This window comes from Zalophus californianus, chromosome 9 (assembly GCF_009762305.2).
Source record: "Zalophus californianus isolate mZalCal1 chromosome 9, mZalCal1.pri.v2, whole genome shotgun sequence".
NCBI classification, from domain to species: domain Eukaryota; kingdom Metazoa; phylum Chordata; class Mammalia; order Carnivora; family Otariidae; genus Zalophus; species Zalophus californianus.
This window is the reverse complement of record NC_045603.1, coordinates 12360354-12421301: the sequence shown is the minus strand read 5'-3', so window position 1 is coordinate 12421301 and position 60948 is coordinate 12360354. Positions and strand designations below refer to the sequence as shown.

At 57.1% G+C, this 60948-nt stretch overlaps 1 protein-coding gene across 2 annotated transcripts; it reads left to right on the top strand.

Annotated features, from left to right (window-relative positions):
• Positions 1-709: 709 nt before the first annotated feature.
• Positions 710-29649, top strand: MCM5 (minichromosome maintenance complex component 5). 2 transcript variants are annotated; one of them, XM_027595436.2, is made up of 17 exons: positions 710-816; positions 984-1158; positions 2793-2919; positions 3002-3130; positions 6110-6282; positions 8176-8331; positions 10341-10507; positions 10846-11017; positions 12006-12117; positions 13427-13570; positions 13934-13999; positions 14193-14369; positions 15003-15115; positions 16316-16444; positions 17437-17579; positions 19445-19572; positions 29582-29649. In XM_027595436.2, exons 2-17 carry the CDS (start codon positions 992-994, stop codon positions 29621-29623), a joined length of 2145 nt encoding a protein of 714 aa, XP_027451237.1. In that variant the 5' UTR covers positions 710-816; positions 984-991; the 3' UTR covers positions 29624-29649. The 2 variants fall into 2 exon arrangements, with proteins under 2 accessions (XP_027451237.1, XP_027451236.1); XM_027595435.2 differs by lacking the exon at positions 29582-29649 and adding an exon at positions 20532-20918.
• The last annotated feature ends 31299 nt before the right edge of the window (positions 29650-60948 follow it).

The window sequence follows — 60948 nt, the reverse complement described above, 5'->3', positions numbered from 1 at the left end:
CTGTGGCAAAGGGGATAAAAAATTTCCAGTTGTTCCTCCTCGACAGTGGGAATGGAAAAGAAGGGAAGAGAGATTATGCTGCTGGAGAACGCCGAGTTTTGCCAAATCTGTTTTTCAAGCTAGGCTGGGTATCTGGTCGTGAATTTTCGCAAATTTTAAGCATTGCCAAGGGATGAGAAATCTACAACGAAAAAAGGTATCACCCTTTGGGTCTAAGAAAACATCCTTGAGTCGCAAGGATGGGACGATTTCGGGCCCAGCGTTGACTTATTTCTGACATCTCCAACGTCAGGAGGGTGTGTGACAGGGAGGGCTGGGCGCAGAGGGCAGCGGGCTCCCGCCGGGTGCGACGACGGCTTTTGGAACCCCCAGATCTTCCTGGCCCTGGCTCTGCAGGCGGTCATTTTCCCAGAAGACTTGTAAAAAGGCTCGAGGGGTGTACACGGGAAGCCCTCGCACGCACTCGCCGCCCGGGCCGGAAGGCTTCCCCGCCGCCATCTTTGCGCCCGCCGCGCCGCCGCTTCCTCCCGGGGCAGAAGTTTCGCGCCAAATTGTCCGGCCTGCAAAATGGAGCCCGGAAGGAGGCCAGGGGCATGACGTCATGCGCCCCGCAGCCAATCCGCTCCGGTGGCCTGCCCGGGAGGCGGTGCTCGCGGGCGCAGAGCGGTCCAATCGCTGGCTGCGGGACCCCGGCGAGCCAATCGGGGCGCAGCGGCTGCGGCGTCCGAACGCGGCGTCTCGTTTTTCCCGCGAAACTCGGCGGCAGGGTGTGGACGTTCTTGTGTGTCTGGGTCCCGGGAGTGCGGGAACGGGGAGGTGAGACCGGCGGGCCTGGGGGTGGGTGGGGGTCGGGGAGTGTGCAGGCGTTCGCCCTTGAGGGCGCAGCCGGTGGGCAGGGTCTCTCCTCTGGGAGGGCCGGGGTCCCCCCGCCCCGCGTTGGGAGCGAGCCCCCGGCCTGCTCCAGCTGCTTGTCCCCGCGCCAGGCGCAGTCATGTCGGGCTTCGACGACCTCGGCATCTTCTACAGCGACAGCTTCGGGGGGGACACCGCGGCCGACGAGGGGCAGGCCCGCAAATCGCAGCTGCAGAGGCGCTTCAAGGAGTTCCTGCGCCAGTACCGAGTGGGCACCGACCGCACCGGCTTCACCTTCAAATACAGGTGCGGGCTGGGGCGGGCCCGGAGGGAAGGTGGGCATGCACACTCCCGGGTGAGGAGCAAACACACCCAGTGCGAACACGCCTCTGCACTCAGAGCCTTTTAGTGTCCTCGAGCTGGGATGGGGACGCGGGCCCAGAGAGGTGAAGGAGGCTGTCCTAGGTCTGAGGATTTGGGTCCCAGCCGAAGCGTCATCCCGGCCGCACCGGTGTGACATTTGGTTTTGTACATTTTATACCTGAAGTTAACTTTCGAGTGGCCACCTGTTGAGTGGGCCCCTAACAACCATCTAGAAGTTCTTGGGCCCTTTGGTTCTTTATCCAGGACTCGCTCTTCACGCCCTTCTTGTTTTCCTGTGTCCTGTCTCTATGATGTCTCCTAAACTCTCTGCGTGTGCCAAAAGTGAAGATGGTGGTCAGGGTTTACTTCTATTTCACTTACGCATTCATTCCAGTCTTGCAACTTCTGTTGATCAGCACCTGCCGTGTGCCAGGCACTGTTCAGGTGCTGGGCTAACCACCGAACCTGCTCTTAGTCATGGTCTAACCTGTGGCATCATGCCGAATACTCATAGGCCCAGCCTCTATCTCTAGCACCTTAAAATGCAGAGAAAGGTGAATTTGTGGGTCCAGGCTTGGGCGTGGCCAATTACTAGCTGAGTGACTTCAAGTAACGGACTCTCTGTGTCATCAGTAAATGGGAGCAGTTCTGCCTCCCATTTGTTCATGTACCAGCTGACATCGACCATGTGTGTGCCAGGCATTGTGTCTAGGCACTGAAGATACGGAGGTGAAGAGACTCCGTACTGCTCGCTCTTTAGAAGCTCATAGGTCAGTGAAGCTCCTAAGTCAGTGGGGGCAAGGCATAGAGGTGAAGAGATAAGTTACAAGGTGACAGTTGCCTCAAAGGAGGAACATAAAAGGGGAGTGAAGGAGGGCTTTCAGAGGAGCCCAGGTTGACCCTCGGCTGAGAGAAGAGTTTCAGGCGTGGAGGGCATTTCTGGTAGGAGCAGTTGCATGTCTGGGTGGAGAGTATGGCTGGCCTGTTAATAGCAAGGTGCTTTCTGGGCCAGGATGGCCGTTCCGTGTGGTCCTGGGACATAAGGTCGGAGGGGATGAGGTCTGAGATGAGTCTGAGGAGAGGGCTCTGCGTAGCATAGGTCAGTGGTCCCTAAGTGTGTTTTGGGACAATAGTCCCATGGGATGCTCTGTAAAAAGTCCATCTGGTGGTTGATAAGACAGACACGCTGTTATGTGTGGTCTCCAAGTTTGAGGTTTGTGCTTTGTTGGTCTCTGAGAGAAACTAAAAGGCTCCAGGAGTCCTGCAGGGAAAGAACGGAGTCTCCCAAACTGACCTGTGCACACAGCCCTCTCTTTTAAGTGTTGAAATCTCCTTCAACCATCTTGTGGACTGTTTCCACAGAGCTGTTTTTGGAGGATGCCTCTATGGGCAGCAGGGAGCCTCCGTAGGGTTATGTCACAGAGCCATCTGGACCTCGATGTGTGTTTGGGAAGAGGAGTGGGGGTAGTGGTGGTGATGGTGCGGGCAAATATGGGGTGTAGGTGCACCTCAGCCAGTGTTGATTTCCTCTTCTTTGCACCCTGCCCTGCCCCCACCCTGCTACCTTCCCACACCAGGGATGAGCTCAAGCGCCATTACAATCTGGGGGAGTACTGGGTCGAAGTGGAGATGGAAGACCTGGCCAGCTTCGACGAGGACCTGGCTGACTACTTGTACAAGCAGCCGGCCGAGCACTTGCAGCTGGTGAGTGGGACCCCATCCCTGAATCCCCCAGGGCTGGGCACCTGTTCTGGTCACCAACAGTTGTCGCCTTCCTCTTCTCCAGCTAGAGGAAGCTGCCAAGGAGGTGGCTGATGAGGTGACCCGGCCCCGGCCCACGGGCGAGGAGGTGCTCCAGGACATTCAGGTCATGCTCAAGTCGGATGCCAGCCCATCCAGCATTCGTAGTCTCAAGGTGGGTCCACTTAGAGGCTGGTCGGAGGGTGACAGTGGCTGCTGCATGGTGTGTAGGAGCTTCAGACACGGGCAGACCTGAGTGCCAGCTGTGTGACCCTGAGCAGCTCACTCAGCCTCTCTGAGCCCGTTTCTTCCCTGGTAAAATTAACTCACTGGACAAGTGAGCTCCTCCTGTGGACAAGGCGTCGAGTCGGGTCACGGAGAAACAATGTTGAACTAAACAAGTTCCTGTTGGGGGACACCTGAGTAAACCAGCGAATGTCACCCGTGATGGTTGTAGACGATCGTAAGTGCAGTGTAGGAAATTGGGGTGAGGGGGTCGTCCTCTGCCTCTGGGAAAGACAGAGAAGGCTTCCTTGGTGGAGAACCACCTGAGCGGGCAGACAGCTGGGAGATCACGCTAGGGAGGGGGAGGATAGCTCTTGCAAAGCCTGAGGGGCGAGGAGGGCTTGGTATGTTCAAGGCCGTGTTGAAGGACAGCCAGCGTGGCTAAAGAGTGATCGGGAAGCAGGAGGGGTCGACAGAGCCAGCTGTCATCCAGGTGTGTGTTTGTTTATTTATTTATTTATTTATTTATTTATTTTGAAGATCTTATTTATTTGACAGAGACAGAGAGAGAGGGAACACAGGCGGGGAGAGGGAGAAGCAGGCTTCCCACCGAGCAGGGAGCCCGATGCAGGACTTGATCCCAGGACGCTGGGATCATGACCTGAGCCGAAGGCAGACGCTTAACGACTGAGCCACCCAGGCGTCCCCAGGTGTATGTTTTCTTAAAGGTTTTATTTATTTGAGAGCCAGTGCAAGTGAGCCGATGCGTGGGGGGAGGAGCAAGGGGGAGAGACAAGCACACTAGATTCCCCACTCATCACAGAGCTCAGAGTGGGGACCGATCATGACCTGATCCTGAGCTGAAAGCAAGAGTCAGTCGTCCAGTTGACTGAGCCATCCAGGGGTGCCCCTGGTGTTGATTTGTTTTAATCGACAAATACTAAAGACTGCTACGCCCCAGGTGCTGGACTAGACCCTGACTGTAAACGGATGGGACTTGCTTCTCACAGAGCTTTTGAGGGGAGAGCCAGGTAAGGGACATCGTGATGGCTTCAGGAGCCATGTATAGTTATGAAGAAAAGCGGAACGAGCTAAACATGACAATGGCCAAGGGAGGTAGATGGTGGTCAGAAGAGGCCTCCGATGAAGTGATGTTGGAGTGAGTCTGAGTGATGCGTCGTCAGCTGCATGACAGCCCAAGGGAAGAGCATTCCAGGCTCAGGGAGAAGCAGGTGCAAAGGCAATGAGGTAGGGACAGTGGCATGCTTCATGGAATAAGAAGAAGCCAGTGTGACCGGACCCCAGTGAGCGTGAGGGTTGGGGGAAGGGGGAAGAGGCTTGAGGGCCAGGGCCTCTCCAGCCATGGGAAGGAGCTTGGATTCTGTAGGAAGCACAGTAGGAAAGCAGCAGATGTTTAAGTAGAATGGGCCGATTCCATTTGCAAACAGTCCTTCTGGCTGCCACGTGGAGAATTGATAAAGTAGCAGGAGAGCAGTGAGCGGGAAGTGATGCTGGTCAGGACGTTAGTGGTTGTCATGGGGCTCTTGTTAGAATCTAGGGAAGTGATGCACATGCCTTTGCTCGGCGCGCTCCACAATGGGGCCCTCGTGTCACCCATTTAGCTAATGGCACCTCCTCGTCATGTGTTGCACGCAGAGGGCATGCTCTGGTCTTTGCTTGTGTCCCTACATCCTGCAGCTCTTTTGGGGCCCCTGTCAGGCCGCCTTTGTTTCACACAATGGCAGGTGGTTCCAGAAGCAGGGTGGTGGGCTCTGGAGCTTGTGAGTTTTATCTGTCTTTTTCCAGCACCAGGGAGGGGCTCCGTGACGATGTTTGGAATCGAGTTCAGTGTCACGCATTTGCCTCTTTGTGGAAGTGGCATTGGACCTGCTTTGGGGGGCCAGCTGTTTGGTCAGGGAGTCAAGCCTCAGCTCCCCCCAGGGACACGCTTCCTACTCTCAGACTTGTTGGAGGACGCAGTGAACGGCCTGTTTCAGCTGATGGGTTTCCTGTGATCTGGGAGGATCCCCCTCTAGAAGGGTCACTTGGGATGGCTTGGAGGGGCTGAGGCAACCCCTGTCCTTTCCAGCTCGGGATTCTGGAGCGCCAGGATACCTGCAGCTTTGTAGCTTGTGTTCTAAAAAACCATGCTCTGCGGCGGCTCCAACAGTTCTGTGTCCCTGGGTCATGGCAGTCCCCATCTGCCCTTACGTGTCGCAGAGGGGCCAGCCTCCTTCCTTCTCCGCCTGCCATGTCCCAGGCTGCATGAACCCGTAGGCTGCCCGTCCCAGAGAAGCCACTGGGAACGGGAAGAAAGTGATGAAAGGAACTTTTCTTGTTTTTTGTCTTAATGGAAAATTACACACGGAAATAGAATAGTGGAACGAATCTCACATACCTTCACCTGGGTTTAATGGTTAACATTTTGCTTTATTTGCTATTTTTTTTTTTTTTCGGTAAAGTACTGTTTTTCAATTTTTTAAGAGAGCGAGTATGCACACCCACGAACGAGGGAAGGGGCGGAGGGAGAGGGAGAAAGCAGACTCTCCCCGTTGAGTGCAGAGCCTGGTGTGGGGCTCGATCCCAGGACTCCGAGATCATGACCAGAGCCAAAGTCAGACACTTAACCGACTGAGCCTCCCAGGCGAACTTGTTAAATTTTAGGTAAATTACAGAAGTGCCACTGTGTCCCTAAATACTTCAGCATGCACTAGAAAAAGATTTTCTAGAAGTGTGAGGGTTTTTTTTTTTTTTTAAATTAAGTAGGTTCCACGCACACTGTGGAGCTTGAACTCAAGACCCTGAGATCAAGAGTCACATGCTCTTCCGACTGAGCCAGCCAGGCACCCCAGAAAAAGAGTTTTTTATCGTAATCTCCATTGTCCCTGTCTCCCTTTAACCAACCGTGCTCTTGATGGCTCTTTTGCAGTCGGACATGATGTCGCACCTGGTGAAGATCCCTGGCATCATCATCTCGGCGTCCGGGGTCCGCGCCAAGGCCACCCGCATCTCCATCCAGTGCCGGAGCTGCCGCAACACGCTCAGCAACATCGCCATGCGCCCGGGCCTGGAGGGCTACGCCCTGCCTAGGAAGTGCAACACGTGAGTGGGCCTTGCGGGGCCCAGCGGCTAGGGTGGGGGGTGACATCTGGGGGGAGATGGGGGAAGGGGGAGGACCGGCCTGCAGCAGGGCACGTGTCCTGTGGGAGTGGCACAGGCCGGTGCGCTGGGGCTCAGGGCTGGTATCCTCCATTGGCGAGTTCTGTCCCCACCAGGACGCCCAGACAGTCTTTGTGGGGAACCCAGGGTTGGGAGGGAAAAGCAGTCCAGTGGAATGAGTCTGTCTGGAGGCTTGCTGGGGCGGCTGGCCCAGGAACATGGCACGCTTGCACATTTACACATTGCTGTGGACCACGTTTGCTCTGCAGAGGCGGAGAGTATGTGGCCTCTTGGCCCCTAAGACCAAAGGTTTGCTCTCTGGCCCCTTACAGGAAATGATCTCCACCCTTGATCGGAAGGGCCTGCCCCCTCTCTCACATTGCTCCTTGGCCTCTGCTGGTCCCCCTCAGCTTCCTGACCTAAATGTTGCAGTGCTCTGGGGCTTAGCTACGCTGCTTTCTTTCTGCACTCGCTCCCTGGGTGATCTCGGGCTTTAAAGATGGTCCACGTGCAGAGGACACTCACACATGTGTCTCCCCTGAACTCCAGGGTTGGATCCAGCTGCCGGCCGGCAGCCGGATGTCCCCATGTAGGTGTCCAGTGGACGTTGCAGATTTGAACCCACCCCACACAGACCTGACCTCCATCCCACCCCCAGATCTCCCCTTCCACAGAACCTCCCCTGCACCCCAGTTGGAGGCACCATCTTTTCAGGTGCTCAGGCCCAAATCCTCGGTCTCAGAGTGTTTCTTCCTACTTGGATCCAGACAACTGAGAAGTCCTTTGGCTCTGCTCCTAAGATCGCACGTAGAGAATCAGGCTCTTTCTCACCACCTGGGCACGTCTGCCTTGCTCCATGCTGCTGTGCTCCCTCGCTTGGAGTGGTCGTCCTCAGTCTCGTCTCCACCCCGCAGCTGGTGGAGAGGACTCTTTGTCCTGCAGGTGACCCAGTCGTTTCCATGTTATCCAAAGCCAGGCGCTGTCCTGGCAGGCACGGCCCTCCGTGGTCCTCCTCGCGCTCTCTGGGCCCAGCCTCGCTGCCTCGCTCCTGTTCCTGGGATCACTGAGCACACTTCTGGCACAGGGCCTTTGAACGTGCTATTTCCTCTGCCCTCTGCCCTCCGCAGTCCTTGGTCTCCCTTCAGTCAGCTTTCTCTAACGTCATCTCCCAGAGGTTCCTCCATCTTAGACTCGGTGCACGCATACCCGGTCACTCTTCCCCACCCACCCGACAGCATGGGGCACTGCTGTCGTTCTGTCACTCGGCCATTTGTCGGCTGGCTTTTTTCAGTCTCCCCGGCCCCTGACGAGAACGTGGGCCCCGTAAGAGCAGGGACTTCTGTTCCTGCTGGGTCCCTGGCCTGTAGAACAAGGTCTGGCACGGACTGAGTGCTTTGCAATAACACCGTTACGGTAGTTGAACCGTGACTCCATTGCTTGGAGGTAAAGAGAGGCCTAGACCCTGAGAATGGTCTGTAGGTGCCCAGACCCTCACCACGAGACCCTGGGATTTGAGTGGGGGTTTCGTGAGGTCATTGGTGAGTTGGCCCCTCTCCCTGTGGGGCTACTGAGACCCTCATGGGGTTTGAGAGCGTGACTTGTCTGTGTCCCATAAATTAATGGAGGAGCCAGGCCTGCAGCAGACCTTCGCACTCCTGGTCTGGTTCGTGGTCCCCCGCAGAGCTGCCCTCTTCTTAAGGGTCTTGTCAGGCTTATCCCAGAGACCCTCGACTTGCTGCTGGCCGGGTCTTGGTGCCGACTCCTCGGATGGGCTCCCTGGGCTTCGGGTTCTCAGGGGAGCTCTGGTGACCCTTCCTCCTCCCCACCCCCGTACAGGGACCAAGCCGGGCGCCCCAAGTGCCCACTGGACCCATATTTTATCATGCCTGACAAGTGCAAGTGTGTGGACTTCCAGACCCTCAAGCTTCAGGAGCTGCCTGACGCAGTGCCTCATGGCGAGATGCCCAGACACATGCAGCTCTATTGTGACAGGTGAAGCGGGCAAGGGCTGGGGCTGGGGGTGGGCGTCCGCGGGGGCGGGTGGCGCTGGCCGAGGCCCGGTGAGCACGGTGGGAGCAGAGGATGGCTCGGTCGGGAGCACTTGTTCACTGGAACGCCGGTGCTTCCCATACGTTTCCGCTCGCTCTTCTTCCCGAAATTGGCAAGGCACTTAGCCCCCGCTCGGCAGTTCCAGAGCCCCCCGGAACTCTGAGAGGCTGATGGCTTCGTGAGCTTGGAGCCCGGGCCCTGTCGTGAGAGTTCCTGCAGCTGCAGCTTGGAGAGCTTCTGCTTGCCTGATGCCCTGCCCTGCCCATGCGCGGGGCTTTCTGATAACGTCGTTCCTTGGATTTTGCTGAACGGTTGGGAAGGAGGAGAGGTGCTCGGCTGGGGTCTGGTCCTCCCGTGGCCACCTGGGAGGAAGGCTTGGAGATGTGACCGGGGTGCCGCAGCTGGATGTGCTTGCAGGTGTTCCGTGCTGCGTGTTTTCCTGAGGAGTGGGTCCAGAGCTCTTGTTAGCTTTGTCAGTAACGGTGGAAGTGTGGAGGAGCCCGACGGTAGCGAGTTAAGTGAGCTGGCGAAGGCTCAAGTTTCCTCAGCAGTAAAACGGACGTGATGACTGTCCTTAATCTCTAGTTAGGCTGCCGGGAGATGTTAATTGGAAAATGCACCTGTCTCGTACCGGTCCTTAATACAAATTAAGTACTTGGTGTTTGTTAGGTTGTTCTCTATGCAGTCTAATCCAGACGTAAGAGGTGGTGTATGGGAAGGGGCTCCTGGGAGGAGGCTCAGTCATTTAACTGCCTGACTCCTGATTTCGGCTCAGGTCATGATCTCAGGGTCGTGAGATCGAGCCCTGTGTCGGGCTCCGCACCAGGCATGGAGCCTGCTGAAGATACTCTCTTCCCGTCTCCAAAATAAAGAAGAAAAACAAAGTGGTGCATGGGAAGGGGCGCCCTAGGATCCTCTCAGGGCTGAAACCGTGACAGTGACGCTCTTTTGTGGGATGTGACTCTGGCATGTAAAGCACGTTTGGGTCTGTTTCCTTACTTGATCCCACAGTATGAGCAGGTCCGGTCACACTATCGCTGCCCCCCTCCCCTTCCCTCAAGCTCAGAGAGGTGCGGTGACGACTTTTTTTTTTTTTAAACATGGTTTGCATCTTTTTTATTTTTTTTATTTTTTAAAGATTTTATTTATTTGACAGAGAGAGACACAGTGAGAGAGGGAACACAAGCAGGGGGAGTGGGAGAGGGAGAAGCAGGCTCTCCCGCGGAGCAGGGAGCCCCCAAGGCGGGGCTCGATCCCAGGACCCTGGGACCACGACCCGAGCTGAAGGCAGACGCTTAACGACTGAGCCACCCAGGTGCCCCGGTGCGGTGACTTCTTTGAGGTCACGCAGCTTCTAAATGGCAGAGTGCAGATGCGTGCCCCAGTGTGCCCTCCGCGCCACTCTGGTTCTCACTGGAGCGACTTGGAGACTCCTTGTTGCAGTGTCTTAGTTTTGAAAAGAGGACATGGACGTCCAGAGGCAGGATGTACCTGAGCTCGTGGAGCCCCGAAGAGGCAGAAGTGGTGGTGGTGGTGGGGGGGGGGGGGCCCTTGCAGAGAGGCCAGGGGGCCTGAGGAGGAAGGCTTCCCCCGAGTTGGCCAAGGGGAGCCCCGTGGCGAGTCTGGCAGCAGATACGATGGGGATGGGGCTTCTGAAGGCTGGGGTGGGCTAGCACCAAGCCGAGAGGGGGGCCTGGGGCCCCAACCGGCAAAACAAAAGAGCTCTTGAGGGCAGGGAACGGTCAGGCCACCACCATGAGCAAGGGTGCTGAGCACCATCCCGTAGGCAGCTGAGCCACGCATGCTGGGAGGGGGGCCCTGAGGGATGGAGAGATCTGGAGTACCAAATGCTAAGGTGGACTGTGAGTGTGACAGCGTGGGTGAGAGGGTCAGGGATTCGCTGTCCCCCCCCAGGCTCTCACGTTGTTTCTCCCTCCTCCCTGTCTCCTCAGGTATCTGTGTGACAGGGTTGTCCCTGGGAACAGGGTCACCGTCATGGGCATCTACTCCATCAAGAAGTTTGGCCTGACTTCCAGCAGGGGCCGTGATAGGGTGGGTGTGGGCATCCGGAGCTCCTACATCCGTGTCCTGGGCATCCAGGTGGACACAGATGGCTCTGGTGAGTTGGCTTTGGGGTCCAGCTGTGCTATACCCTGGGCCGAGCCCTTGCTGTCTCTCTCCGGGATTATGGTCAGGCCCCCTGGCCTCCCTGTCCCCACCCTTCCCGGTGGTTCCCAAGGGCCTCGACGATCTGGCCCTCCAGCTCCTCCCACCCCCTTTCCCCTCACGCCCTGGATGGCAAGCACAGGCCCACTCCTGCCGGGGAGGGCTGGGCTCTGTCTCCCCAGGCTTGTGCCGGCTGGGCTCTGAGGCCCCGCCTTGCAGGGAGCCCTGACCCGGCTGGCCAGGGTCTGCCTCACACAGCACTCACGCGCCCTCCCTCCCTGGCCCGCCCAGGCCGCAGCTTTGCCGGGGCCGTGACCCCTCAGGAAGAGGAGGAGTTCCGGCGCCTGGCCGCCCTCCCCAATGTCTACGAGGTCATCTCCAAAAGCATCGCTCCATCCATCTTCGGGGGCACAGACATGAAGAAGGCCATCGCCTGCCTGCTGTTTGGGGGTTCCCGAAAGAGGTGGGGGTCCAGTCCCACCGGATCTGGGGATCTGGGGGTGGGGGGGGGTGACTTGGCCCATAGGAGGATGGCTGCCAGTGGTCAGGACTTGAATGTTCTTCTCATTTTCCCGGGACCCTCAGCCTTGCCTGCTCCTTCCAGGCCCTTTCCCCTACTCCGAGGCTTGCTGTCAGCCGGCTGGTGGCTAATCCATGCTCTCCTACCCGGAGGGATCCCCTCACCTGAACTAGGGGTGGACTGGAGGAGGGGGGCCAGCAGCTGCAGTGGGCAGAGCTCTGGGCTTGGAGACTGGAGACCAAAGATGAAATCTCTGCCGCTTTTTCCTGTGTGACCTTGGGCAAGAGACACCACTTCTCTGGACCCAGGTTTCCATGGGAACAGGGCAGGTGAGAACCTAGCTCTCGCAGGACAGCCCATGTCGTCTTGGAAACTAGAAAGTAGTAGAGCTAGGAAGATAACGTTACCAGTAGCTACCACATACTGGGCCTCACTGTGCACCCGGCCTTCTTGCAAGCGCTTTCGTGTGTCTGACACCTAGCCAGCCCTCACAGTCACTGTCAGAGGAAGCTCTGACCAAGCCCACTTTGGGGGTGAGGAAGTTGGGGCATGGAGAGTGAAAGGGACTTGCTGAGAGGCACATCAGTGGGGCCAGGATCCTGTCCATCTGGTGCTGGTCACACTGTGCTGTGCACGGGCCGCTGGGGGCCCCCCTTTCCTTTTCAGCCACTAGGGCTATCTGATCAGACCTTTAACGTGTGTGACCTGGCCCTGAGCGCCATGTCCTTGGCCGTCCCTGACCTGGAGGCAAGTTCTCTCCTCCATCGTTACCATGGGTGCGGCTCCGGGCACAGCTGTGAACGAGGGTCCCAAGCCCGGAGCCCTCGCCTGCCTGCTGCACCGAGGCTCGTGGTGCGGGTTGTGGGGCCCATTGCCAGCCCTCCCCGTGACCAGCCCGAGTCCCAGCCTGGCCCACTTGCCTGTCCTCCAGGCTCCCCGACGGACTCACCCGCCGAGGAGACATCAACCTGCTGATGCTGGGGGACCCAGGCACGGCCAAGTCCCAGCTGCTGAAGTTTGTGGAGAAGTGCTCTCCCATAGGGGTGAGTGCCTGGGACATGCCACTCCGCTCAGCTGCCCCCTCAGGAGGGCAGGCTGCAGCCCAGGCCACCTGGTCCCTGGGCTTTCCGTGGTGGGCCGGCTCACCAGAGTCTCTCCCTCGTTCCTCTTGGCTGCGGGTCAGGATGGCACAGAGAGGAGGAAGGGGACCAGCAGGTGTGGGGTGGTTTGGGGCGGTGCGTGGCCTGAGAGGCAGCATGGGCTTTGGGTCTCTGCCTGGCCAGTAGCTAGCTGGCTGCCGGCCTTGAGCAGGTTGCCTTATCTCTCTGAGACTTCCGTTTATCCACCTGCTAAATCATGACGTTGGTCAGCACCCGAAGATCAAGGGCCAGGCACTGCCTGCAGCGCATTGCGTAGATTTGCTGGCCTAACGTTCCACTCACTGTGCGGTGGGTGCTGTGATCCCTTTAAATAAAGGAGGAAACTGGGGTACAGAATAGCTCACTCTTGCCCAAGGTCCCATAGCGAGTAAGTGCAAGCACAGGGATTTGACCCCGAGTGTGTGGTAGGTAGGGTTCTCTGTGCAGTGATCAGTGGGCCTGGGGGCTCAGAGTGGGGCGAAGATGACCCAGCAGGACAGGGCTGTGTGGGGGGAGGTGTGGTCTGGGCGATCAGAAGTGCCAGGCGTTCATGCCATAGCCGCGTGATAGAGACCCGCAGGTGCTACTGTATGGGCCATGGGGGTGGTGTCCAGTTTTCTGGCAGCCCTGGTTAAAAAAACTAAAAGCAGATGAAACTAATTTTAATATTTTATCTAGAGTGTACTGTTTTAGCCTCTAGGTTGATATAAACACCACGGCACGCTTTACATTCTCTTTCTTTAAGCACTGTTGAAAGCGTGTGTATTTTACACTCTAAGCCCACCTCACACTGGACTTGCCAGGGTGCCAGCTTGTGGCACGCGCGTCTGTACAGAGACGACAAGGGGCTGGGGAGGGGGACGCTTCTTAGGAGTCAGGAGTCCCCATCCCGGCCCTCAGGCCTCCTGGAAGTGTGGCATTCCTCTTCTCTGGGCCGCAGTTTGCTCATCTGAGAGTGGGCCCCTGAGCGCTGCTTCATAGGGCTGTGGTGGGGCTCCGCTGACCGTGCACGTGGACGCCCCCCTGGGGCAGAACCAGGCCAGACTGGTGCCTAGGGAGGCCTTCCCACCCGCAGGGAGGAGCACAGGTTCTATTCTGGGCTCGGCAGCCAGCTTTGATGCGTGACCTTGGGCAAGCCACATCAGTCTGGGCCCTTGACTCACTGGAGCTGGATGATGTCCTGATGCCCTCTCCCCCCCGCCCCGTCCCCCAGGTGTACACCTCTGGGAAAGGCAGCAGTGCGGCCGGCCTGACAGCCTCAGTGATGAGGGACCCTTCGTCCCGGAACTTCATCATGGAAGGCGGAGCCATGGTCCTGGCCGATGGGGGGGTCGTCTGTATTGACGAGTTTGACAAGGTGGGTGTGACGGTGAGGTGGTGGCCGAAAGGTGGGTGGCACCTTGTCATGGGGCCGGAGGTGTAGCCTCCTGGGCTGGGACAGCAGAAACTGCCTCTGACTTGGAGACTGGTGTTTGGTCCTGGGCCTGTCATTAGACTGAAGTAGTTGAACCTCTCTGAGCCTCAGTTTCCCTATCTGGAGAGAGGGGAGAGGAGAGCCAAGCCCACCTGGCTCGTTATCACCAGGGCAAGAGGCCACCTGATTCCTGCCGTGGGCCAGGCATAGAGTTGGGACTTGGGACTGGTCGCTGCTGTAGTTCTTTGGCTGCCCCGCTCTCCCACCCCCTCGCCCGGGCCTCACAGATGTTTCTGCCCCACACAGATGCGGGAAGACGACCGAGTGGCGATCCATGAGGCCATGGAGCAGCAGACCATCTCTATAGCCAAGGTGCGCGGCTGCCGTCTGGCCTGGCCCGGCCACGTGGAGGGTGCTGGCCCGGGGCCGCGATCGGGCCCGGTCTCTGCTGGCTGCAGCAGCCGGCCCGTGCGAGTGTATGCATGGGAGGGACTCGTGTATGCACGGGAGACACGCATGCCTGGGTTCTCATCTCTCTTGTTTGCTCCGCTCTCTCTCCTCTCAGGCTGGGATCACCACCACTCTCAACTCCCGCTGCTCCGTCCTGGCTGCCGCCAACTCGGTGTTCGGTCGCTGGGATGAGACGAAGGGGGAGGACAACATCGACTTTATGCCCACCATCTTGTCCCGCTTTGACATGATCTTCATCGTCAAGGACGAGCACAATGAGGAGAGGGATGTGGTGCGTCTGGCGCTGGCTGGGGCCGCGGGAGCCAGGCCCACAGTTCTGGGGGAGGGTAAACAAGGGGCTTGGCGCAAAGTCCTGCCCATCAGACTTGCCTGTAAGCAGGCAGCCCGGGGCGGGGCAGGGCTGCGGCCTGCAGGGAACGCTGGACTAGGGGTCCAGAGTCCTGCCTCCTGCCGGGGCTGTGCTGCGCCGTTGGGTAAATCATTCTCTCCCTGGGGCTCAGCGCCTTGTATACGAAACAAGGGAGTTGACCTTTGCAAGTGATAGAACCCCAGCTCCGGTCAGAACGTCCCTGAAGGAACAGAATGGCTTATGTGATGGGCAAGCCTAGAGGTGTGAGGCCCACCTGGATCCAGGGCTCGATGTGCCCAGAGCTCTCTGTTTCTGCCCCTCTGCTCTGCCTCCCTTGCTGGAGACCTGTTCGCAGGCAGCTGCTCTCCTTAGGGCGGCAGATAAGGCCCTGGCAGCGGTGGGATTTTGTCTAATCAGCTCAGAGCTCACAAGGAAAGAGGGGCGTCCTCCTTTCCATGAGTTCTCAGCTTCCCTCCCTGTCTGCACAACTTCTGCGTTGGGACCTATGCTCAGGAGGGCCTGCGGGCTGACCCAGTGTCTCCTCTGCCCCCCCAGATGCTGGCCAAACACGTCATCACTCTGCACGTGAGTGCACTGACCCAGACCCAGGCCGTGGAGGGTGAGGTTGACCTGGCCAAGCTGAAGAAGTTCATTGCCTACTGCCGTGCGTGAGTCCTGGACACGGGCCCTGCGGGAGTGGGGTGGCCCAGCTCTCCTGGGGGAGAGAACCCTGAAGCCTGGGCCTGCCTCTCACACAGGGTGCTTGAGATGGGGCCCTTCTTACGGTTTTGGCTCTGCTCCTTTCTGACCTCGCATAGGTTGCTCTGTGGCTCTTGGACTGTTTCCCCATTGCTAAAACAAGGGTGTTGGCAATAGACGGTCTTACGGACCCCCGGGACTCTCCCGTGCAGGGAGGCACTGCAGTGTGGACAGTGTGACTGTGGGCTCTGGGTAACGTCCGCCCCCACCGTGTGACCTGGGGCAAGTTGGGTGACCTCTGAGCCTCTGGTGTGGCCTGGGGTCTTCCCGAGTACTGCACAGATGATTGAGAGCTTGGCAGAGCCCTGCACCGAGGAAACATTCAGGAAATGACAGCTGCGACTTCTAGTCTGTGTGTGTGTGTGTGTGTGTGTGTGTGTGTGTGTGTATGACTTCTAGTCTTATTTCGCTCGCAGATTGCCAGTAACGGTAACCATGCGTATAGTCACCATTCCGTGCCAGGCATTCCTCTTGAGTGTTTCACGTGTAACTGAGCTTTCGCCCTGTCCCAAAGCCTTTGAGGGTGCTGTAGTGAGCCATTCTACAGTTGGGGCTGAGGCAGAGAAGTGGAGGGAAAGAAAGGTTAAGTGACTCGTCCAAGGTCCTAAGCGGGAGGGAGCAGAGCCAGGATTTGAACCCAGGGACCCGGCCCCAGAGGCCACGCTGTTGCCCCCGCGCCGAGAGCCTGCACGCGCCCTCAGCTATCTCTTGGAGGTAGAAACTGAGGGCAGGGAATCTTTGGGGACCCCTCCAGTGGGAAGTGAGGCGCTGTATTCAGGTGGGTCCTGAACTCACTCCCTCCTCTGGGGTCCCGAGCACTGCACTGCCCAGCAGTCCTGGGTCCTTGTCCCGGTTCTGAATCCTTAGGGCCCCGTCTTCAGGGGCTTGGCCCCAGCTGTCTCGCCCCACCTTGATGCCACGTCCTGGGCGGCGTTGGGGAGTTGACTCCCTCCTTCTGGCCTCTGTCTTCTCATCCTCAGAATGAGGGTGGGATTAGGTGATCTCGGCATTCCCCTGAATGAGTGACTGTCACTTGGCTGGGGGACACGGTGGGTGCCCCCAGATTCCTTCCTGGCCTCGTATGACAGCTGCCCCCCACCGTCCTGCAGGAAGTGTGGCCCCCGGCTGTCGGCAGAGGCCGCAGAGAAACTGAAGAACCGGTATATCATCATGCGGAGCGGAGCCCGTCAGCATGAGCGGGACATCGACCGCCGGTCCAACATCCCCATCACCGTGCGGTGAGCAGGCGCGGGAGGGCCAGACCCAGGCGGGCTGGATGGGCCTCGGTTTACAAAGCAGGGTGTGCCTAGCAAGCCCTGGGCCAGGGTCCCTTGCTGACCACAGTCTAGGCCCGTAGTATGGGCTGTTGGTCAGGGCGGTTTTTGGGAGTATAGACAGTGGTCTCTCTGATTATACGTACTTTTTGGCTTGTTTTAAGGTTGAGAAAACCTGGAACCCTGTTTTGTGACTTTTGTTGTCTGGCTTCCCTCATTGCAGGGAAGCCTGAGGGTAGCTCATGGGAGTTACGAGACCTGGCTCCTAGACTCTGGCGTATTGTGTGACTGTAGGAAAGTTGCTTTCCTTCTCTGGACCTGTCTTCATAGTTCTTAATTTCTCTTCTTGTGCGTTTATACAGTAGAGTATAGTGATTAGGAGCTTGGACCTATCTGGGCTGCATCCTGCTGCCAGCACTGATGAGTTAGAAGTGAATTTGGCTGCATGTAATGGAAAACCCAAATAAAGTAGAGTAAGCAAATTGGAAGTTCATTTCTTTCTCATGTAAAAATGTTTGAGGGTGGGTGGTCCAGGACTGGTGTGATGGCTCCTCAGAGTCATTGGCAACTCGGGCTCGTCCTCATAGTCCAAGATGGCTGCTGGGACGTCAGCCTTCTCCTCTGTAGTCCAGGTGACAGGAGAGGAAGGAGAAGGAGGGCCTATCTTTTCAGGACATTTCCTGAAATCCCCACAAAACGTTTGAACTTAGAACTTCTCGGTCACACCTTAGTCACATGGACGCAGCTAGATGTAGGAGAGGCCGGGAAATGTGTTTAGCTGGGTGCCACGTGTTGGAGTCAAAATCGGTTCCATTACTGAGGAGGAAAGGGAGACGGGTCATGGGGACCGCAGGCAGTCTCCCCATGGCCTTCCTATGTTGGGCAGGCACCTCCCTGACAGTTTCGTGGGTCGGGGGCGGGGAGTGAGCTGAGGCCACCCCGTCACTCCCGTGCAGGCAGCTGGAGGCCATCGTGCGCATCGCCGAGGCCCTCAGCAAGATGAAGCTGCAGCCCTTCGCCACGGAGGCCGACGTGGAGGAGGCTCTGCGGCTCTTCCAGGTGTCTACGCTGGACGCTGCCTTGTCCGGCACTCTGTCAGGTGAGCACACGCGGGGGCAGGGGCCGAGGGTCCCGGGGGGCCGGGCGCCATCCTGGAGGCCTGGAGCGTTGGTTGATCCTGTGTGGTTGCCCACTGTCTCTGAGCTTCCTCTTGGTGGTCAGCCGCCCTTCCCCGTTCTGCCCCCAGCCATTTTCCTGCCAGATGAGAAGCAGCAGCTTCTCTTCCAGACCCTTGAACGCAACCGTCTGGACCCTGTTAATCGTTAAGGATTGTAATTTTGTCATTGTCTGAGAACGCTAGCACTCTGCTTGTGAGCTCATAACGATTTTGAGCGCTTCCAAAGCTCTTTCCCTCATTCGACTTCCAGCTGCCTTCCAGAAGCCAGCTGGACACTTAGAAATAAGACAGACACTCAGAGGCCTTCTCGTGGTGCCAGGATGGCCGTTTGCTTAGCTAGAATGCAGATCTCTCAACCCGTAGGCCGGTGTCGGTCAAACTGCTGTCAGTCCCACTGCCTGCTTCAGGCTCAGCCTTCCAACAGATTTTTCTGGAGCACTGACTGTGTGCCAGGCTCTCCTGAGATAGATCCATTCCTTCACCCAGTGGGGTGTGGTATTTGCCAGATGCCGTTCCAGGTGTTGGGGTTTAAGAGGGAATAGATCTCCAAGTCCCTGCCTTGTGGGTCTCTCATTCTAAGGTGGGGGGAGAGAGAGCAAAGGCAGATTGATCAGGTTCAGGCAGTCAAAAGTCCGGGGGGGAGGGATTCTGGTAGGCCAGGTGTGTTGGAGGAGGATTGGATGCCTCCCCATCAGGGGGTTGGTCAGGACGGCCTCACTGTGGAGGGGACATAGAGGCAGTGGTGTGAAATGAGGACGTAAGGCTCTGTGTGTGTGTGTGTTCCGGGGGGGATGTAGAGAACCCTCTAAGTAGAGGGAAGGCTCAGTGCCATGCCTCCAAGGAGGGGGCAGTCTTGGCAGGTTCAAGGGCCGGTGTGGCTGGTACCTTGGGTGGTGAGAGGGATCACTCCCACCCTCCCCTTGGCGAAGACTGTTTCTGCCCAGGAGGAGATTTCTGTCCTTTGAGACATTTGCTAACGGAGAGCTCTCTGGGATGCTGATGCATGGAGGTCAGGTGTGATTTGGGACAGTGGAATTTGAGTTGGGCCTTGTAGGCTGTGTAGGAGGTTGCCTTGCAGACCCCTTTCAACCTGGAGCCTTGAAGTCCATCCCAGTGGCTTCGCTGACTATGCCCCACGCTCTCCTTAGCTGAAACCCCAAGGCATCTGTCTGTAGGCCTTGGTCAGCAGCAGAGACTCACCCTGCATCAGTAGTTGGGAGTCAGGAGCCTCCTGCTGGCCCGGGCTCCCTGGGGTGCCTTGCCTCCCTCGTGTGTCACGGGGGGCTTCAGTTGTCTGAGATCTGTTTCTCCTGGAACTTTGTCCCTGCTGCCTGACCGGCCGGAGACCTATGTTACCAGTGTTCCCACAAGTCAGCTCCTGTCCCTCCTCAGAGCCCTCTACTGGCTGCTCCCCCAGAATCAAAGCAAAACCCGTGCCATGGCCTAGGGGTCCCCAGGACCTGACCCTTGGTCTGGCCACGTCCCCATCCCCTGGACTGGGTTTTTAACGAAGTCAGGTTTCTCCCTCCCCACACGCGCCATTCCTTCTGCCTAGAGCGTCCTTCCGCACAGGTGTGCCTCATCCCCTGGCTTCAGGGCTCTGCTGAGCCATGTGCTCAGGCCTGCGCTGTCCCCCACATGTTGTTCCCCCTTTTTTTTTTCAAGTTTTTCTTCTGAGTCCTCTTTCTTGGCTCAGGGGCCTTGTCTCTCCAGGTCTCTGCCCCACCACAGGCAGACTGAGATCCGTGGCACCCCGTTCCCACCCAGCTGTCTCTCTCTGCCCACAGGGGTGGAGGGCTTTACCAGCCAGGAGGACCAGGAGCTGCTGAGCCGCATCGAGAAGCAGCTTAAGCGCCGCTTTGCCATCGGCTCCCAGGTGTCCGAGCACAGCATCATCCAGGACTTCACCAAGCAGGTAGGCCTTCCCTGGGGCCTGGAAGCGGGGCCGGGGCAGGGGGGGGGTCTCCTGCTCACTCCCGTAGCCTGTTTCCCACCTACCCAGCAGCCGTGTCCTGTGGCTCAACAGACAAGCCTGGGATGGGGACAGGGCAGCTGTTTCTTGTTCTGGACCTGTTCCTGTCATTCATGCCCTAGGGACTGCTTCAATCTGGGGAGGGGGCAGTTATCTGTCCCATTAGGGGAGAGGACAGGGGGCTGGCGTTCTGGTAGAACCACAGACAGGCTCCCCCAGCCCTTCCCATCGATCCCTTCCCCCACTGCCTGGCTTTTATGGGGCTGGGGGCAGGGGCAGAGCCAGGAGGGTGAGCCGTCCAGCTCATGGAGGACAATGCTCTTGACCCCAGAGAGAGAGGAGTGGGGCTTTCTAGATGCTGTGGAGAACTTGTGGTCTTTAAAACCACAGGAACAGTCCACCAGTTTCTGGTTTCAGCTCTTCTTCATGTACGTCATCTTGCCTCAATCTTAAGAGCACTTTCGGGCAGTAGGTGGGACCACGCCCATTCTGTGGGCGAGCGGACTGAGGCTTAGAGAAGTTTAGGGTGTCAGCAGCTTGGGTTCTGGAGTCAGGTGGACTCCGTTGAAGTCCCAGCTCTGCCACTTAATTGCTGTGTGACTTTGAGCAAGTGACTTCGCCTCTCTGGGCCTCAGCTCCTCCCCTGTAACACCGGAGTAACCACTGGACTAGCTGCACAGGGAGGGAGTGAGTTGATGTACAGAAGAGTGCCTGGCATGTTGAAGGTGCTAAGGATGTGGGAGCTCTTAGGAGGGACGGAGACGGGTGTGAAGGCCTTTTCTAAACCAGAATAGAATGTTCTCTGGGAGCAGGGAGGATAGGAGAGCCCAGACGGTGAGCCAGCAGGGTATTCTGGGGCCCCCTCGGGAGGCACGCTCCCGCATCTGGCCTTGTGTCCGTAGAAATACCCGGAGCACGCCATCCACAAGGTCTTGCAGCTCATGCTACGACGGGGCGAGATCCAGCATCGCATGCAGCGCAAGGTCCTCTACCGCCTCAAGTGAGCCCCCGCGGCCCCATGGACTTGCCCAGGCCTCCTGCGCGTCGCCCCTCCCGTCCCCGGAGCCTCCCCCCGGCCCCGGGGACGTCGCTGTCCTCTGCCTCGCCACTGGCATCTTGAAATGCTCCCTGTGCTCCCCCCACTTCCCCCCCAGTGCCGGGGGCCCCAGCTGCCCCCAAGGAAGGAACTTTCTGCCTGCCTTGCTGCCTCTGGGCATCTGCTTATGGTGCAGGGCCAGGAGATGTGCTTTGGAAGATTGTGGAACTAATAAAGCCGTGATGTGTGTGCACGCTGTGGGCTCTGCGCTGGGGAGCCTGTGGCTGCCCCCATCTTGCCATCCCTGCAGAGCAGGTGTGGGCGAAGGACCGGCCTTGCAGCCGGCCCGAACGGGCTTTCTGACCTGCGTCTGCCACTCGGGCTCTTGGGTGAGGCCTTTACGTTCCGGGCTCCGCGTTCTTGAACTGGTCCGTGGGGCCGGTGCAGCCAGTTTCTGGCCTCTGGCAGTGGCGACATTGCCAGTGGACCCCAGCCCGTGTGCAAATGCCTCGGAGAGTGCGGAGGGTTGGCGGCCCCCCCGCTGTGCCTCAGCAGCCTTGGGGGGGGGGGGGGCGTGGGTTTGCCTCCGACTGGCTGAGTCACCAGACCTTCCTGTGCCTCAGTTTCCTGATTCGTGAAGGGATGCCACCCCTGCTTTGCAGGGTTGTGTTTAGGGTAAGTGGCAGCAAAGTGCCCAGGAAGTGACGGGGCAGTGTGGTGGCCTTTGGGATTTGGGGACATGCATTCCCCCTAGGCCTTAGAGCGAAGTCACTAAGAGTGAATGTTCTGGGATTTTGTGGACCGGTTTTCTTCCGGTTGGGCCACCCACAGCTCTGTGGCCTTGGCTCTGGCACTAGACTTCTCTGGGCCTGAGGATAATGCCTTAATTTGTTTCGCCATTTCCTTTTTTTTTTGGTCTAGTTAACATCGGTCACCACAGTTGTTTTTTTTCTCTTTTGATGGGAACTTTTAAATTTCTCTTAGCAACTTTTCAACGTTCAGTACAGTATTATGAACCAAAGTCACCATGTGGGGCATTTCATCCCCACGGCTGACGTATTTTATAGCAAGTGTGCACCTTTTGACCCCCTTCACCCATTTTGCCCACTCCCCATCCCCACCTCTGGCAACCACCCGTGTGTTGTTTGTGTCTGTTGAGGGGTTTTTCTTTCTCTTTTTTTTAAAGATTCCATATGTAAGTGAGATCATACGATATTTTTCTTTCTCTGACGTATTTCTTTTTTTTAAAGATTTTTTTATTCATTTGAGAAAATGAGCAAGAGCACAAACAGCGGGGGAAGGTCAGCAAGAGAGAGAAGCAGGCTCCCCACTGAGCAGGGAGGCTGACTTGGGACTCGATCCCAGGACCCCCAGGACCCTGGGATCACGACCTGAGCCGGAGGCCTGGCTGACCGACTGACGTCCTCTCACGCATTTCAGTTTGCAGGGTGTCCTCCACAGTTTTATCCAAGTTGTAAATGGCGGGATTTCCTTTTCTATAACTGGAGTGTGTGTGTGTGTGTGTGTGTGTGTGTGTGTGTGTGTGTGTGTGTTCCTCAGTTTCTTTATCCATTTATCAGTCAGGGATGCTTAGGTGGATTCCGTGTGTGTGTGTGTGTGTGTGTGTGGTGTGTGTGTGTGTGTGTGTGTGTGTGTGTGTGTGTGTGTGTGTGTGTGTGTTCCTCAGTTTCTTTATCCATTTATCAGTCAGGGATGCTTAGGTGGATTCCATGTCTTGGCTGTTACAAATGTTGCAGTGAATTTGTTACTGCCTTCTTTTCAAATTAGTGTTTTCATTTTCTGTGTGGAAATACCATGATACCTAGAAGTGGGGTTGCCGGATCACATGATAGTTGTATTTTTAGTTATGCGAGGCCCCTCCATTTGTTTTCCACAGCGGCTGCACCAGCTTACACTCCCACCAACACTGCATGGGGCTCCCTTTTCCCCTGTCCCCACTGACACCTGTTCTTGTCTTTTTGATACTAGGCGTTCTGATGGGTGGTAGCTCATGGTAGTTTTGATTTGCGTTTCCCTGGTGGTGAGTGGTGGTGAGCATCTTCTTATGTGTCTGTCGGCTGACTTTAGGCCTCTGGAGAAATGTCTCTTCTGATCCTCTGCTCATATTTTAATTGTATTGTTGTCTTGCGGCTCAGTTACATGAGTTCATTTATTTTGGATATTAGCCCCTTGTTAGTATGTGGTTTTGCGAATACTTTGTTCCCTTCCGTGGACTGGCTTTCATCTTGTTGATGCTTTCCTTCTCTGTGCAGAAGCTTTTTATTTTGAGGTCGTCCCTTCGCTTGTTTGTTTTCCTTTTTTGCCTTTGGTGTCAGATTGAAAAAGCCATTGCCCAGACCTATGTCAAGGAACTTTCCCTTTCCCCGTTTTATTCTAGGAGTTTTATGGTTTCAGGTCTTACGTTCATCTCTAATCCATTTTGAGTTTTTGTGTACGATGTGAGGTAGTGGTCCAGTTTCTCTTTTCTTCATGTGGCTCTCCAGCTTTTCAGCACCACTTACTGGAGAGACTGTCCTGTCTCCAGTGTATATTTTCATGTCCCAGGTTGTAAATTAATCGATTGCATGTGCATGGGTTTATTCTGGGCTCTGTCCCGTTGATCTGTGGGCTACTGAGTTTATTATCATTAGTAAGCTGGAAGTCGTGGCATTCAGCACCATAGCTCACGAGGTTCAAGTGGTAGAAAGCACTAGTAACATATTGGAGAAAATCCATAGTATTAGTTTTTTGTTATGGTTTTGCCTAATACTTTTTTTTAAGGATTTTTAATTTTTATTTATTAGAGAGCAGAGCAAGTGAGAACGAGTGGGGGGAGGGGCAAAGGGAGAGGGAGAAGCAGGCCCCTCCCTGAGCAGGGAGCCCGACAACACAGGGCTCGATCCCAGGACCCTGGGACCATGACCCAAGCCAAAGGCAGAGGCTTAACTGACTGAGCCACCCAGGTGTCCCTGTTTTGCCTAATATGATATACCAATATGAGGATAGAATTCATAAAATTAAAGGAAAGTCAGTGAAATAAAATAATCCGTATTTAAGGTGCATTTAGAAATACAGAACCTCAAACAAAACATGAGCATCCCGGCAAATGTATTAAACATTTTATTCTAATAAATTATGAGCAAAGTGTTTATAAATAACCACCATGTAAAAATGAAGCCATCTACGACCTCGGCGTGAGATTGTGTGATCTTCCTCCAAATGCAGGCAGGAAACCCGGATGCCCGAGTACGGTCACTGTTGTCACAGGAGTGTGCGTGCGTGGCCGTTTGCAGCTGCTTCAAGCTCTTTCCGACTCCCTGGTGCCAGGAAATGCAGACACGAGAGGAGCTCAGTCAGTTTTCCTCTGATGCGCTCATGCTCAAAGGCCTTTCTTCTTTGGTAATTTGGAGAACTTTCGAACAGCTCTTTGTTGCCTTGTTGGGATGCTCGTCTTCCTGAGAGCATTGTGTGTGCACCTTTTATCTTGTGCAGGTGGAGACCCTGGCTTTCCGTTCCTGTGTTTGGGGGGTGCCGGAAGGAGAGTCCACTCTACCCCCGCAGTCGGGGTGTGTGTTTCTGGGAGGTGGAGAGGCATCTTTTCTCCAGGGAGTGTGTTCACCTGGCGTCTTACCTGAGATGGTTGGTGCCCCACCTGCGGAGGCTGCAAAATGGTGGCTCTGTCAACCCACGTTTGTCAGCTGGGATGCACTTAACCCTCTAGTGGTCGTGGATGTGGGTCCTGTGGTCACCTCCATTTTACAGATGGGGATACTGAGGTTCAGGCACGTGTCACAGTGCGTGGAGGGCAGGGGCCAGGTTCAACCCCGGTTGTGCTCTGAACCCCCGTGCCACTCTGCCGCCTGCACCACGCCCTCACTGGGCAGGCACTGTGCCCGGGCTGAGCGGGGTGCTGGTGTAGACACAGGTCTGGCCTGGGAGGAGGTGCTGGTCCAGTGGGAAGACCGCCCTAGCAGAGTCCCCGTCCCCTGGGTAGCTGGCCCTGTTGGCAGGCCCTGTGTGGAGGGACCAGGGGGGGCGCTGGCTTGGCTGTGACCCAGGTGGCCACTGTGCTCAGGCGGGTGCGCACGGAGGGAGCTGCAGGGCCTGGCGCCCCGAGAACACTCAGGCCTCTGGGGAGCTCCCTGAACCTCCACAAAGACCCGAGCGAGGAGCAAGAGGGGGGCAGCCCGGCCTCTTCTGTGGCTTTTTCTGTGGCAGTGGGAGGCTGCACAGCTGCCCAGGAAGGAGCATCCAGGCTGGGAGTCAGGGCGGGCCGGGGCCGGTCTTCATGAGCTCTGAGGAGAAGGCTCCTAGGCCGGGCGGGGGTTCAGCTCCCAGCTGCTGTGGGGGTGGCCCTCCCCCCCAGCCCGCTGCACGCTGCTCTGTGGACACGGGCCTCTGTGGGGCAAGCGGCTTCGTCTCTTTGTTTGGCTTCCCTTTTCTCATCCGTGGAAAGGGGGTGCCAATAGTTCCCTCCCCTCCCCCCCCGCTGCCCCCGGGAGGTCTCAAGGGTTAGTGGAGACGGTGGATGTCGGGTCAGCCCCTTCAGCCCTGGGCACAGAGCCGAGCCGCTCCTAGGAAGGCCGAGCTTGTCTCCCCCTGCATGCTCACTGTTCACCTTTCCTGCCCAGGTGACTCCGGGCCTCTCCGGGTACCCCTGCTCCTAACCCACCCCTGGCTTCTGTGGCCCTCGTACCTCCTCTTCCCACTAAGGGGGCTACCCTGTCCCCCACCTCCGTGAGGGGAGACCAGATGAACTTGCTCCTCAGCCCTTCTGCCTGTTGGTTTGGACACTTACACACATTTTCATTGTCCTCAGGTGTGTGTGGTTGATTTTCTATCCACAGTGGGTGGGGGGCTCTGACGGGAGGCCAAGCATCCCGGCTTGGGGGACCCGAGGTAACTGAAGGCCGCCTTCACCAGGCCCGTGCCTTTGTGCCCCCAGATCAGAAGTCTCACGGAACCGATGTATTTAAAAACCCAGTATGAGGAAGTGTCGTGAGGATGATGCCAGTTTGGGTTTTTATTCATTGGAAACAAAGATGGCCCGCACTTGAAGTGGTTTATTTCAGACAAGGGCTTGTGGGGAGCAGCCCAAAGCCCGTTCTCTTGTGTGGAAGAAACAAAACCACAAAAAAACCCTGCATTTAAAAAAAATGCGCAAGACGAGCATTCCAAATATCAGCTCATGAAAGAAGCAGCTTTCATATTTTTGGGTGTTGTAACAACTATTTTTCATATATATTTGAGCACGAATATAAACGTTGTAGATTTATTTGACAACGACCGATGTAGACAGAAGCTTCAAGTCTAGATGAGCAGAGGTAGACGTTTGTTTTGCAGCAGTGTGGTGAGGCCAAAGGGTGCCTCGTGGTGATTTCGACTACAACTTTTGGCAATGTGCAGTTCAAAAATAAGCACTTCACACTTAAAATATGAGGCAGTCAAGCACAGTGGTTAAGAGCATCATCTCAGAGCCAGATGGCTCGGTTCAAACCCCAGCCGGCCACTCTCCAGCTCAGGACCCGGGGCCGCTCCCTCCACCTCTCTGTGTCTTCATCCCCTCCCCTGGAAAATGGGGATCATAGGGCCCACCTCGAGGGATGTGAGGGTGAAATGGGTTAATGTTTACAAAGCACACAGGCCTGTGCTGGGTACATAGTGTTCCAAGTGAGTGCTCATGCTGAAGTCCTAAACATCAGTGTTTCAAAGTGGGCTCAGAACTCTGGGTGCCCGTTCCTGTTGATGAATCAAAGAAGCAGGGCCAGGGGTGGGGGGAGGGATTGTGGCGGGCCCCGGGACCAGGGGATCAGCTACTCGACTGAGCATTGATAACACCCTGGCACAAAGTGTCGGTGGGTGAAGGTATTTGGAAACCGAATTCTTCGCAAGAGGCGATTTATGATTCCCGCCCCCCCCCCCCCCCCCCCCCCCCCCCCCCGTTTTTGGAGTCATTAGAGCTGTTTTAGTGGGCAGTTGGAATTGGCTGGGAGGAGTAGACTGGTAAGCTTCTACCACAATTCAGCAAAAAAGGCCAGTTTGGATGAGCCTGTAATATGCCCTTTGGATTTAGGGGGTGGGGGGGGGTCCCTTCTGCACGGGCTGCCATAACAGAGTACTTCAGACTGGGGGGCTTGAACAGCAGACCTTCATGTCCTCCCGGCTCCGGAAGCTGGAGGTCCCAGATCCGGGCGTCGACAGGGTTGGTTGCCCCTGAGGCCTCTCTCCTTGGCTTGTGTATGGCCGACCTCGCTCCGCGTCCTCATTCTTCTGTGTAAGTCCCGATTTCAAGTTCTTAAAAGGGCATCAACTATACTGGGTCAGGGTCTGTCCCAACAACTTCATTTTAACACGATCCTCTCTTAGTGACATTCTCAGGTCCTGGTGGTTAAGGCTCCAACAGGATTCTCAGGTTGGGGGGGGGCACCACTGTGCTCACCACAAAGGGGACGTGAGTTGGGGAGGAAAATGCAGTGTGTTCTCAGGGATGCCACGGTGGGACAGGGCCGGCCTGGTGCCTCCTGGCTGGTCCCCCAGCCTTCCTTCACCAGGGATAGAGGAAGAAGGGAAGGCGTTGCAGACAGGGAGCTGTGTGGCATTGTGTTCAAGGGAGAGCCAAGTCCCTGTCGCTATGACAGCACAATGACTCGGGGAGGAGGGCTTTAGAGACCAGGGTGAGGGGCTTGCTGGGAACAGATTTCATGCAGGGTGCCAGGGCCTTCTGGGGCTTTCCTTTGCCCTGGGCTGCCCCCTGGGCAGTTCTTGGGCAGGTTGAGTCGGATTCCGCAGCACAGTGCTGAATAGATGGCTGGCTGGCTGGCTGGATGGTAATGGGCCACCCTTGCTGAGCACTACTGTGTGCGAGGCACGAGTACATTTTGTGATTTCCTCCTTCCATAAGACCCTGAGTTAGGGGTTTATTACCCTCATGTCAGGGATGAGGAAACAGCACAGAGGGGTTGGGTATCATCCCAAGGTCACACCAATGAACGGTAGTGGTGGGATCAGAGGAAGGACTCTGACAAGGAACAAATGAGCAGCCTGGAAGGGGGGTGAGAGTCGGGTTTCTACCTTCCGTAATGTCTGAAGACCCCCCCACCCCCCACCCGGGATGTTTTCTGGGGTCTGTTCGCAGAAACAGGCCCCTGTGCTCTGGGGAAGACTGTCCTGGCTTTCAGCCTTGTTTGGGACATAGACAGGGTGTGAGGCCCCTGGGCCCAGGAGAACCTCAAACTGGAGGGGTCCGGAGCTGCTGCTCCCTGGAAGGCCTGAACCTCAGCTCGCTCTCAAGGAGAATGCCTCCTGCGGGAGGGGTGGGGGGGTTGGGAGTGAAGGTACCAAGGGGGAGGCTGCTTACAGCCAGGCCCCACCTCCTAGGTCAGTTGTGGGCAGGTAAAAAAAAGAACCAAGGCTCAGGACCAAGTAAGAGACCCACTGACTGCTCTGGGCCCCGGTGGGGTACAGCACCTGGTAAACGTGGGGCAGCTCTCCCCTCGCCTTAGTGACCCCGTTACTAACCACGGGCCGACCTGCCGAGCGGGCACGGTGCCCTCTGAATGACGGGCTCTACCTGCATTATTTCACCTTGCCCTCCCCACACCATGCTCGGTCTGCATGATTATTAACCCCTTTTGAAACCTGGCTAAACAGACACCCAGGGATATAAAGAAACTGATCTTGGGGCACATAGCCAGGAAGGGGGGCCTTGGGATTCAGACTCAGGCTCACTCTGTAAGGGTAACTGCACCTTCCACTTGTAGAGTGCGGGCCCTGTGGTGGGTCCCAAGCTGATGGCTTTTCATATGTGTTCTCCAACTCTGGCCACAGGTCCCCAAGATGGGTCTGTATTTCCCCTATTTTAGGGTGACCAGCTGTCCTGGTTTTCCCAGGACTCAGGGCATTCGGGGGCACAGCAATAAAAATAAAAGTGAGCCCCTGTTCTTCTGGCCACCCCACGAGGGGGCGCCAGAGCGCCAGGCACGGCAGCGGCCGACCGCTGCCTCCCTCCCTGCGGGGGCCGGCCAGGGACCAACCGCAGGCTCTGGCCGGTGGCTTCCCAGGGACCTCCCGGCCTGACCCCGGGAATCTGGAAACTCCTTGGCTCAGACTCAGCCTGGAGAACCCAGTAGGCTCTGGATATTCACCACTCGCTTGGGTTAGAGGCCTTGCGAGTACCAGACCCTGGGGGATGCCTGAAGCAGGAATCGGCTCTGACCACAGGTGGGAAACTGAGGCACTGCAGGGTTAAGTTACACAGCAATGGGGAAAGCCTGGCTCCAAACGCGGGGACATCTGACCTGCGAATCTTTGCCAACAGCCTCTGAAAATCACAGAATCTTAGAAGGATAAGTTGTGAGTAGGAATCTTGCGGGGCTGTTGCCCGATTGTTCCAACTCCTTTCGTCCTGAGCAGCAGCAGCTGGGGAAATTGCAGGCAGGTTCCTCCGTGGGGACACGGGGGAGCAGAGCCCTGCCCTCCCCCCAAATTGTTGTGTTACATGAGTGCAAAAGAAACCTTTGCTGCGCTAAGCCACTGAGAATCGGAGGTTGTCATACGGCCTCATCTTTCCTAACCTGACTGCTACAGATCAGGGAAACCGGGATGGTGGCAGAATTTTTGCTCTTTCTACTTCCCTGGGGAGGTGTGATCAAGAGACGGAGGAGCTAGGGAACCGGTTATCGCTGCCCTACACCCTCTCAGGCTTCACGCCCCATGATGTCAGCTCTCCTGGGTCAGTGCCTTCTCCCGAAAGAGTGCCATTCGCTCAGCCACCCGTGTTGGGGAGATGTTCATAGGACCTCAGTGTAGGGTTGGGATGAGGTTGGAAGGCATTAGTGTATGCAGAGTTCCTGGGCGAGTCCTTGGCACATGGTACGTGCTATGTGTTTCTATTATTATTAGTGATTTTTCTTTTAGTTCATTCAACTACATTTCCTGGGCATCCACTACGTTTCCTAGACACCAGGAATACGGAGAACAAAGCTGCTTTCTTCCTGCCTCGGAGCAGAAAGGCCCAGAGAAGAATGTCCGGGCGGCACGAAGGACCTCATGTGAGGACACTGGTGCTGTGACACCTTCCAGGAGGAGGGACTCCACGGGGCCTGGTGTGGGGGCAGCAGGTGGCCTCGTGCCTTGAGGTGGAGTTGGGGGGGAGCGGATGGGGTGGGGGTGCCAGCCATCAGTTACATAAGCCCCCAGCCTGTGAGCCAGACGCGGCTTTGACAGCCTCGTTCACAGCCCCCTACAAGGAACCTGCTCCTCCACAGCAGAGCTGGGGTGCGGGGGGGTGGGGGAACCGAGAGCAGCTGCTCCGCGTCTGGAAGCATTTTTCTTCACTTTCTTTGTGGAGGAAGACAAGAGGCCAGCTTCCAGTGCCAACACCTGGTGACAGGTGAACGGCTTGGGGCCACTGTCTAGTCCCTGGTTCTCGCCATTGGCTCAGCCTCATCCTCAAGCCCAGTCCAGCCTCCTTGGCTCTGTGTGGGGCAGGGCTGGGGGTTGGGGGCTGGCTGGGCTGCAGGAGCACAGAGATGGCAGGTCAGCAGGGAGACCCGGGATTCAGGTGTTGGGCAGGGGGAGAGAGGGGAGGGGAGGGGAGGGGGTGCTGGGGGCAGGTGCCTCAGGGGCAGGTGGTAGAGGCCCCGGCCAAGCCCTTAGGTTGCCTCCATCCAATCGAGGTCCCCTTTGCGTGGAGGAGAACTTTGACCTTCGGAGCCCAGGAGGACCTTGGCAGTGTCAGCCCATCATCCTGTGCTAACGGCTGGAGGACAGGCTCAGAGAGGCCTGTGGCTTGCTCACGGACACACAGCCAGTTGGGGCTTGCCCCGGGCCGCAACCCAGACCTCCTTGCTCTTAGTTTGGTGCTCCTGCATGACGTCATGCTGCCTTTTGGGGCTTTGGAGCCTCCTGTTTGGCTGGGGAAGTCTGACCTAAGGGGGGACCATGCCGCTGCCATTGCTGAGGTGTGGAGCCCTCCTCCATTCTCCCTCCCCTCCAGGGGGCTGGCCTCGCCAGGGAAGGGGCGGTGGCCAAGGGCGGCTTCACTGCAGGATCTCCATCTGCAGGACCCAGGGCTGGGCGCATTGGGTGCAAAGGAGCTGGGGGACAGCCACCCCTCCTGGCCCAGCCCACCCCTCTTCTCAGAGCCCTGGGGGCGGGAGCCGGCGGTGGGTGGCCACTCCGAGGGCACGATTGGCCCCACCTCCTGGGAGAGACTCTCCCCTTGAGTGCGGGCTGATCGCATGGCCTGAGCCTAGTAACTAGAATACAGCCGAAGTGATGGGATGTCCCTTCTGGGATTTGGGGGCCTGTGTCCTGTGGACTCCCTTTCTCTGCCCCCTTTTTGCTTGCTCGAAAGCCAGCTGCCGTGTTGTGGGCTGCCAGCCTCTGGCCCACAGCCAGCCAGGACCTGCAGCCAACCAGCAGTCATGACAGTGAGCTTGGGAGGGAACCCCCCCAGGTGAGCCTTCACATCAGACCACAGCCCTGGCTGAGTCCCCGCCAGCAACCTCACGACAGAGCCTGAGTCAGAGAATGCATAGAACTGAGATCATGGATGTCTGTTGTTTGAAGCCACTAAGGTTTGGGGAGATGTGCTCTCCAGCCACAGATAATACAACCCACCACCACCCCCTCCTGGGTCCACTGAGCCACCGGCCCCCCTCCCCCCCGCCCCGAGGCCCACGGAGGAAGTCCCAGGCTTACGCCCTAGTCTTCCACATTTTACTGCTTGAAGGCCTGACCTGGGGGAAGGCATTTCACCCTCTCTTGGTTCCTTTTGCACTTGGTTAAGGCCACAGGTGCGCAGGTCTTTCCTACTATTCTCTCACTTTGACCTTCATAACTGCTCAGAGAAGTATTTGGGACAGGTCTCCATGTCCCTGAATGATAGCGGAACAGATGCAGGGTGGTGTGGGACATTGTGACAGCATCGTCCGGGATGACGGTGAGGACAGTGAGGGTCCGACTGTGGCTCGGCCCTCACTGGCCCTACCCTGCACGTAGCTCGCCTCCTGTGCTGTGGAAGCCGGGGAGCCTGGCCCCTCTGTTCCCCGGACTCGCCTGCAGCTGGCCACCCGCGGGCCACATCAGTCCCCCACGAAGAGCGCTCATGCAGGTGAGAAATCGGAACTGGGGTTCATGGGGGAGAGAGACAGCACCGAGCGCCCATGTTGCCATGTGGATCGGGGCTCTGGAGCTGGCCGCTGAGCAGTGACCTCCCGATTCCCCAGCTCTCTGTTGGAGCAGGAGCTGCGGCCCCTGGGTGTCCCAGTTTGGAAGTTGCTCCTGGACGCTCCGCTGTTTAGTGTGCTTTAGAAAAAAAAAAAAAAAGATTTAGAATAGATTCTGTTGTCGGTCCCTGAAGCCTGACTGATACGCCTTCTCCAGAACATTCGGGACAAAGGGGTCCCAGGAGGTCTCCTCTCAGCATCCTCCTGGTGCCCGTACATCAGTCCCCCGGGGAGCGCTCCGATTGGCTCTGCTGGGTCAGTCCTTGTCTTGAAAGATGGGGAGTGAATGACGGGGACATTTCCTACCACGGCAGCCGGGGGATGGGGCCCATCTCTAGAAGAGGGGCTGAAAAGGCCTGGAGTGCAGAGAGTGTGAGCAACCACGTCTGTCCGACATTACCTGACACAGGGAAGCACCATTAGCAAATTCCACAAGAGACAGGGCGGTAATTAAGCCCAGAGGGCAGGAGATTGTCACAGGAGTCCCAGAGCCCTGGCTCACGGGTGATCACGCCTGTCCTCCAGCCCTCCACCACGGAGGATGCAGAACTACCCCCATCTACCCCTGACAGTGCTTTGGGTGGGGAGGAGGGACGGAGGCTCAGAAGGGATGAGGTCCCTGGCAGGCTGGGAGACGTCCCAGCAGGAGATGGGGGTTCGGATCCAGGCCTCCCGATTCCCATCCACTGTGGGACCTGGAGCCAGCAGACCGGGGTTGTGCCTCTCATCAGCAGAATGCCCATGGCAGCGGTGGGCCTCAGTGGGACGGCGTGTTGGGAAAGTGCCTACCCCTGGGCCTGGTCCCAGGAGGCACCTCCTGGTGATGGTGACAGGCTGGAGTGCTTGATTGTGCCTCCGCTGAGCAACTTTCCCGTCGCCTTGGTGACAGACGCCCGGTGACTTGGGCTTTGATTAAAACTGGGTCCACGCAGCAGCGAGCTCTATCCCTAGCCCCTCCTGTTCTGTGAGCCTGTCCCCTGGCACCAGGCCAGAAGGGGCAGGCAGAGGGAGCGGGCCTCTCCACCTCAGCCCTCCCTGCTCCCTCTGCCATCTGCCAGCCTCCCTCCCCTGGAGCCTGAGGTCTGGGTTCCATTTCTGTCTCTACTATATCCTGCAGAGTGAGGAGGGGCTTGTGTTTGGCCTCAGCTTTGCAAATTGGAAGGAGAGTAGCACCTACCTGGGCCGTGGGCCGGATGTTGACCGCGGCCCCTGCCCTTGTAAATCCTGATACCAGCGCCACCAGCCTCGGCTCCCAAAGGGCCCTGCGGTCCTCCAGCCTTGGGTTCCTGCTCCTCTTCCTGGTGCTCCTCCATCTCCCATGGGTCTTCTGCCCTGTGTGATGCCAGCTCGGGGGTGGAGTCCAGCCCCTTCCTCAGTTTCCACAAAACCCCTGTTTCCTACCTGGGGCGGTGGAATGTATTGAATGGTGGAGGGAGGGCAGTGGTGGGGGAGGGTTTGCACGGAGAGCTTCACTTTCTCTCTGGAAGCGCCTGGCCTTCCACCCTGTCCCAGGAGAGGCTTGCTCTTTCCCCCATGCCTGCACGATCCCTTTCTCCCCCTCATACCGAGCCAGCCCTGACCGACTGTGGCCCCCGCTCCCTCTCCAGTCCCCCTCCCAACCCGGCGGGGCAGAAGCACAGGCCTGTCTGGGTCCCAGCACTGTACCCCCCTTCCCGCAATCTTCACAAACCAAAGAGATCTCGGGAGCTGCCCTGCGGATTGTGGGGTGCAGGAAAGACTTTCTGGGACCTAGCAGTCTAAGCTCTGCCCCACTGGAGAGGGTCCTTATGCAAGCACCAAGGGCAAATTCCACAGCCAGACGGGGAGGCGCCCCAAGACTCGGCACTGAGCCACGTGTCACTAGGACCGCCTCCTTTCGAGGATGTATAAAGGTGGTCAGCGTGGATCTGCTGGAAGTTTCCTGAATGCTGCCATAGCCCCCGACCCCCAGACAGGTGATTGCTGAGGGACAACTGTTTTGAGTGATTGTGTCACCTGACACCTGTTCACGCAGGTCGACCCCTGGGGGACGCTGGGCTATCCCGCCCCCTCCCACAAAGTCTCTGTGGCTGGGCTTTGGCCAGGGCCATGTGCCCAGGAAATGGGGAGCCCAGCAGATACACAGGTTTTCAGCCCTGATGGACTTGGCTTGGGTCACATGACCCTGGCTGGCCGATCAGAAAGCCCCATCCCCCTGGCAGAGAAATTGGCTCATGGTGGGCACCTGACTCAGGCAGAGCCAATCGGAGTCTTCCATGAGATTTGATACATGGACACCAAAGACAGAGGGTCTCTTGCCTTCTACTGGCTCATGGGCTGGCAGGAATGGGGTCAGAGTGGTCAGGAGCCATTGCCATGCCATGCAGAGACAGAGCCTACCAGAAAAGAAAACCAACATGCCGAGGAAACAAGAACGTCTGAAAGATGAAGTGATGAGCCTTGAGGATGTTTGAGTTCCTGGATCCAGCTGGGCCTGAAGGCAGTGCCACTTCTGAATTTTCAGTATGTCAGCAAATAAATTCCCCTCAGCTGCTATGGGTTGCTTTTGACAGTGTAATTGAAAGGACCCTGATTATCAGAAAGGAAGGATGGGAAGGTAAAGAGGGAGCTTACAGGAAAGGCCATGGGTCAGAGGGTGTCCCAACTGGGAACTTTTAGTCCCTCATCCCTGAATCTGGCCTATTGTGAGGTCACCTGGGCAGCCTGTTAAAGTAGATGCTGGTTCACTAGACTGGGGACCTGCAACCCTGCATTTCCACAAGCTTCCCAGGGAATTCTGGAATCAGCCACGTGGGAAACTGCTGACCTGGTCCTATCCCCTCACTCTGTCATTAGGGAAACTGAGGCCAGAGGGAGACGCACTCAGCAAGTTCATGGTAATTCCCCATTTGTTCTTTCCCCGTTTCCTGTCTTCCTGTTGCCCGCTCCAAGAGTGAGGCAAGGAAGGGGAAGGTTTAAGACCCTCCACAGAGGGGCCCAGGCTCAGACCATTGTCTAGCACCCTCACCTCTCAGTCAGAAGCTGAGAGAGTGTACAGAAATGACCGTGCTCTTATTCCCGGAGCTGCTGCTTGCCCGACGCCCGTCCGCCCGTCCGTCCGCCCAGCCGGCCACCAGGCACTAGTGTGCCCAGGACAAACCAGTGAGTGTAGCTGCTGTAGGTTATTTATGCCTGCCTTCCCATTCCCCTTCCTCCTCCCTCCCCCTCCCCCTTCTCCCTCCCCCTTCCTCCTCCCTCCCCCTCCCCCTTCTCCCTCCTCTCCTTCCTCTCTCCCTCCCTCAGTCCCACCTTCCTTGACCCTCCACCCGCTCCCCCTTTAGGGGGAGAATGCCAGACTTGGTCTCGTGTTCAGGTTCAGCCACTCAGCCGCTATCACTCAGTAGCTACGTGAACTGGGCACTCAATTTCTCTAAACCTCTTGGCACCCCACCTTTCTCATTTTGAGAAGCGGGGAGGACAGAACTTTCCAGGATTGTCGTAGCCATGTAGGCGAACTGTGGGAGGGGGCTGTGTGGGGACGTTGGTGGCACCATCCTTCCTCATGCCTTGATTTCAGAGCCACGTGGAAATGTTAAAAGGAAGGAAGAAAAAAGCCCCAGACTCCCGCCCATCTTCGTAGGTTGCCCACCGTCAATGTTGCACATTTCCCTCCAGGCCTGACTGCCCGCCAACTTCATCCTCATGCGGTTGTGATCGGCCCGGGGATGCAGTCTGGGGTCCTGGTTCTTTGGCTCACACCTGGTCGCTCAGAGTCTTTGACAAGGGCCCCGTGATAAAGGATGTCAGTGAAAAAAGTCGTGAGAAAGGGGAATTTGGCTTGGAGACAGAAGCCTGAGTGAGATAAACAGGCCCTCTGGGCCTGCGGGAAGCATGAGGGCCCTTGGGGAGTCACACTGGAAATGGCTGTGAACCAGCCATGTGACCTCTCTGGACCTCAGCTCCCCCATCTGTGAAATGGGAGCATCGAGCTGGCTGATCCCTGAGACCCCTTGAAGCTCTGAGTTTCTGGGGGCCTGTGACCCATTAACCAACTGGAGTATTTTTGGCACGCTAGGTGCTATGGGGGATCTGATGGAAGGAAAGGTGGACCCTGCCCTCGGCAACCTGAAGGTCCGGTTGGAGGCACAAAGCCAGACCACAAAACCCAATTCAAGAACCATCATTCAAGAATTATACGAAAGGAAAGTATAGAATTTCAATCACAGCAACACAAACAACTGATCTTGTCCCAGGTGGCAGGAGCAGGACTCCTGCTTCCAGAGGCTCCGAGGAAGGCAAGCGCAGCTCTGGAATCAGGGATGGCCCCAGTGCAAAGCAGGGCCCCAGGGAGCACCGATGAGGGGACCTTGGATCTGAGAGAGCCCGGCCCGGGAATGTGCTGGGGAAAGGGCTGTGCAGAAGGGCCTGGAACCCTCACTGTGGGAGGGGTTGGGGGGACTACTGGGCTGTTTGCTCAGGAGGCAGGGAAGCTCAGGGGACTGATCCCTGCCTTCAGATATTCCCAGCACCCATGGGGAGGATGGGCTGGATGTGTGCTGGTGGCCGCCGGGGGCAGGGCTGGTGCCGCGGGGAGCAGGGAGGATGCCCCGCACCCCTGAGCCCTCAGTTTGGGAGATAGGACAGCACTGGGTGCTGCCTGCTGGCTGCTTACCACGAACCCACAGGCCCTGTGGCAAGTGAGCTCCGGGCATATCTGTTTATTTTCCGTAACAACCCTGCCAAGTAGGCGGCGCCACCGTCCTCAGTTTACAGACGAGGACATCGAGGCACAGAGAGGGTAAGTCACGTGCCAGGAAGCGGAGGGGGTGAGATCTGAACTCAGGCGGTGGGCTCTCCAGCAGTGGGACCGTGTAAGCAGAGTTGAAGAGGGTGGGAGAGAGCAGGGCAGGGCCTGGGTAAGCTGGCTCCCGAGGCCACTATGGCTTTAGAGGCTCATCAGGGAGGGCTCTCTGGAAGAGGTGCCCTTGAACTGAAGTGGAAGTCTGGGAATGCTTGCTGGAGAGGAGCAGCAAGGGTGTCGAGGCCAGGGAAGTGGCGGGTGCAAAGGCGTGGTGGGTGGGGAATGGGTCGTGGTGTGAAGGCGGGGAGGGGGACCCATGGGCATGGCCAGGACTGTCCAAAGCAGACCCAAAGCCACACGCCGGGCCCCTTGCACGTGTCTGGAGGCCCCTCTGGTTGGCCGGCCAGCGTATCACAACAGCACCCTGACCAGCAAGCATCCTCCCTGTGTCCTTCCAGCCTCCCCACTACTGTCCAGTCCCTTGGCAATCTGATTCAACCTAAACCTGATCAAGCTGTGCAGGAGCCCCCGTGGCTCCCCACTGCCTGAGCACAAAGTCCAAGCTCTTCCTCTTGGGTGACGTTTCAAGGGCCCTCCAGCATCCCCCACCCCAGACTGGTTAGTGAGCTCCCCAGCCACCAGCACAGTGAGGCCAGATGGGGTGCCCGTGTCCATCCAGGTGACTGAGCCCTCGCTGCTCCCCCTTTGGACAGTGAGCTCAAGAGCGGCCACTGCTCTCTCTTAGGGCCCATGTCCCTCGTCCCTCGAGCCCAGCGCAGGCCCTCTGGGAGAGCGCCAGGCCACAGACATGTGGTGCGGGAGCCAGAACACGGGGCCATGAATCCCCGCTCTGCTGTTACCAGGCCAGCAGTGAAGGACCAGCGTGAGTCAGGATCGGGGGCGCTGTGCTCATTGCTGGGGACTCAGGGAATGCTGGCTGGATGTCATAGAAGCAGGAGACAGGAGGAAGGGAGAGGGAGGGGGGGAGAGGGAGAGATGGGGAGGGGGAGAGAGAGGGAAAAAGAGGGAGACAGGGAGACAGGGAGATGGGGGAGAGGGAGAGAGAGAGGGAAGAGAAGGAGAGGGAGGGAGGGAGGGGGAGGGAGAGGGAGGGAGAGGGAAAGAGATGGGGAGGAGAAAGTTGGGGAGGGGGTTATGGGTGGCAGAGGGGAAGCGGGGACATGAGGTTGGGAGGGGAAGCTGCCAGGTGGAGGGGGTGAGGCAGAGAGCAGAGGCCATCAGCCAAGGTCTGTTGGGCTCAAGTGAGAACTGTTCCATCACGAGGTGCCACCTACCAGCCAGCTACTCTCAAAATAGCTGTCCCTGCTGGGGCCACGCTGGTGGAGGGCAGGGCCGGGAGCCCTGTGGGGACACCGGGAGCCCTGTGGGGACGCCGGGAGCCCTGTGGGGACACGTGCCAGGCCTGTGGCTCCTGTGGTCTCCAGCCTGGCAAGAAGCCTCTGTGACCTGTGCCTTGAGGGGCTGTGGCGGGGGCTCAGGGGTCCCTCTCTGTGGGTCTGTGTGCATGTGTGTGTCCCGTGCCCTGGGGTCGGTGCCGGAGGCTGGGCTGGTGACAGGCAGGGAATGGCGAGACTGATAATGATACTCATGATAGTGGTCCTCATCCCCATTATAAAAAACGAGGCCAGCCCAGCAAAGTTGCCCACCCACGTCCATCCCTCTTCTTCCTTTTGCAAGGACCCGAGGACGTTGGGGGCAGGCCAGGGGACACACCCCCCTCCCGGACTCCCTTGCAGCTAGGCTGAGCAGGGCACCCACTCCTGGCTGCTGAGATGTAAGGACGAGTCAGCAAGGAGGGCCCCGAGAAGGCTGTGGTGCTCCCCACCTCTTGGCACGTCTCTGTGCTGGCCTCCTTCTGTCCGGCTGCACACGGCTCTTCTCCAGCAGGCCGAGAAGCCCAGGCCGGGGAGCGCCCAGGCCGCTGGAAGAACATCGACATTCACCCCACACGGTCTGAGTTTGCGTCCCGGCCGTGCCGAGCTGCGTGACCTTCCTGGGCCTTGGTCGTCTCAGCTGAGAAATGGGAAGAAGAGAGAGTGACCAGTGCTGAGACCCTGCTGTGTCTCACGGGCCTGGCGCACCTTCTGGGCCACCAGAGGACAATGGAATACTGACGTCGATGCATTTGTGTGTTGGATGTGTTTTTGGCATTTGGTCCAGTCCAGTTTGGCAGATACTTTTTTTTTTTTTTAAGATTTATTTATTTATTTGAGGGAGAGAGAGTGGGGACGGGGTGGAAGAGGGAGAGAGAATGTGAGGAAGACTCATGCTGAGCGCAGAGCCTGTCGCGGGGCTCGGTCTCACGCCCCTGAGAGCACGGCCTGAGCCGAAACCAAGAGTTGGCCGCTCAGCCCACTGCGCCACCCAGGCGCCCGTTTGGCAGATACTTGTAAGGATCGCTGCTACTTGGAAACTTGGAGTGACCACACAGCGGGCGGTTGTTCATCGCCTTGTGTGGCCACCGTCGCATCTGTGATGGGGTGTCCGGCTCGTGTTCATGTCGCGGTGGCCTGGCAGCAGCCTTCCTGGGACATCTGCCGAATGAATGAATTCATCCATGACCACTCAGCAAACGCCCCCACAGTGACTTTTTGGGGGTGGTGGTGGGGGTGGTGGCAGGCTCTGCCCAGGAACAAATAAAACCAAGGAGAAACTAGGCGTCCCTGATGGACAAGGCCTGTGTGTTTGCCTTCGGTGGGCAGATCGGAGTTTAACAGGGAGCAACATCTGGAGCCAAAGGAAGAGAGTCCAGGCTGGGGAAAGCCAGGCTGTTGTGGGAGAGAAGGGGGACCATGGAAACAAGTTCTCGGCTGGAACATTCTAGTCCCTGGATTCCCCACCGAGAAAGCCAGGAATCGCACGTGGGGCCAGAGGAAAGCCCTCCCTCCTGACGTTCGTTCTGCCTCTCCCCCCAGCCGTGTGGGAGACCTTGTCCCTCACTCCCGTCGCTGTACCCCCAGTACCCAGAACCCCCGGGCCCTACCGCATGTGCAGAAGAGGTTCCGAGGAGGGAGTGGCTGCTGGTCTGAGGGAGGAGGAAGAAGTCAGGAGCCGGAGGCTTCTCTGGGCTGTGCCCGTGGAATTTTCCAGACTGGCTTCTCCTCTGGTCCCAGTCTGAGCAGCTCTGGGAGGCGGCATGAACTCAGCCCTCCCCTTCTTCACCTCACTTCGCTGAGCATCACTGTCAGCCACATTCTTTCCGAGAGTCTTTCCACACATGAGGTCTGTTCTAAGGATTCTTGCTCCCTCCACGGGGACAACTCCGTGGGGCACCGGCCTCCCACCCGGTGAGTCCCCAGGCCCCTGCGTGGGCCGATCCCACACCCTCGTGACGTCAGCCCGGTCCATGCCTCCAACGCCTGGACAGACGGCCGCATCACCCGGGGGCGCAGAGCAAGGAGGGGGTGGCCTTTAGCCCGGGGTCCCGCCCAGCTCTGGTCCTTCCAGGTGTGTGCGCTGGGAAGTCAGCAAGCCTCCGTCCTGCCCTGCGAGGCCGCCGTGTGGGAAAGTGCTTTGTAAACTGCAAAGAGCCGGCAGATGGGAGGGTTCCCATCCACACCTCTGCCCACCAGCTTAGGGTTCCCAACCCAGAGGAGTTTTGGGGGCCTCCCCAAACTCCTACAGAGACTCCCTCCTCCCGGGTTTGCTCTGCAGGCCTCTCACCGATGCTTGAGGTTCTGTCACTAGGAATTCTCTCACTGCTTTGTCTCTAACCCTGGCCGAAGGGTGTGGGTGGTCTACACAGGGGTCATTAACTCTGGGAGGAACCATCCACCTTGTCTTCCCCGGGGTGGGGCAAGCAAGGGAGAGGGAACAGGGGAAAGCGTTTGGTCTGGTGGAGCTCCCCTCTCCGTGTTCACAGATCCCGCCTCCCGCCAGCCCCCAGGGTTTCAAAAGGGGTCCCAATACACAATCCAAGGCATGACCACTTGAATTAAGTGTCAAAAAGCAAAACGCTTTCCCTGGTATCTCCCGGTGGGTGGTGAGTAATCCCCTCCTCCCACACGAGCTGGGGTGAATTTCTCTGCCCCCCTCATGCCACCCGTGTCTCCGGACCCCCCCATGTTGCTCTGAAATGTGAGACTGGAACACAAGGGTGTGGGGAGGGGGTCAGCGTGAGGACCCCAGGGCTGGGCGGCCTCGTTTGGCAGCTGCGGCTTACTCGCTGTGTGACCTGGGAAGGTTATGACCCTCTCTGTGCCTCGGTTTCTTCTTCTTGAAAACGGGGATGATCACCACCCCGTACGGTGGTTTGAGGATTTAACGGAGGGGTGTGCAGGGAGAGCCTGGCCTGCAGGATGGGCTGAATCGGCCTCAGCTTTGGGGTTACTCATCCCAAATCTGTTGGATTCTCTGTTCTTTCCAGAGTCCTGGCCACCTGTCTCCTTCTGGACCACGGCGCCACCTTCCTCACGGGATCTCTTGCAAATGCCCTGGCCCCCTACGGACCCCACAGTTCTGCTCCCGCCCCTCCCCTGCTTCCGACCCTTTAAGACACTGTATCCATTCATTCCCTGGCTCGATGTGCATATTTGACGTTCTCCAGCCATCAGACCCTGTCCTGTACTGGGGACTGACTACAGTAGACAGGGAGGGCCCTGGCCTCAGGGAGCCTGCGGGCTAGCGTGCGCCCAGACCATGGCGACTACACAGGGAGATAAATGAGAGCATGTTAAGTTCCGCAGACCAGTCATCGGTGGTCACTTTTATGCCACCTAATAAGCCCAAACTCAGGGGCTTCCACAACAATCACTCGTTCTCACTCACAAGTCTGCAGATCGGCTGTGGATCCGTGGATCTGGCTGGGCTGCTCAATAGGCCACTCATCCTTGGACTTCCGGGGACATGTGTGTCCCATGGGGATGGCAGGGGGCCAGGGGGCAAAAAGAAAGCTGTCGTGCTTCCGGAGCCCCAGAAGTGGGACACTCTCACTTCTGCCCACATCCCATCGGCCGAAGCTTGTCTTGTGGTCAAGTCCACCATCAGTGTGCTGGGAAAATATACCCTGCCTCTAGAGGGACACCCTGCAAAGCCACAGAGGGAAGGTGTGCGTGCAGGGCTGGCTGGACAATTGGAAGCAGCAAAACCTCGTACCACTCGCTCTGCAAGAAACGGGGTGCTGGTGCGGATAATCCCCGAGTGTCTGCTCCCGAGGGCTGCTCGGGGTCAGTCTCTCTGCACAGCCCACGCTCATGCTTAGACCCAAAGGAGGAGGAGAGTCACGGAAGAGCTTTCTAGCAGAGGGAATAAGTGTAAAACCTCAGAAGTGGAAATGAATCGCTGTGTCGTTGGAACAGTCAGGAGGCAGGTGAGGCGAACGGGACCCAGGTGCGGTGTGCCCTCTCCATCTCCATCCTCCGTACAAGGCCCAGGCTCCTCTGCTTGCCCACCAAGACCCCGCACTCTGGTCCATGCTGAGTGCCCCCCCTTAGGCCCTCTGCCTGAGCCGCACTGGAATACAGCAGGCCTCTGTCCCCATGCTCCTCCCGAGTCTGGGCCCATGGTGGCCCAATGGTGCATCGTGTGATGCCAGGTGGAGTTAAGTACTAGGAAGGAAGGTAAACCCGGGTGGCGGGATAGAGACAGGTGGAAGGAATGTTGGTTTCTCTCTCTTTCTTTAAAAGTTTAATTATTTAAGAGAGAGAGCAAGAGAGAGTGCACGAGTGGGGGGAGGGGCTCAGGGAGAGGGACGAGCGGATTGAGCGCAGAGCCTGATACAGGACTCAATCTCACCCTCTTGAGAGCATGACCTGACCCTAAATCAGGAGTTGGACGCTTAACCCACTGAGCCACGCAGGCTCCCCGGGAATGTTGATTCTGTAATTCATTATTTGGGGCACTTGGGTGGCTCAGTCGGTTAAGCATCTGACTCTTGATCTCAGCTCAGGTCGTGATCTCAGGGTCATGAGTTCAAGCCCCACGTTGGGCTCCACACTGGTGTGGAGCCTCCTTAAAGTTAAAAAAATAAAAATTATATAATTTATTATTTAAAAAACTTTATTATGGGAAATTTCAGACATATAAAAAGATAGAGACAACTGAGCAATGAACCCCGAGGTGCCCATCTCCCAGCATGACTGTCTTGTCACATTTGTCCACGCCCCACCCCCCCCAGTCCAAAGCTAATTATTTTACATAGAGGAGGTGCCTGTTTCAGATAAGGTGGTCAGAGGAAGCCTCTCTGTGGAGGGGACGTTAAAGCAAAGTCTGGCACGGAGTGTGAGCAGGCACCTGGGGAAGAATGTTCTGGGTGGGAGGGAGAGCAGGGACCAAGTTCCCGGGGAGGTGGAGGGAGAATGAAGGGCTGGCGGCAGGACGTGCGGCTGTAGGCCTGCAGCCAGGGGCTGCCCAGCCGCTTGCGGGGAGAGGAGGAGAAGGCTCGGAAACAGAAGTGGCCCCTCGGCAGCCAGAGGAGCCCTGGACGTGGGTCCACAGGTCTGGCCTGGGGCTCAGATCTGCATGTCCTTTGCTCATGGTGAGCCTTGGATGCAACACTTAAGGTTTCTGAACTTTGATTTCCTCCTCCCCTGGAAGGTGGGGAGACACAACTCCCCACCTTCCAGGGTCACCTCCTCCTTCCCCCCTCCCCCCATCTACAGTCCTCACACTTTTAAGGGGCGTCTGGTATTGATGACTCTAGGGAAGAAGCAGGAAATGGAGCTGCCTGCCTGGTCTCCCAGCCTGTTGTCCACCCTCCATGTGGCCACAGGACCTCGGTGGGTCCCCCACCCCCGCCCCCAATCCTGCACCCTGACCAGTGGCCACACCCAGGTCCTAGAGAAGCAGGTGTGGGAGGTTGAGGGTAGAGCAGAAAGAATGGATTTCTGCTGGTTCCCCTCCCATCCCCCTTCCCAGGGGTGACCTCGCGGTGGACTGCAGGGCACAGACCGTGGCCCCAGGTCCGGGCGTTTGAGCTGAGGGGGTTGGGGAGCAGCACGGAGGAGCTCTGTGATGTCAGGTGAGCTGCCTAACCTCGCTTAGCTCCGAGTTCTGCATCAGCCAGGAGGATAATGGAATCCGCCTCCTAGGACAGTGTGAGGATTTCCTGAGGGGTTTTGGAAGGAACAAGGCCCACAGGTGAATTCTGGATCAACTTGCTTACTCTCTGAGTGACCTCACTCCACCTCTCTGAGCCTCAGTTTCCTAATCTGCCAAACAGAGGGAAAGAAAATGGCCTCATGGGGTTGCTGGGATACAGGATGCCGTGCCTAGAAGCCCAGGCAGGGAGGTCTCCTGGAATGTCACCTGCTTCCCTCCCCTTCCTTCCCCCCCATCCCCCACCCCCGCTTTCTTCTTGGAGGCACCTCAGGGGAGGGGGCAGGTGAGGACCTTCCCAGCCTGACCCAGTCCCAGCTTCCGCACTGGCCCCCCGGCTTCCCGGCACTGGCCCCCCGGCTTCCCGGCACTGGAGTTGCAGCTGGGTCCGAGCCAGGGCATGACGTGTCCACACGCTCCTCGGGAGCAGGAGGCCTGTCTCAGCACGTTGTTATGGGGCCTCGGGTTGTTTGCTGCTCCCAGGACCTTCGGCAGCTGGTTCGAGTCTGACGTTCTCACGGATCAATGAGGAGAGTCAGGAATCGGAATGAACATCCATGTCTGTCTGACTCCAGAGCCAGTGCTCTTTCTGTTCCTGCTTTTCCATGTGGGCTGAGTGTGTGTGTGTGTGTGTGTGTGTGTGTGTGTGTGTGTGTTTGCAGGGTCCTGCCCATCCCTCCATCCACCCAAGCCTGCGGGAAACAAAAGAGCCAGACAACAGAACAGAGGCTCGCGTTGTATAGTGTGTAGGTGAGCGAATGAATGAATGAATGAGTGACTTACAAACGGGTGAAGGAGGGAAGGAATGAGTGCCTTTGTGGAGGCCCCTTGTCCTCTTTTTTTTGGAAGCTCCTTCCCCACCGCATTCAACCCCAAACTTATTCACCTCACCGCCCCATTGCCCCGGACTCCTCCTTTGCCCACCGGGCAGCCGGGGGCAGCTGTCTTGGGCCCCCCAGAGACAGGTCGCCGCCCCCGCCCACAGCCCACCTGCACCCTCCGGGTGCTTTAAGGGGGTTGTCTTGGCAACCGGAAGTTTCCAGCTGAAGCAAAAAGTTCCAGCCACGGTTTGCTGCGATGGAGGATGACATGGGGAGGACCAGAGGAGAAGGTTGCCACGGCAACCGAATATTCAAGTCAAACTTCCTCGTGGGTCTCCATGTGGGGAGATTACTCTCAGCAAGTCAGACTCAGCCCCCTTGCCAGGCAGTTCTGCCAACGCCAAGCCGCGCGCTTATGGGGAGGGAGGCGACCCAGCCGGACGGAAGGGCCCATTGTTCCAGGCCCATCTACTGTCTCCAGGCTTCTGGGCCGCGTGCTAAGCCCCAAGCGACTTCACGCAGGGCAGCCTCCTGGCCCAGAGCTTTTGTGTCCTCGTTCATCCCCATGTTGGGCTGCGCTTTTTGTCACCGAGTCACTCTGCACCCCCCCTTTTGTTAACCAGTCTGTCCTTTGTGCCCCTGCAGAAGCCAGGAGGGCTCTGGGCACTGGTGAACAGGGCCCTGAGGCCTGGCCTAGTCGGCAGTAGTTTTGGAACGGGATGAAAGAATGAGCACCTCTCCCTAGGGAGAAGGAGCGAGGTTGCTTGCAGGGAATCGGGCTGTTGGCTTCCTCCGGGTCTGAGGCCTCCCGGTGGTCCCCTTTCAGGGGCAGGGCCATCGGGAGGGGCTGGCTGAGCCGGGGTCTGCCCTCGGCCCCTCCCTCTGCCCCAATCTAGGCTTCAAGCCTTGCGTAAGGACCACGGGGACTCCCATCACGGTGAGCCTGGCACCTGTCTGAGTCACGGGGGCCCTTGGGGGGCACATCTCACCCTGCCCCTGCCCCACCACAGTCCCCTTGGCTACAGGTGGCCCAGCGCCACGGCCCCTCTCCCTGGCCCCCCCGCCCCCCACGGCCCTCAGCTCAGTCCTCCAGGCCTTTGCACCTGCAGAGCCCCTGGCCTGACCACGCCCGGCCCGGACCCCGCAGCCCTCCTCCCTGAGTCGTGCAGAAGGTGAGAAGGAAGTGCCTTTGAGAGAAGCCCGGCTCTGACTCGCCTCCCAGTTTGTGCTTAGTCCTGCGTGTGTGTTTGCGTTAAAGAGTGATTCTCACCGCCCTCGGGGCGCATGGTGCCGGCATGGCCAGCTCTTGGGCAAATACGAGGTTTTCAAACGGTTCTGCCACTCGGGGATTTGTTCTCTCCCGGCAAATGTTTATGTGTGATTTCTCCCCTCCTGTTCGCTTTCCTTCACCGCCTCTCCTGCCTCCCTCTGCACCGTCCGGGGGTGTGTGGGGGGGGCCGGGGTGACCTCGCCTCCCTCCAGGCCTTCCTTCCACCCACGATGGGTAAATATTTACACCTGGAGGGTGTCCTGGGGAATGTTGTTAGCCTCCTCCTTTAAACAAGCAGATATCACTGAAGAAAAAAGGGTCCCCTGAACCTCTCCCTCCCCCGCCTTTACCACCTCGGCCTAGAGCAGGGCGTGGGGGGCCTCGGGAGCCGAGGGGTCTCTTCCACTGCCCATGCAAGGCCCCTTCCCCACCCGCTCAGTCCTCACAAGGACCTGAAGGGCCTCCTTCAGAGCTCAGAGAAGGTGAACAGCTTGGTCAGAGCAGCAGAGCTTAGTCATGGTGGAGATGTAACTTGAACTCGGGTCTGCAGGTCACACTTGAGTGGATGTTCTGTCTTTGAAACCAGGTTGGGGCACACGACAGAGAGAGGCTAGACAGACAGTGGCTGCCCGCGGGACAGTGAGCCCCAGGAACCGTGCACAATTCATGAGCAGGTGTTGGGTACCTAAGGAGACATCCGTCAGAGGCTCTGGGTTCTTCTATCAGCGTGGGCAGTCTGCCCACCCCTCTTATATTCCGGAGAGGGGTGGTAGCCACCCTCTCCTGACGGTGGCTCATTCCAGGGGTTCGGATGTGGGAGGGAGAGGACCATGCCTAGGCCGTGCCAGCAGATCTGGGGAGCGGGGGGCTAGGTGATACCCCCTGAACCAGGATTCTGGTCTCCTAGAAGAGAGTGTCCAGTGGCAGCCCCAAGCCCTCTGCTGGGGGAAACCGAGGCCCCGGAGCTCTCGTTCTAAGCAAAGTGTGTCAAGCTTAAGTGTGTCAAGCTTGCTGTTTCCATGTGACCCAAATCCGATTGTAGATACACCAGAGAAACTGGCCCCTTTGACCAATCCACACATGAAAAGGGGGTTCAGATACTCCTTTGGGAGCATGGAGAATTGGAATCAGGAGGCCAAAGATTGGGCTCCCAGGGTGCCCTTGTCTCGTTCTGTGACTTGTGGGTGGCGAGCACATCCCTTCTCTCAACCTCGGTTTCCCCATCTAGACAGTGGGGTGAACATCATGTGCCCCACAGGTCGCTGTGCTCCACATGGTCCAGTCTTGCCTTGGGGACATAAGCAGAGAACCACAGACGAGCCACCGGAGCGTAGTAAAAGGAAATTTAAGTCTTTACTTTGGCCTTTCCCCAAGGTGGGCAGGAGGATTGGGGTCAGGGAGAAGTTTATTCCTAATTCATAGCAAAATTTAGGAGTCCCCATTTCCCACTATTCTCCATACAAACTGGAGCTGCTTCTCCCCATCCCCGCTCACCACTCCCAAATGAACTCCCCCAGACTTTGAGCCCAAATCACCCGTCAGCGTCTCTCCGCTTGGATTTTAACACGTTGATCCAAAGGAGTTTCTCCTTTATGATTCTTCTCACACCAGGGAGGGCAGGGAAGCTGACTGGACCCTCAGGGAACCCGGGGTGGGGGTGGGGGTGGGGGAGGCGAGGAGGGTCCCACATCCATGCTGACTTGTCCCTGCTCCTGGTCACAGGTCATGAGGCTGGAGCTAACATTTATGGCATATGCATCAGGCACCGCACAAATCTAACTCACAATGACCCCAAGGGGAGAGCGTGATGGCCCCCATTGCATGGCAGAGGGATCTGAGGCCCTAGGAGGTTACCTTGCCCAGGACTCACAACGAGTGGGTTAGGAGGGCCGAGTTTCAAGCTCAGGTCGTCTGACCGCAGAGCCCACACTTGCAAGCATCCTGTGTGCTGGTATCTGCCTCCTCGAGGGGGTGGGCCACAGAGTCCAAAGGGCCGTGAAAGCGTGTTCAGAGACTGGGACATGGAGCTCAGTAAAACTTGACTCACTGACGAACCCCCCTAGCTGAATGACGTACTTTATAAAATACAGAGTGCTTTTTTGGTAATATCTTTGAAAAGCCAAACTTTTCTATGCAATATTTTTGTCCTTAAAGTGGAGGGCACCCATTGGCAAGGCACCCACTGATCTGATGGGGAAAGCACAGGGCCTTCATCTGCAAGGGGTTCCCTTAGGTTCCTGTAGGTGCTGAGCCCAGTGGCATGCGCCCCCACATAGCCTCCCCCCATAATCTGCGGGAGACACACATGTCAGAAGGGCCCTCCCTGGCTCTGAGAGCACCCAGGGGAGTCTCATGAGGAGTCCTGGCAAGGCCTGTCAAGCTGTGTGATTTAGGACAAGTTCTTTAACCTTTCTGAGCCTGGATTTTGTCTTCTGAATGTTAATGTTACCTTGCAAAGTCATTGCAAGGTTGAGAGCTCCTGATACTAAATATCTAGAACTGGCCTAGGACGTGGGGAGCATCTGAGTGACGGGCTTTCTCAGGCTCAGCCCTACTGGCATTTGAGGCGGGATAATTCTCTGTCATGGGGCTACTATCCCGTGCATGGTAGTGCATTCAGCAGCATCCCTGGCCTCTACCCACTAGGGGCCAGTAGCTCCTTCCAGTTACGATAACCAAAAATGTCTCCAGACCTTGACAAATGTCCCTTGGGGACAAAATCAACCCTGCTCAAGAACCACTGGAATAATCAGAGCCATTTTTTTTCTTAATTTGAAGGTCTAATTGGCTTTACCAAGTGATTCATGAATCGGGCAGCCTCCTAGCTCCTGGGATAACCGTCGCTATTGTGGCCAATGAAAAGAATGCTTTTTTTAAAGGGCCGTGATGAAGACAGCCCCATCCCCGGGATGCTGCTGACGACTTGTGTGTAGAGCCGGTCCCTACTTATGAAATGATTAGGAACACGCGGAATCCAGATGGTGGCTGGAATATTTCATCTGGAAAGATGGGAAGAGAACTATTATCAGTCTTCAAACTGGTGATCACGCTGCCTCCCTGGTGGCGAGAGGCAGGGGACTCGCACTGTGACCAGTAACCTTCAGCCCCCATGACGAGCCCGTGAGGCTGGATTCTGCTACTTTTGTTGTGGGGGGAGGACGTTCAGGCTCACCGACGGGCCCAGGAACCGGGTGATTTTGGCCCCTGGTGTGGTTTTCTCTGTCTGGGTGTGTTACTTTCCTATGACTGCCGTAACATATCACCACTCACTTAGTGGCTTCAGCAATACACATTTATGGACGTACGATTCTGCGGATCACAAGTCTCCTGCGGATGTCGTGGGGCAGGGCTGGTCCCGTGTTGCCTCTGAGGCTCTGAGGACAGTCTGTTTTCCTGCCCTTTGCAGCCTCCTGCCTTCCTTGGTGCCCGGCCCCTCCTGTCTGCAGAGCCAGCAGGGCAGTCAAGACCTTTTTGGCCTCCCTCTTCCCTGTGAGTATGCTGCCCCCCCCAGATAATCCAGGATAGTCCCCCTATTTTAAGGTCAGCTGATGAGCAACCTTAATTTCCCTTTGTCATGGAGCAATATATATTTGCTGGTTCCAGGGGTTGGGACTCCTCTGGGGAGCCGTCATTTGGCCTGTGGACAGAGAGAGCCACTGAGAAGGTTTCTCAGAGGAGGGGATGGCCGATCCGCCCATCTGGAGCTGCAGGTCTGTGAGGGGGGGAAGGAGAGATCAGACACTACAGGCGAGAAGAGCCGGATGCTTGAGAGGCATTTTGCGCCTGGCTGGGGATTTCTGAGTCGATTCTTAGAAGTAATGGAGAGCCATGGCATGTTCTTGAGAGCAAGGTCAGAACAGAAACACCGTGCAAGCTTTTGGTGGGAGAAGTGCCTCTGCAGATGGGTCAAGGTTGGAGCAACGTGGAGGGAGGTGGGGAGAGGAGGCCACCTAGGTGAGGGGGCGGGAAACCAAGAACCCAAGAGGGGTTAGAGGAGGGGACTGCTGGGGGACACGGAGGCCCTGTGCTGTAAAGGGACAGAGCAAGGACTTTGCAGTTCGGATGCACCGTTCTGCTCCTTCCTGTGCATGCGGCATGCTGAGCTTTACTTGTCCAAACCTCCGTTTCCTTCTGGAAACAGAGACCGTGGGCACGAGAGTCCCTCTGGGCAGGGGCTTGTGGGCACAGTCCTGCAAACATGCAGCAGCTACTCTGCTCCTTCCCCGCTCAGTGACAGTTCCCCTGCTCACGTGGCACAGGCGTCCTCAGGTGCCTTGACCTCTGCATTGTGCTCTCTGCGCCCAGAGTGTCACTGAGTGTGGGCGCTGGGCTGGGGGTGCAGGGTGCCGGAGGGCGCACAGGGCAGGTCACGGAAGATGGCAGGTGACAGCACCTGTCCCGGGACCCTTACCGCCACTCCCAAGCCCCCTCGGTCATGGTCTCAGCAGCCCTCGCCCTCAGCGGGGCTCCTTCTGACTCTCAGCCCCCAGAGTGCTGACACCTGAAGTTTAGGGGCCTTTTAGTCCCAGGGGTCAACCAAGTCTCTTAATGAGGTTAGAGTGAGGTCCGGCCAGTTGCAGGAGTCCTGAGGCTACAGGAGGTAAGGAAGGGAGGAGGGGGCAGGGGAGGAAGGGCAAGAAGGCCGAGGAAGGTGCTCGCAGGCTGTGTAACCCTTGCAGATGCATTAGGACGGAAGGAAGGGTACTGGCCAGGCCTTTGTATTTTTTTTTTTAAAAGATTTTATTTATTTATTTTGAGAGAGAGAGAGAGGGCAGAGAGGGCAGAGAGAGAGAGAGAGAGAGAGCGCGCGTGCGCACGAGCAGAGGGAGGGGCAGAGGGAGAGGGAGAAGCAGGCTCCCCATTGAGCAAGGAGCCCAATGCGGGACTCAAACCCAGGACCCTGGGATCACGACCTCAGCCCAAAGGCAGACGCTTAACGACTGAGCCCCCCAGGAGCCCCTTGGCTTTTGTATTTTGAAGGCAACGTGGCAGCTTCTTTGCTCTCCTGGGCTGACAGAAGGCGGCTGCCCCGAAGGCCTAGGCCAGTGGGGGTGTGAGGGGTGTGGGGGGTCTGATGCTTCCAGGGTTAAGGGGAGGCCCCCCTCCAGGACAGGCAGAGGGTCAGAGGGGCTGTGATTCCCTTCAGGCCTGGGGAACCACCAAGGGTGAGGGGCTGGGTAGGCGGCGGCCGGGGCTGGGGGCTGTCTGGGCCAGAGCTGGGGCTTGTGTGGCCACACTTGGTGGCGGGGATGGAAGGTGCTGGTGGAGGGCGCCGCCGTGGTCATCCGCCGGGCGCCCTAATGAAGTATCACAGGCTGGATGGCTCGCTGGTCAGAAATGCCTAGGCTCTCAGCTCTGGAGGCTGGAGGTCTGAAATCAAGATGTGGGCGGGGTGGGCTTATTCGGAGGCCCATCTCCTGGCTGGTTAGAGGGCTGTTTTCTCCGTGTCCTCACGTGGCCCCTCACGTGGCCTTCTCTCTGTGCGGGAGCCTGTGCCTGTCTATGGCCACATCCCCTCTTCTTAGAGGGACACCCGTCCTATTGGACTAGCCCCGCCCCCCACCCCACCAAAGACCTCATTTTCACCTGACTTTCTTCCCTCAAGGCCCCATCTCCAAATACGGTCACATTTCAAGGTGTTAGGGTTAGGACTTCAACAGATGAATTCTGTGGGGGGACACAATTCAGCCCACGGAAGTTGTCTAGTGGCCGGAGCCACCTCCGTGTCCCGGGGACCCGGTGACCTTGTCCTTGTGGAATCCACGGGAAGGAGAAGCAACTGAAGATGCTGTGTCACTAAGGACTTCCTGCCGGTCTCAGGGGAGGGTGGCGCTCGATTTAATTCCATTTGCTTCTTAGTATTCTCTCTTTCAATAGATAATGTGGGCCCATGGAACAGAACCCATAGTGCCCAGGGGTATGCAGAGGAACGTCCTCCACCTTCCACACCACCCCCTCGGACCCCCTCGGGCCCCTGGCCACGGGGTTGCCCTCCCCAAAAGCACTGCCCACTGTGACCAGTTCTGGGGGCTCCGTCCGAGTCCCTGCCTAGCTGCCACGCATCCACTTAGATCCGAGCTGCTCCGCTCCGGCTGCACGCCAACATATCCCGGGGACCCCACCTCCAGGAGACCCGTCTCTGGGGGCAGGCCCAGCACTGGTCCAAGATACCTCTGGTTGACTCCTGAGCAGGCACGACGGAGAAACACAGCTCTGCCTGCCCCTCGACTCGCTGGGCACCTCCTAGTCCATCTGGGGTGGGAAGAGGGCGGGAGGGAAGGTGGCGGCCCCGCCTGGGTAGCAGACCCTCTCACACCTGCTCTAGCTTCCTTTTCGTGACCTCCCTGTCAGGTGGCATCCTTGCTGTGCCTGTTTTACAGGTGAGGGAGGTGACACTCAGAGGGGCCACCAGCCCTGGAAGGTCCTCCCGCTGGGGATGGGGAGCAGGATCCTGGCTGGGGAGGGGGGCCCCTGCACCGACGTCTTCCTTCCCAGGGCACAGCTAATGGAAGGCTAGGAACAAAGCGGCCGCCGGGATGCGGGATGCAGTGAGACCGAGCTGGCTGATGGAGGGGAAGGGTTCTGGGAGTCACATGCTGATGGGGACTCGGAGCGCACTGCCCTAATTGCCTTTCCTTCAATCAAGTTCTTCCCTCCGCCTCCAACTTTGGTTTTGCTGCCCCCTCCCTCCCCTGTTTCTCCTCCACCTGAGAAACAGCTTTCTCTGCTTTCACAGACCTTCATTCTGGCTGCTCTGCCCCGACCCTTCACCCCCCGCCCGCTGGCTCCTCTCACCTTAATCCTCTGTCAGATCTTGTTCTTTAGTCGGCTCTCTCCTTGCCTGGGGAGCACAGGGACTGACTCACTGATCCCTGACGGGACCGCAGTCTCTCAACCCTGAGCAGCAGGAGAGGAGACGTGTCATTTCCCTGAGCCCCAGCCCCAGCCTCTACTAGGCTTTTGTACCATCTACCCATCCATTCATCCATTCACCCATCCACCCACCCACATACCCATTCATCCACCCATCCACCAGTCCATCCACCCACCCGTCCATACACCCATCCACTCATCCACTTGTCCATCCATCCATCCACCTGTCCACGCATCCATCCATCCATCCATCCATCCATCCATCCATCCATCCATCCACCTATCCATCCATCCATCTACCGATCCACCCACTCATCTACCTATTGATCCATCCATCCATCCATCCATCCAACCATCCATCCACCCACTCATCCATCCATCTATCCATCCATCCATCCAACCATCCATCCATCCATCCATCCATCCATCCATCCATCCATCCATCCATCTAACCATCCATCCATTCATCCATCCATCCATCCATCCATCCATCCATCCATCCATCCATCCAACTATCCATCCATCCATCCATCCATCCATCCAACCACCCATTCATCCATCCATCCATCCATCCATCCATCCATCCATCCATCCATCCATCCATTCATCCATCCATCCATCCATCCATCCAACCATCCATCCATCCATCCATCCATCCATCCATCCATCCATCCATCCATCCAACCATCCATCCATCCATCCAACCATCCATCCACTCATCCACTTATCCATCTATCCATCCATCCATCTATCCATCCATCCACCTATCCATCTACCTGTCCATCCATCCATCCACCCATCCATTCCCTGGGATTCGGCTGTGGTTGAATCACGTTGTTTTGGCCTGTACCTTCCCTCCTTTGTGCAGTCAGGGCACACGGGGTAACCCTTCTGGAGCTGTGTGCGTGTTCATGCATCAGAGGCTCATGGCAGCCTGTGGGGGTGGTGCTACCATCGTCCCCTAAACTCCAGAGGCCCCAGGCACGGAGGGGTGAGGCAACTTCTTAAGTCACGGCGCCGAGGCAGACCAAGTGTGGTGCGTCCAGCAGGGCCCGCGCCAGAGGAACCATGGGACAGTGTTGTCCAGAGGTGGCTATGTGGCACCTGCCCTGGGACCGCCCTGAGGACCGCCCCTCCCATCAGCTCGGCTCTTAGCAGAAGGCACCAGCAGGGACGGGGGTGCCCATGAATGCCATTTGTTAATGAAGGAGTCAGGCGGTGAGGAGGCAGCTGGAGTCATTTTGTGCTTTGAAGAGCCCTAACCAGGCCGGCCTGACTCTGGTTGGTCGTGGGCCCTGAATAAATGCTGCTAGAGTCGTGTCTTTGCATCGGATACTTCAGGGTCAAGGCATTCGGTGAATGCGCTGGACGCTGGGGCCAGAACTCCTCACTTTACCACTGACAGGCTCTGTGGCGTTGGGAAAATTGTTTAACCTCTCTGGGCTTCAGTTCTCTCATCTGTAAATGGGGGCTTAGTCTTTTTATGTTCCCTTCCCTCCCTCCTCCCAGACTATGTTTTAGATGCTAAGATGGAAAATATCTGGATTGGAATCTTGGTTCCACATCTGTTATTATTTATGTGGTATTGGGCAAGTCCCCAGGCTATGCTGTGCCTCTGTGGATTAAAAAAAAAAAAGCCAATTATACTTTGACATCCAATGATTATTATAAGATACATCTTGATTTCAAAGATGTCACAATGTGAAAATATGATGTATCTTAGAATTGCTAAACCTTGCTATCCTGAGTGCTTGCTTTTTTTCTTTTAAGATTTTATTTATTTATTTTGAGAGAGAGAGAAAATGAGAGACAGAGAGCATGAGAGGGAGGAGAGTCAGAGGGAGAAGCAGACTCCCCGCTGAGCGGGGAGCCCGATGCGGGACTCGATCCCGGGACTCCAGGATCATGACCTGAGCCGAAGGCAGTCGCCACCCAGGCGCCCCTGAGTGCTTGCTTTTTAGCCTGTGCTTTGTCGCCCCATGATCTCAGAATAGCTGCCAGGGATCATGTCCTCACACCAACATCCCCATAAGGAAGGGTGAAAAGGGCTAGCCAGAAGTGGCTGGGTGGGGTGTGGGGAGGACACAAGATCTTTTCTAGAAGTTGCTCAGCAGACCTGCTCTTGGATACTGTCACCTAGAAGCGAGTCATAAGGCTCCTGCTACTGCAAAAAGTTGGAAAAGGGTTTGCAAAGGGGAATGGGAGAGTCATAAGTGGCCTAGAACAATCCTTTTTGGCCCCTGTTTTGGGCATTGTGATGTTCCATCCTGCAGGGGAGTTCTGTTAGCAAGGCCAAAGTAAGTCATTTGTTGGGCAGGCAAACCCCAGACTCGGCCACAGATGGGACCTTAAAACTCAGCTAACACCACTTCCCATCCAGCCCTCTGACTGATTTATTTTTCCAGCATCCTTAATAGATGGTCATCCAGCCTCAACTCGAGTCCTCTAACAGGGGATCCCACTTCACGAGCTGGCTCCCAGCCTTTCCAGCTGCTTGAACTGTTGAAATGCTCTTGCTTAAACTGAGCCAGATGGGCCTCCTCCAATGATTCCTGGCTTTGCCCCTCGGGGTGTCCAGGTCCTGTTGGTTTCCTCTTCCTGGTGAGTGCCTCCCAGGTTCTGAAGACCGAGCTCCTCCTCTCCCACTGCCCGCCCGTCCCCGTGCACCTTCAGCACCCCCAACCCTATCAATTTCTTTTCCAGATCCTTCCTGACATTATTCTTGGAGGCATCAGTCTTTTGTCATGGAGCTTGCAGTTCAACAAATCATTTCACCCGTGCTTTCTTGAGAGTTCACTTTTGCTGGGCATTGTCCTCAATCCCAGGGAGATGGCAGTGAACAAGAGAGATCTTCCTCTGTCTGAGCCCACTGAAGAGCCACTTTACATGTACCCTCCTCCGGGAGGATTTCCCTGATTTCTGGTTAGGCTAGGGTCCCTCCTTTAGGCTCCCATAGCCCCCCAGGCCCCTCTGTCATGACACTCAGCGTACTCCTGACCTGCTTCCGTCTCCCGCTCTGGACCATGAGCCCTGAGAAGGCAGGGACTGTGTGTGGGGCATGGTGGTTATGCCCGTCTTAGAGCCGGCACATGGTAGGTGCTGGATGCGTGGCTGCTTCCTCCATGACTGAGCAGTTACAAAGGTAGTTCTCAGAACCAGGAGGAAGGGGACTTCTTTGCCATTTCTGGGGGTGAGGACGGTGCTCATGGCATTAGCCCCCGCTTATGATGGCCTCCACGCTCTCCAACGCCACGTGTCCTTCTTGCTCCCCATCTCAGAGTTGAGAAGAGCTGATGTCAGACTGACTTGGAATCTTGGATCAGCCACTTACTAACCCACTTACTGATTTGGGCAAGTGACTTAACCTCTCTGAGCCTCAGTTTCCTTATTTGTAAAATGAAAATATTAACTTTCCCCATCGGGTTATTGTGAGGGTGAAGGACTTAATACTTGTCAAGAACCTGGCGCGCACACAGCGCAGAGCAGGTGCGCCACGAACTTTGGTCCTTTCTTCCCACCGAATGGGACTCCGTCAGCCCTTGCCTTTGCCTTGGGGTTGTTGGACAGGGTGGGGGATGGGGTGGGGAGGTGTTAGGCAGCTTGGAAGTGGCTTTGAAGAAAGCTGGGCTTGGCATTCCCATGCAGCAAGTCCCAGGGGACAGGGAGAAATCTGGGAATTGACCTGCGTGGGGACCCAGGACAACCAACCCAGCCCACAAGGCTTGGTTTCCCAGGCCAGCTGGGTAAGTGCTGATTGATCAACATCTTCCTCTCCCCTCAAACTACACACAACACAAGATGAGACTGACGTCCAGAGAGGTCAGGTGACTTGTCCAAGGCCACACAGCAGCTAGTCCCAGATCTCCAGATTCATGGCCCAGTTTTTTTTTTCTTTTTTCTTTTTTCTTTTTTTCCCTCCCCCTTGCCCAGGAATGTCTCCCTAATGGTCTCTCCTTGGAGACGATCAGGCCACGAGTTCCTTCTTTATTTCCCTAGTGAAGCAGAGCTGCTCCCTCTGGCCAATTCCCTAAGCTGCACTGATGGAATTTGGGAGAGGGTGAGGAGGCCCGTGGGGGACAGACACTCCAGAAGGGGGATGTCCTTTCTCTGTGCCGTGCCTTCTCCCTGCATGCCCCTGCACACGCAATCCCTCTGAGCTGCTAGGTAGGTTGGAGGCTCCTGCACACAGACCCAGGAGCGCGGCTGCTGGGCCACTGCATGAGAGGCCCATTACTGCAAGCTCCTTGAGGGCAAGCACGTCGTTGTCACTAATATCATCCCGAGAAGGGCCCCCACCATGCCAGCCGCCGTGTTCGGTGCCGTGAAGCAAGGTGAGGAGTGTACCCATTTAACAGCAGAGGAATAAGGTCGCCGGCCAGGTCAGCTGTCCACCACCACCCAGCTAGCTGAGCTGAGAATGGAGCCTGGCCCAGCGCCTGGAGCCCACGGATAAGTACTGGTGCTTGCAGGGTTCTCAGCATGTGCCGGACATGCGTCCAAGCACGTCATATGTCCTAACTTCTTTCCTTGGCATAACTGCCCCACAACCGCATGGTAGGGACTGCTATCGTCCCCATCTCCCTGATGGGACACTGAGGCAGAGGGAATGTCCAGTTCTTGCCTAAGGTCACGTAGCCGAGAAGGGACAGAGGCAGGGGACGAAGCACCTTCTGTGTGGGGCTGCTCTGTCCCTGTCATGCTGTGAGCATCCTTTGGTGATGCTGAGGCTGACGGTGGGCCGGCTGGTGGAGGGGCGAGCCAGGTGTCAGCGTCAGGGGTCACAGGCAAGGGCTGGGCAGGGTGTGAGCCCTGGGGCAGGCCAGAGCCCCGGCCCCACCTCAGAGCACAGGGCAATATTTGCTCCTCATTTGGTCCTGCCCGGGCTCGAGAAAAAAAAGGTATGGGGTGGGAAGGAAGCAGAAGAGTCTTCCTTTCCACTCAGCACAAGCTCAGATCTAGGCTTTCCTTCTCTTTGATGTTTTCAAGAACCCAGAGTGGCGGAGGGCAAGGCAAAGGGCAGTTGGCTCCCCTGCCAGCCGCCACCCCCACCTGCAGACCACCTCTGCCCAGCAGTGCGGGGTAAGTGGAAGGGAGCACACAGTCTGCAGTCAGGGACCGGGTCTCTGCCGACTGTCCCATCCCGGGCTGGGACAGAAGCCCGCAAAGGTGAGGAGTGTGGGCTCTGGAGTCCGACTGTCCCGCCTTCAATCCCGGCTCCGCCACCCGGGCTAGCGGACCTGGTAGAGAGGATGTCTGGGTGATTGGGGGCGGGGGTTAGAGCCATCTGGGGAAGGATGGAGGGAAGGGAGCCAGGCTGGGAGTCCAGTGGGAAGTGGGGCTGGGTGCGGGCAGCAGGAGGTCTTGAAAGCCTGTGTGCCAAGGCCGGGGTGTCTGACCTTGTCCTGTGGGCCGGGGGCATTGGTGGGGGTGGTGGCAGGAGTGGGATGGTGGGGCGAGCCTCTGCGAGGTTCTATGCAGGGGAGAGGTTGGTCCGATGACATCGAATCCCCACAGACTCTGCCATGTGGCTTCCAACAAGGGCCCCTCTTTTCCTCTGTCAAACAAGGCAAAAATAAAATAAGAGGAAAACAGAGAGGGAGACAAACCATAAGAGACTCTTCACTCCAGGGAACAAACTGAGGGTCGCTGGAGGGGAGGGGGGGAGGGGGAAAGTGGTGGCTGGGGGAGGGGCATTAAGGAGGGCACCTGCTGTGATGAACACTGGGTGTTATATGCAAATAAGGAATCACTAAACTCTACCTCTGAAACTAATCATACGCTATGTGTTAATTAAATTGTATTTATTTTATTTTTTTAAAGATTTTATTTATTTGTTTGAGAGAGAGACTGAGAGAGAGAAAGAAAGCACAAGCAGGGCAGCGGGAGAGGGAGAGGTAGATTCCCCTCTTAGCAGGGAGCCTGACATGGGGCTCAATCCCAGGACTCTGGGATCATGACTTGAGCTGAAGGCAGATGCTTAAACGACTGAGCCACAAAGGTGCCCCTAATGAAATTGAATTTAAATAAAAAAATTGAGAAAAAAAAAAACCCAAAAAACCAAGGCAGCTGGCCTTGTAGATTCTTGGGTTCCATTGAATTCCCATGTCGGGTTAGGATGCGGAGCCTGGGCATGGGGTCGGCAGAACTGTCAGTCGCCTCAGAGGGATCTCATGGGCATGGGAAGGTCCTGGTCCCTACATCACTCCCAGTGCAAGTGCCGAGCCGGTTTGGACCTCACGTGGACCTGTCACCTTCATTCCCAGCCACACTCTGGCCTTCCCGGGCCTGCATCCGTCCTCTGCATGATTCTTCTTGCAGAGGGAGCAGTATCTGCTGAGTCGTTGTGGAGGGCATGGGGGCAGGTCTGGGGTGTAGCAGGGCAGAGGAGCTGGAGGGAACGGGGTGCTCTGGGAAGACAGCTCTGTTAGCACCAGAAGGAGGGGCAGAGAGAGAGGATAGGAGAGGCACAGTGGCAGGAGACCAGAGCCAGGGGGTGGGAGCATTTTTTTTTTTTTAACTTCATGAAAATATTTATTTGACCCAAATTACTTTTTTTTCCCTTCAAAAATAATAAGTGCGTAATTCTGTGGACATACTTAGTCAAAAGTAAGAGAAAACCCATACATACAACACAAAGATAAAGAAACTAATCAAGGGGCGCCTGGGTGGCTCAGTCATTAAGCTGCCTTCGGCTCAGGTCATGATCCCAGCGTCCTGGGATCGAGCCCCGCATCGGGAAGCCTGCTTCTCCCTCTCCCACTCCCCCTGCTTGTGTTCCCTCTCTTGCTGTGTCTCTCTCTGTCAAATAAATAAATAAGTAAAATCTTTAGGAAAAAAAAAAGAAACTAATCAAGACGTATTCATTAGTGTAGAGTGGTTAAGGACATATCATGTAGGATGGTTGTAAACTCTCGCAAATACCCATGTGACTGAACTTGACAATGGAGCATGATTTTGCAAAAAGGTGGAAGGGAGCTGTGCCCTTAGCTTTTCCGTTGCCTGGCCACTGAGCCTCTGCACACCACTGTGAAACCCCAGGGCACCACGCACGCCCCTCCTAAGCCCCCTTGGGTTCAAAGTCGCTAGGAGGTGTCATGTTATTTCTCTCTGCAGCAGGCATGGTTTCTCTGGCTACTTTCTGGGCATTCCATGGGTATCTGGGCAAGATGATTTTTAATTTTTTGTTATGATTCGATGTTTTATTATGGAAATCACCAACCATAACCAAAGGTAGGGCAGGGAGTGGGCAGGAAGGTGGTGGTTTTTGTGCTGAGATGGCATTTTGCTGGGTGGCCTCTGGGATCACAAAACCGTGGGCTGTCAGAGCTGGAGGGCCCCTTAGCCACCACCCAGTGGCCCCTCGCGGGACAGAGGAGGGAACCGAGGCCCCCAGGGGACCCATCTTGCTTGAAGCCATGCATTGAGTCAGGGGCTGTTTCCTGCTTGGTGTCTGCACAGTGTTTAAGGAGCTCCTGCTGTATGCACAGTGCTACCAGTACCCGGGGTTACCCAGGGTGTCACTGAATCCTGAGTAGGGGGCAGGGGACATGGGCGCTCTGGGAAGGGTGGGAGATTCCTTGGTGCAGCATCACCAGCTGCCTGCCCCCTGGGAGTGGCCTGGGGACCCCAAGACCTGCTCCCGACCCTGGGCATCCCCAGGGAGCACCCCAGGGCAGCTGAGGGGTTCTCGGGGAGGGTTCTGCTGGACCAGCAGGTCCCCTGTCCAACGAGCCCCACTGCGAAGCCAGCACTGTTCCTTTTCTCTCTCACACAAACACATGTTCTGTGTTGCTTTTTCCTTAAATTCTCTGCTCCCTCCTCTCTCCTCCTCCTTTTCAACCACACACACTCATCTTCCCGCCTCTTCCCTCCCCACTCCCCTCCTTCTGGTTCATAAATTCTCCCCCTGGGGCCTTTTGCCAAGGGGTTGAATAAACAGGAAGGGAAAGAGGCAGTAAATCACAGCTGAGTCTCGACTGGCTCTGGGAAGGTCTCTGGCTCTGGGGACCATCACGGAGCCAGGAGGCCTCTGCCTTGGGAACCACAGTCCGAGTCTGCAGGGCCTGGAGGGCCGGGGAGAAGGGGCTGCTGAGCAGTGGGGATCAGTGCTATCTGGGGTCAGCATCAGGCTTGGGATTGACCCCCGCCCCCCCATACTCAGAGTGAGGGAGGCTAGAGCCCAGGCTGGGAGACTGGTTCTGCTGTGTGACTCTGGGCAAATCTCCTCCCCTGTCTGAGGCTCAGTCACCCCA

Coding starts and splice junctions, on each gene's coding strand:
- MCM5 (XM_027595435.2), top strand. CDS start 992: ATGTCGGGCTTCGACGACCTCGGCATCTTCTACAGCGACAGCTTCGGG. Junction 11,018..12,005: donor TTTGGGGGTTCCCGAAAGAG/GTGGGGGTCCAG, acceptor CCTGTCCTCCAG/GCTCCCCGACGGACTCACCC. Junction 16,445..17,436: donor AACATCCCCATCACCGTGCG/GTGAGCAGGCGC, acceptor ACTCCCGTGCAG/GCAGCTGGAGGCCATCGTGC.